Source organism: Megalobrama amblycephala, linkage group LG1, assembly GCF_018812025.1.
Source record: "Megalobrama amblycephala isolate DHTTF-2021 linkage group LG1, ASM1881202v1, whole genome shotgun sequence".
Lineage (NCBI taxonomy): Eukaryota > Metazoa > Chordata > Actinopteri > Cypriniformes > Xenocyprididae > Megalobrama > Megalobrama amblycephala.
In genome coordinates this window covers 27,277,272-27,349,360 of record NC_063044.1, presented here as the reverse complement: position 1 = coordinate 27,349,360, position 72,089 = coordinate 27,277,272, and the positions used below count along the sequence as shown (strand labels likewise).

At 37.4% G+C, this 72,089-nt stretch overlaps 1 protein-coding gene across 2 annotated transcripts; it reads left to right on the top strand.

Moving 5' to 3' along the window:
• The first annotated feature begins 31,110 nt into the window (after positions 1-31,110).
• Positions 31,111-56,014, top strand: nptx2a (neuronal pentraxin 2a). 2 transcript variants are annotated; one of them, XM_048187150.1, is made up of 5 exons: positions 31,111-31,992; positions 33,276-33,489; positions 41,254-41,498; positions 46,885-47,064; positions 51,274-56,014. In XM_048187150.1, exons 1-5 carry the CDS (start codon positions 31,558-31,560, stop codon positions 51,499-51,501), a joined length of 1,302 nt encoding a protein of 433 aa, XP_048043107.1. In that variant the 5' UTR covers positions 31,111-31,557; the 3' UTR covers positions 51,502-56,014. The 2 variants fall into 2 exon arrangements, with proteins under 2 accessions (XP_048043107.1, XP_048043097.1); XM_048187140.1 differs by having other exon boundaries at positions 31,113-31,992; positions 33,273-33,489.
• The last annotated feature ends 16,075 nt before the right edge of the window (positions 56,015-72,089 follow it).

The following is a 72,089-nucleotide window of genomic DNA, read 5'->3' as shown; positions in this document are numbered from 1 at the left end:
GTAACAGTCTCGATCATTAATATGTACGCCTCCAATATTTGCATATGCCAGCTAATGTTCAAGGCATTAGACAAGGGCAGGACATCTGGATGTGCACAGCAGAATCATCAGACTAGGTAAGCAAGCAAGGACAATAGCGAAAAATGGCAGATGGAGCAATAATAACTGACATGATCAATGATATCATGATATTTTTAGTGATATTTGTAAATTGTCTTTCTAAATGTTTCGTTAGCATGTTGCTAATGTACTGTTAAATGTGGTTAAAGTTACCATCGTTTCTTACTGTATTGACGGAGACAAGACTGTCGTTACTTTCATTTTTAAACACTTGCAGTCTGTATAATTCATAAACACAACTTCATTCTTTATAAATCTCTCCAACAGTGTAGAATTAGCCGTTAGCCACGGAGCACTATCAAACTCATTCAGAATCAAATGTAAACATCCAAATAAATACCATACTTACGCGATTAGACATGCTGCATGACGAACACTTTGTAAAGAACAATTTTGAGGGTTATATTAGCTGTGTGAACTTTGTTTATGCTGTTAAAGGCAAGCGCGAACTCCGTGGGCGTGGAGCGTGAGCATTTAAAGGGGTCGCAGCCTAAATCGGCTCATATTTAATGATGCCCCAAAATAGGCAGTTAAAAAAATTAATAAAAAAAAATCTATGGGGTATTTTGAGCTGAAACTTCACAGACACATTCAGGGGACACCTTAGACTTATATTACATCTTTTAAAAAGACGTTCTATGGTACCTTTAAAATAAGAGCGACCTGGTAGATTTCCACGGGAAATTCGAGCATGCAGCAGTTCGTCTTTGCATCATTATGTCACGTCCGTAAACAGAAAAAAGGAGTCCAGGCAAGTCGGTTTTATCATGTGAGGATGCTGCTTGTAGCGGATCATTTATAGTCTGTTCTCACAGCAGCTGAAATAATTAAATGTCAATCTGACACTGACAATCATCAGTGACAACTGGAGATTCACCTGTAGTCAAAAAGCAAAAGACTTTGGACTGTGGAGTGGCTACAGAAATGGAAATCTACAGATAATGCTAATACACACTAAATAAACATAGCGTGCATCTCAATCAGCTCCCTAGTTCAGTAGTCAGGGCACTGATCAGGGAATGGACCACATTCATTTACATGATATAACGATATACGAGCTAGGGAGCTGATTGAGAAGCAGGGATGCACGCAATGCTGATGTTGTTAACATTAACAATTTGAGAACAAAGTATAACAGTAATAATAATTTGTAGCGCAGTAATAATAATCCAGGCTAAGCGATTGTTAGATTTAATCATCACTGGCAGCACGATTTATTGTAGGCCAAATGCTTTTTTCCTCAGTTGGTCAGAACAAAAGTGGCAGACATGTTACTTACTTGTTCAGATGATATTTTCCAGTGAAAATCTTATATTGGTCATACTTTCAAGACATAGAATCTGTGATTCTGAAGTACAGTATCCACACCAGTGTAGTGACTGACAGCAAACATTAGATTCATCCGCCGAGGAGCCGTGCCGATGCACAACGCACGTAACGATAACAATTCCGCATATGACTGCGATCGCATGTTTCAGATGGTGACAAAGAGGAAAAATGTCGACTGCAGCTTTAAACATAAATGCAATATGGATAATTTAGTCAAAAGGTATTTACATATCCACAGCTTTAGAAATATAAAAAGTTTTAAAATGTGTGTCGTAACACTTGATGGATGGAGATGATTATCAGTGCTGTCACAGTCACCATTCGTCTCACCTTCCCCGGACTCCACTTCCCAGCATCCCTCCTGTTTCTCACCTGCACTCACTCATCAATCACCGGCACCTGCAAACCATCACCCTCGTTTACATTCGTCTGCACTCCCTATTTAAGCAGTCACCTTCTTCACCCCAGTTGTCTGGTCTCGTCCTTAGGTTGATGTGTATCTCTAAGTCCTGATGAACCACAAGGACTACCTTAATAATGTATTAAATAATGTATAAACAATGAACTAAAATTAATTGAAAATTGGATCATAGAAAATAAGTTAATTATTAATGTTGCAAAGAGTAAATGTATGATGTTGGGATCTAATCATCTTTTAAAAGATTCCCCTGCTCTGAACTCAGTTGGTGGTTTGATTATTGAACAAGTGGCTGAGGCCAAATTGCTCAGCGTGATTGTGAACAGCAGGTTGACCTGGAACGCTCAGATAAAACTAATATTAAATAAAATGGGCAGGAGTATGGCTGTAGTTCGCCATTGCAGGAAATGCATACGGAAAACTTTGGTGTAATCAGTAGTTTTGTGTCATCTGGACTATCGTTTGGGCTGCAACTATAGAGAATAATTTAAACAGATTACAGATTGCACAAAATGAAAGCTTCTCGGCTTGTCCTAAACTGTTCTTTTAGAACAAGAGTAAGGGACATGCACAATCAGTTAGCATGGCTTCATGTAAGAAGCAGAATTAATTATTCTCTTATTAAATTCTTAAAAAATATAATTATTACAAAAGCACCTGAAATTATTTATAATAGATTGACTTTCTTCAGTGACGTTCATACTCATTCCACTCGTCAATCAAGTGAAGGGCGTTTCTTGTTACCTGTCTGTCGAACAAATCAACTGCAAAGAACATTGTGTTTTAGAGCAATGGTGGCATGGAACTCGCTCCCGTTGTTTTTGGTTTCAGAGAGTCACAATGTTAGTTTTTCCAAAAGACTGAGACTGTATTTATTTACTTTGGAGTAATTGTAATTATGTAATTAATAATGACTGCATAATGAGCTATGGCAATTGAAATGTGATTTTTATACTATGAGAGTGGTAATATTTCGTATTTGGAAAAGCTTATGTTATTATGTTATGTTTAGTGTGTGTGTGTGTGTGTGTGTGTGTGTATGCTATACGATTGAAAATATGTTGTGTGCACTTCTGTATTTGTCCTCGTTGTACTGCTTTGATGTTAATATTTTGGTAAAAATTAAGACCCCAGGAAGAATAGCTACTGCTTAATGGAGTAGCTAATGGGGATCTAAATAATAAACAAACCTACCGGCTACTTACCTGTACCATCCATCTTCAGTCATCTGTCCTCCTTCGTCTGTCTGCCATCAGTCCATTCACCATTCCTGCAAAAGAGACATTGTATCAGTATTCAGCCAAGTCATACTGCAACGTGCTTACTGAGATTTACTTACCTGTTATCTCCCCGATCCAGAACCGTGCCTCTGTCTTAAAGGTGCCGTAGAACGTCTTTTTAAAAGATGTAATATAAGTCTAAGGTGTCCCCTGAATGTGTCTGTGAAGTTTCAGCTCAAAATACCCCATAGATTTTTTTTTTTAATTCATTTTTTAACTGCCTATTTTGGGGCATCATTAGAAATTAGCCGATTCAGAGTGTGTGGCCCTTTAATTCTCGTGCTCCACACCCCCGGAGCTCGCGCTTGCCTTAAACAACATAAGAAAAGTTCAAACAGCTAATATAACCCTCATAATGGATCTTTACAAAGTGTTCGTCATGCAGCATGTCTAATCGCGTGAGTAAAGTATTTATTTTGATGTTTACATTGATTCTGAATGAGTTTGAGGCTGTGCTCCGTGGCTAACGGCTAATGCTACACTGTTGGAGAGATTTATAAAGAATGAAGTTGTGTTTATGAATTATACAGACTGCAAGTGTTTAAAAATGAAAATAGCGAAGGCTTGTCTCCGTGAATACAGTAAGAAACGATGGTAACTTTAACCACATTTAACAGTACATTAGCAACATGCTAACGAAACATTTAGAAAGACAATTTACAAATATCACTAAAAATATCATGTAATCATGGATCATGTCAGTTATTATTGCTCCATCTGCCATTTTTCGCTATTGTTCTTGCTTGCTTACCTAGTCTGATGATTCAGCTGTGCACAGATCCAGACGTTAATACTGGCTGCCCTTGTCTAATGCCTTTCATAATGTTGGGAACATGAGCTGGCATATGCAAATATTGGGGGCGTACATATTAAATGATCCCGACTGTTACGTAACATTCGGTGTTATGTTGAGATTCGCCTGTACTTCGGAGGTCTTTTAAACAAATGAGATTTATATAAGAAGGAGGAAACAATGGAGTTTGAGACTCACTGTATGTCTTTTCCATGTACTGAACTCTTGTTATTCAACTATGCCGAGGTAAATTCAATTTTTGAATCTAGGGCACCTTTAAAGTCCTGTTTGCTATACTTACCTGTCTGCTTCCTTATGATGCCTGACATGTGCATAGTTAATTACAGTCTTTTACTGGCACAGACTGTGCAACGTCATGGCTTTTGAAGACTTGAATTATAATGCACAAATTACATTATTGTTTAAAGGTGTGGAATGATTAAGTTTTTTTTTTTTTTTGGTAAGTTTTTGAAAGAGATCACCAAGGCAATTATTTGACTTAAAGAAAAGTCACATTTTGAAATATTATTACAATTTAAAATCACTGTTTTCTATAAATATATTTTAAAATGTAATTTATTCCTGTGATCAAAGCTTAATTTTTAGCATCATTACTCCAGTCTTCCGTGTCAAATGATCCTTTAGAAATCATTATACTATGATGATTTTATGCTCAGTTATTAACAATTATTATTAATAATCTAAATTATTAATAATGTTTTTATCAGTTATTATTGTTACTCAATTATTTCAGTTATTATTGATGGTTTTTATTATCAAAAAGCCAGTTTTTGCTGTTTTTTCAGGATTCGTCGATGAATAGAAAGTTCAAAAGATCAGCATTTATTTGAAATAGAAACTTTTTGTAACATTATAAATGGCTTTACTGTCATTTATCAATTTAATGTGTTATTGCTGAATAAAATTGCTGAAAAAAATCATGGTTCCCATGTATCATGGTTTCCACAAAAATATTTAGCAGCAACAGTGGTAATAATAATAAATATTTCTTGAGCATCAAATCAGCATATTAGAATGATTCACTATTTTCATTACGTTAACATTAATATTTTAAAGTTTAATCTTCGGAAAAAGTTGTACAATACTTTAAAACAGGTTGAATGTGGCAACATAATTTTAGTTTTGTTTTCTTGTTCATTTACTTGTTCTTGTTTCTTGTTCTTGTTTAGTTTCTAGTCATGGTTTTCCTTGTTACTGTTTTGCCTGCAGTTCTAGTTCATCATTAGTTGCCATGGTTTCTGATTAGTCCTTCCCTATTCCATTGATGTTTCCTTAGCTGTGTTCGAAATCACCTATAATCACCCTATACCCTCATTCACTATTCCCTACATTAGTCCACTTATATAGTTCACTTGAGTTAAATTGATTATATCGTTCAGTCTGTCACGCATCTCTTCTGATGGATTTACTACAGCTACCCATCACATGTTAAAAAAATGTATGAAGAGGGAAATTGTGTTGAATAAAATTAATTGAACATATTTTAATCTCATTGATGAAATGCAATTCAAATCTACCTATTAATTCCATGAAGTCAGTATTCTATGTATTGTACCTGAAAGGATTCTTAAACATCTAAAAAGGTTCATGTGTAAAATGTTCAGGTTTTAGATGCTGTCATACTTTAAGAATGTGTGCTTCAGGGTCTATGTCTTAGAACAAAACTTGAAAATAGTATGAATGCCTACTAATGAGATCACACTGGCCAGGCAAGAGTTTCAGATAACATTCATGCACAAAAAATTGCTTAAAAAATGAATAAAATGTATTATTAGTTAGCATATCAATAGTATTGCTCATGTCCTAATTAACCAGCAATAGTAAGTCATGCTCAACTTAATGATTTAAAGAAAGACTACAGGGAGCTTATGCTGAGGAGAACTCATGCTATAGGTCATGACTTGTGGTGTGCAGACATCAATATTTGATGTAAACCACAGAGTCAGTGACATAAATGTCAGAATCCACATGCCCCTCTGAGGAAGATATTTCACATTTTCTGGGCCTCTGCAAGTATATGAAAGACTGTGGTTTTTTTGCCTTGTACTCAGAAAAATTGGTAATATTGAAGCTTCTTTATTGACGCCACACTTCACATCAAAGAGTACTGGATGCCTCATGCTTTTGAAATGTCATTTTGATTTCATCCAAGTACACTGCTACCTCTAATGTTATTTTATCTTAGGAATAGGAAACAAGATTCACAGGTGGACCACAATTATAAGTTCATGACAGAAACTGGATGTACGTTCAAAGCAAGAGCGCTTTTGTCACGTCCAAATCTGCTGTGTTCAACAGAAGAAATAGATATTTAAATAGTTTAAACAGTGTGTGTATTCTTGAGATGAAATACTGCTATGGAGAATGCAGGTAATCTCTTGAAGTCCTATATTTCTGCAATACATTTCATCTGCCTTCCCACTTATTTTCCTTCAGTGATTTACTGTGCACAATACTCTGATTTCACAGCAAAGAAATGTCTCAGCATGACTCCAGTGGCACCGGTGCCTTATAAAATATTTATATAAAATTTCTGGGTTGCTTTGTTGGCCAATATTCTGACAACATTAGGACACTGTGAAGGGTTAGTTCAACCAAAATGTCAGTGCTGTCATTATTTATCCACCATCCTGTCGTTCTGAACTGCATGACTTTCTTTCTTCCAAGGAATACACCTCATTAACAAAATCATATTATTCAAACTGCGGTTTGTCTGGTTATAAGACAAACGAAAACCAAACAGTAGGGTTCCAAAGATAAGATCCTATTCAATTTCTCCACAGGAAAGTATGATTTCAAATGGTAATGTATAAACCTTTCAGATTAGCAGGGATAGAAGAAATGGCAAAATACTGCATGGTATTTTATACTTAAAATCAATACATTTATTATAGTTTTATACTGTCTTTCTTTGCTTGATGGGATGAAATTCTGACTCAACTATCTTTTTCAAGTACTTTCAAGTACTTTCTTGGAGCTGGTTGGTGCAGTTCATGACTTAAAGGTGTCATGATATGGATTTTTTTCTTATTTTAATGTTACTTGAGTTTTTTATCATGTTAATAAAGTTTTTTGCACAAAAAAAAAGGTTATTTGTAACCCTTATTCTGACCTTCTGTCTGAAATGATCTGTTTTTAAGATGCGGCTCCTTTAAGGCTCCTAATATAAAGTGGGACCAGAGAGCGTTAAATAACTTGTTAATTCATTGTTCAATATTTGTCCTGGTTTCCACGTCAGCGCTGTTTGATCTGTAGTTTATAACAGAGAATACTTTGCCTAATTTAAATGTTTCTCATTTCTGCTGCGAATTCAAACACTTTCTCTCTGGATCTCACATGATCGAGACTGGCACTTGAGTAAACCTGTTCTGAGCTGCGCTGCGTTGCGCTGTTTGTTATTGTCCGAGCTGATAAACAGTCCAAGCTTCGTAGCTCAAACGAGTAACGCAGTTCGTTCCACATTTATTTAGTTAGCCGTTTGACGTTTCTGTAGTGGTTTTGGATTAGCCTCACACGGGGCACCACAAATGTAGTGATTTGTGGTCTTAAATATTAATATTAAAGGTCCCGTTTTTCGTGGTTTTTTGAAGCTTTAATTGTGTTTATAGTGTGCAATATAACATGTGTTCATGTTTCGCGTGTAAAAAAACACAGTATTTTTCACATAATTTACTTATCTGTATACCGCTGTTTCCACTGTCATAAAAACGGGCTGATGACTTCCTTGTTCTATGAAGTCCCTCCTTAAGAAATACGTAACGAGTTCTGGTTGTGATTCGACAGCAGCTCTTAGCGCAACTTGCCCGGAAAGGTCACGCCTCTTACCATAACGTGGAGATGCACGCGCTCAGTGTTATTGTAAACATGTCTTTAATTTTACCCTATCAATTTGAGCCGGAATCAGACCCGGTGATTGGACTGCGGGATGAAAATAACAGCGTTTCGACGACATGGCGACAAACACACTCTACAAACGCAACTCTTGTGTATTCCTGTGGGCGGAGGTTAGTCAAAAAACTGTTTTAATGACGTCATTAAAGAAGGAAGTAGAGGGATGTAGTCCAAACTGACCGTTCGATGTAGGCGACTTCTGTTAAATAAAATATCTCGCTTGGCATTGAACTTTGAGCTTTAAAATTTTACAGATTTTATTTATACTCTAACAACAACATTACACACTAACTAAAGTTTGAAACATGGGATCACGAAGAACGGGACCTTTAATATTGAGTCAGATGATTCCTTCCAATATTTCTGGGCACGAGCCAAAGTCTCACACCTTGACAATAAAGAACAAACGTGGAACATTGTTGACTGAATTACATTTAATTCTGACCAATCTGAAGCATTTGTGAGATATCGTTAACTTGTAGAGCCTCTTACTGTATTATCAACACAAGGAAGACACAAGTGTAATAAATGGATTTTATTAACAAAAGGATAGATGAGTAACTAACAACTACTGAATGGATAAAGTGCAAAAGGATTGATAAATGCTAGTGAATTTACTATGACAGTTACAAGTTAATCTTATGGAAAGATAAACTGTAGGTTCTCTAGAAGAAATAAGGTAAACTTTATTCTGAAATCAACAAATAAAGCAAGAGATTATTTGTTATTAACTGATATCAGCTATGCAAAATCTAATGCAAATTAGATAATCGTATACTGACAAGATACAATAATGCCAAGGTCTCTGGAAAGAGGTTTGGTAAGTGATATTTTCTTCTGCCTGGTCGTGCTGAATCCGAGGTTGACGTCTTCCACTTGTTGAGCTGGGCAGCGTTGCAGTGGGAAGAAAGGAGTTGGAATCCATTTCACAGCCTTGAACACAAAGTACTTGAGAACGTTGAAGTCCTGGAGCACAGAGAAGATCCTTTTCCTGGAAAATGCAGAAGAAGAAGCCTTAAAGTTTCTGATGTCTGTGCAGACGATCCTTATTCTCTGGAACACACAGACGGAAGGATCTATAGATTCTGAAGTCAGTGCAGATCTGGGCAGTCTGGAACATGCAGATCTGGAGCATCTCTGATGAGAGGAAGTTGGTGCAGAAGATATCTTGAAGATGGGGGCCTAAGCTTGTAGTTGTTGTCTCCGTTGCAGTTTTCAAACTCCCTAAATTCACTTCTTGCAGAACTTCCTTGTTTCTCTCTTTAGAGCTTCAGAGTCTTGAGAGAGGAACTTCAAAACTCTGTAGAGTTGGACTTAGCTTAGCATATCTTGGGACCGGAACCTTAAACCGGGACTGGAACAGGAACTGGAACCTAGAACCAGGACGGCAAACTGCAGCAACCCAACTGGAACAATTCTCTGTCTAAGAGACAAGCCTTTTAATCTGTCCTGAGAAGGAGGGAAATGCAAATTGGCACATTTCAGATCCAGTGTTTTGATTGGCTGATGCTGTCATAGGTGGCCACTGGATGGCCCCTCTCTTGCATGAGGTTCATTTGCATTGCTTAATGTTCATGTTTAGAACAATGTCTTTAAGGTTTTTCCTATGCATAATTCACTTACCAAACCAATTTCAGATTAACCTAGGCATCGTGCTGAAAACATAAAGTCCAAACATCATTGGGTTATTTTGAGCTACCTATGCATTCATGTATGCCTTAATAGGTATGTTTGTATGTTTTGGATGTACACAAACAACAGTCATTAATATATACAGTTGTGATAATAGAAATAGAGAAGATTTGCTCCATTTTGCCCATTGTGTGTCAATTTTTATATAGAAAATATGTCTTTTGTTTCTTCAAGCCAAATAACAAAACCTGTCTGGTGAGTCAGTTCACACCTCAGGTCCTAGGACTGAGGAACTGGAGTGAACAATGGGGTCACTGGTGATAGGATTAGTCTGCTCAATGACATGCTCATGTCATAATTCTTCCCTTGCACAAATGGTCAGGGTGATTGTCTTTGCAGGCTGATCTACTAGTCCATCCATTTCTTTGTTTGTGGAACTTCTCTTAGAGGTGTGAGTTTTGGGGTCCTGTGCTTTTCATTATGGCAGATGAAAGGGGACTATTGATGTAATGGGGGTGTCTGCCCTCATGTCTGCCTGCTGATCACTACATTTCTCGTATGCATTATGTGCAACAGAAATGGCAGCTCTTATCAGTTGTGAAATGTGGACCATCTGGTCGCATTCTGGCATTCTGTATTTTTTAGGGCCTTGAAAAAATATGGTCATGATCACTATAATATATGCTTTCACTGCATGGAAAAGAGATGCCTGAATATTTTTTTTTTGTGTTCCAGAGGGAAAAAAAAACCATGCGAATGCCTTCATGTACTAACCTCTCTTTGAGGAAAGATCCCAGACTTATACACAAATAAAACATTCAACAAACTGCATATTCGATAAACCTGTCCAAATGCTGAGCAAACTAACATGAGTGTGAGATCAATTGTGTGTCTTTAAATGCAGAGAGTGATTAGAGTCACAGAGACCATAATCCATTTCACAACCAAGGCCAAATATCACAGAGCTTGTAGAAAGAGCAAAGTCAGGACAGCATGAACCCATCATTACAACTGTAAAAGAAAATCAATTTACTCCATCTCTATAAATCTCTCTTTCTCTCTGTTTTCTACTGACAAAAACTCAATTGAAGCTATATATCTTTTCCACATGACTGTATATATATGTATATTGTCACGGAACGAAGGTAGACGAATGCAGATTTATAATTCAAAAAGCAGGCAGATACGTAACAGTGTGCTCACACACAAAAAATAACTGACCATGAACACAGAACAGGCAGGAACTTAAATACACAGATAATGACTACTAAACGGAAACAGCTGACAAGTCTTGACTTAGAAACCATTAGAAACCATAGTGACTAACGAGGACTAATGCAGAAAAGACAGGACTGAACTAAACTGAACATGTGACATATATATACAGTATCTCACAGAAGTGAGTACACCCCTCACATTTTTGTAAATATTTTATTATATATTTTCATGTGACAACACTGAAGAAATGACACTTTGCTGCAATGTAAAGTAGTGAGTGTACAGCTTGTGTAACAGTGTAAATTTGCTGTCCCCTCAAAATAACTCAACACAGGGCCATTAATGTCTAAACCACTGGCCACAAAAGTGAGTACACCCCAAAATGAAAATGGCCAAATTGGGCCCAAAGTGTCAATATTTTGTGTGGCCACCATTATTTTCCAGCACTGCCTTAACCCTCTTGGCATGGAGTTCACCAGAGCTTCACAGGTTGCCACTGGAGTCCTCTTCCACTCCTCCATGACGACATCACAGAGCTGGTGGATGTTAGAGACCTTGCGCTCCTCCACCTTCCGTTTGAGGATGCCCCACAGATACTCAATAGGGTTTAGGTACCCTCAGCTTCTTTAGCAAGGCAGTGGTCATCTTGGAGGTGTGTTTGGGGTCGTTATCATGTTGGAATACTGCCCTGCGGCCCAGTCTCCGAAGGGAGGGGATCATGCTCTGCTTATGTCACAGTACATGTTGGCATTCATGTTCCCTCAATGAACTGTTGCTCCTCAGTGCCGGCAGCACTCATGCAGCCCCAGACCATGAAGGCCCCTATATACTTCAGGCGAAATCGAAGAACGAACTGATGTGATGTCATTTCGAACAAAATCAGGACAAAATGAAGTTCGTTTTGTGTTCTTTTTGGAAGTTCGAAATGGCTTGCCATAGCAAACTTTCAGGAAATGTTTGCTCCAGCTGCAAAACACCTTCGTACTACCATTGGTCCCTGACGATAGCGTAATAGGAGGTGTGCGCCAAGGCTCTGCCTTCATTCACGTGGGACCCTTCTCTCTGACTCATTTCATTACTCGAGTTTGTTGAGGTAAGATCTCCACGGGTGAAAACATGAACACACTGGATAGCCGCTTTATAGTACAAAATGAAGTTGTGCTTCTGGTGAAATGAGTCACGGACACTGTTTTTCATGTTTGATACTGTAAAGCTGCTTGCTTTTTTTAAGCAATCTATTGAATAAAGTGCTCTATATATAAACATGACGTGACTGGAGTGCTAATTTGCAGAGCTCGTGCTAACATACCTATGTTGTTATGATCAGATGCTTTTATGCTTTCTTTAAAAAATGCTTGCTGTTTTCTCATTTTTGTTTATTTTATTACTGAGAAGAAAGTGTATAGCACGTATTGACATATTCATCTAACCGTCACTCTCAGCAGTGTGGGCGGCGTCAGATGTTTGATTACAGTATATTGCAGGTCACGCATTTTGAAGTTCATTTTACTCCTAAATGAAGAACGAAAAAGAACTTCGTTTGAAGTATATTGGGGTCTTGACACTCCCACCACCATGCTTGACTGTAGGCAAGACACACTTGTCTTTGTACTCCTCACCTGGTTGCCTCCACACACGCTTGACACCATCTGAACCAAATAAGGTTATCTTGGTCTCATCAGACCACAGGACATGGTTTCAGTAACCCATGTCCTTAGTCTGCTTGTCTTCAGCAAACTGTTTGTGGGCTTTTTTGTGCATCATCTTTAGAAGAGGCTTCCTTCTGGGACAACAGCCATGCAGACCAATTTGATGCAGTGTGCGGTGTATGGTCTGAGCACTGACAGGCTGACCGCCCACCCCTTCAACCTCACTCATATGTCTATTTCCCAAACACAACCTCTGGATATGACGCTGAGCATGTGCACTCAACTTCTTTGGTCAACCATGGTGAGGCCTGTTCTGAGTGGAACCTGTCCTGTTAAACTGCTGTATGTTCTTGGCCACCGTGCTGCAGCTCAGTTTCAGGGTCTTGGCAATCTTCTTATAGTCTACGTCATCTTTATGTAGAGCAACAATTCTTTTTTTTCAGATCCTCAGAGAGTTCTTTGCCATGAGGTGCCATGTTGAACTTCCAGTGACCAGTATGAGAGAGTGAGAGCGATAACACCAAATTTAACACACCTGCTCCCCATTCACACCTGAGACCTAGTAACACTAACAAGTCACATGACACCGGCGAGAGAAAATGGCTAATTGGGCCCAATTTGGACATTTTTACTTAGGAGCGTATTCACTTTTGTGGCCAGCGGTTTAGACATTAATGGCTGTGTGTTGAGTTATTTTGAGGGGACAGCAAATTTACACTGTTATACAAGCTGTACACTGACTACTTTACATTATAGCAAAGTGTAATTTCTTCAATGTTGTCACATGAAATGATATAATAAAATATTTACAAAAATGTGAGGGGTGTGAGATACTGTATATAGTCACGTGAAAAAGATAGGACACCCTATTGAATTTCATGGTTTTCCATATCAGGACATAATAAAAAAAAACATCTGGTCCTTGGCAGTTCTTAAAATTTGGAAAATAAAACCTCAGACGAACAACAACACATGACATATCATACCGTGTCATTATTTATTTAAAAAAAAAATAAAGCCAAGATGGAAAAGCCATGGGTGACAAACTAAGGACACCCTATGATTCAGTTGGTTGTAGATCCACTTTTAGCATCAATAACTTGTAGTAATTATTTTCAGTCTCTCACATCATTCTGGAGGAATTTTGGCATATTCTTCTTTACAATGTTGCTCCAGTTTATTGAGGTTTGTGGGCATTTGTCTATGCACAGCTCTCGCCACAGCTTTTCAGTCAGGGTGAGGTTTGGACTTGACTGGGCCATTGCAGCACCTTTATTCTTTACTTTTTCAGCCATTCTGTTGTCGACTTGCTGGTGATTGCTGGTGTGTGTGTGTGTGTGTGTGTGTGTGTGTGTGTGTGTGTGTGTGTGTGTGTGTGTGTGTGTGTGTGTGTGTTTTCTGACATATCAGGACACAAATTTATATTATGACATGGGTATGACGTATTACAAGGAGAGGGTGACTTATGAGGACATTACCCCATGTCCCTATTTTTCAAAAGGCTTGTAAATCACACAGAATTTTTGAGAAAGTAAAAATATGCATAATTTCCTGTGATGGATAGGTTTAGGGGTAGGGTTGGTGTAGAGCGATAGAAAATATGGTTTGTACAGTATAAAAACCATTACGCGGAATGTGTCCACAATTCACAAAAACAAACCTGTGTGTGTGTGTGTGTGTGTGTGTGTGTGAGAGAGAGAGAGAGAAAGAGAGAGATCCCCAGTGGTGAGTATTCAGGTAAGTAGAAAATTCAAACAGAGATAGTTTCTCTTTTCACTTCTAATAGAGCCATACAGGATTAATAGAAGACAATCTTCATGACAACATGATTCCAAAACATCATGGGATGCAGTGAGTATAAACAATTAAATAGTACTTTCCCTGTAATTGGACAGTTAGAAACATCAGACTTTAACAGTTCATCAATAGGAAATAAATAGAACTTAACTGCACAGATTCCTCCAGCAGATTAGCTTCACAGGTAAACTCAGAATTCAGATCAAGAGTCCATTAAATCAGGCATAAACTCAGGGTATGTTTACATGACAAAGATGTACTAAAAACGGAAACGTTTTTTTCTTTGTATAGATGACAATGTTATCAAAACTATCCCTGTTCACATGCATTCCAGACAAGTAGTTTGCAATGTCACTTTGTAAAGAAAGAGTACGCGCCTGTGCACATATGCATTCTTATACAGAGCACTCGTCTTGCTTCCACTTTTTTTTATTACTCTTTACTGCATTTTGATATTATTCTCGTTATTTGATATTACATTATTATGGTGGATAGACTAAACACATAAAAGGCCTACACATGCGCATACACTCACTGTCACAGATTTGCGTTTTTGCAGTTTACGGACACGGAGATGATAACAGTATCGTTTTTGGTACATTTACATGACAACGATATGATTAAAATGGATTCTGCTGACAGGCCATTAGAGGGCGATGAAACAATATAGACTGAACATGTAATGTGCATGTGCATGGTGTCATCGTTTCCACAGATACGCTTTTTTGTTGTTTACACGGAGACCGTTTTTAAAACCTTGCACTTTGAAACCCGTTTTCAAAAGTTTACATGAATGGCAAAAATGCAAAAAAGTTTTCTGTTTTTAGTTGAAAACGGTGTTGTGTTAACAGCCCATAAAACCTGTTTTCAAAAGTTTGCGTTTTCATGCCACCAAAACGCCATTGTCGTGTAACTGAACAGTCAAAATGCATTAAAATTTGTCATTTTTAGTTGAAAATGTTATTGTGTAAACGGCCCCTTAGACAACTAAACATTGTAGAAGAGAGGTTTCTATGCTCAAGAGCAAATGCTCAGGTAACGAGCAACGGGTTTGTCCATTTAGTGCTCCAGTGATTGCGATCGCATTCGCATTCAAAAGTTTTGGGTCGGGAATCAAAGCAGCCTCCGCGTCTGTTTTCAGGCCTTCCAGCTTAGCTCTCTCCAGCGCTGGAAAGCTTTTCTAATATAAACGCGGGTCCTAAAGCACTTGCCCAGTCATAAACCTTCATTCCAGTGATATTCTTTTGAGCTCTTTTGTATTGTGTCTCATCTCTCTTTCTGCAGTTTTTATTTTATTTTCAAATCTCCCTCTTGCTCGTTTTTCTGTCCTCAACCGTCATACGCCCCCTAATGCTGATTGGTTAGACATTTGTTGTTGGTGTCAGCTCGACTAACTTCCAAACAGTGTTTTTGAAATTCTACTGTGTCCATCTTTAAAGGGCACCTATTATGCCCCTTTTTACAAGATGTAATATTGGTCTTGGGTGTCCCCAGAATGTATTTGTGAAGTTTCAGCACAAAATACCCCACAGTTAAGGCCTGTTTTAAAAAGAGCTGTTTTGGTGTGTACCACCTTAAATATAAATGAGCTGCATATCCCCGCCCTGCCTTTGGATGAGGGCGTAACTTGCATACCTATGGCAATAAACAGTAACTTGCATACCTATGGCAATAAGCAGAATGGCTGAGAGTGAGAGACCCGCTGTTTTGTATGGCATTCAGCCGTACATGTTTGAACTGGAATCAGACCCAGATGATGAAGAGACTCCGGCAGAAGAAACACAATTGAGAATGGAGCAGGACGTCTCTGAATGGTTATTTGATACATTTATGTACTTATAGAGTTTTAATCGCGTCCCCTTTGCAATTATGGATGTGCAACACACACACACACACTCACACACACACACACACACACACACACACACACACTGTGATAACGTTCACGCAATTTTTTGAAACTACAAACACAAATACTGTGATAACGTTTGCTAAGTAAACATACACAGTTTTTAATACAATATCTTTAAAAAATATATATATACGTGTGGATACACACTATATAAACAAGGTTAAATTATATACAACAGACATTCTACGACGACGACAACAACTTTAGACGCATTTGTTATTGAATTGGCTGACATCGACTGAAATGACTATTTGCTCAAAAAACATTAAATACACTTACTTCTTCTGGAGGTGACGTTGGATCGCGAACAGTAGGCAACGATCCACACTTGAGGATTAACTTTGAAGCAAGACCTGCTTTGAATTGACCCTCGTTCTCAAAACAGTCAGTCAAAAAATGATTCGCGCAAACATAAACGTATTTTGGAATTTTGAGTGGCGCCTTTCCTTCGTAAATAAAATCCATCCACTGCGTTTTCAGTGGCTCTGATGTCGGAAGTAAGTGAAAACTACTATGTTCATTATTACATCCCACAACAGAACACTTATGTTTCTTAGGAGACATTACCGGCTGTCGTTGAAACAATGGAGGATGGTTGACAGATCACCGAGGTCGGGGTCTATGCCAAAACCAGATTGTCAATCAAACCACGTGGGTGGGGCTTAGCGCAATTCTACGTCACAGTGAGAGCAATCTTAGAACAGGGCGTTCTGAGACAGTGCTTATGAATTATTGAGATTGTAAAAAAAACACTGGGTGGATTTTTCTCATTCTAGGGTGGTTTTGCTCACACACTGCCAACACACATTTATGATCAAACACCATGTAAAAGTGAATTTTGCATAATAGGTGCCCTTTAATATATGTCACGGAACAGAAGAATGCAAACACAGGTAATATCCAAACAGAGTTTATTGAAGTCAAGGTGAATAACTGAATAGCAGGACAATACGGTCATACTGGCAGTGTGGTTATAGAGCTCATCTGTTGCAGGCAGAGTGAACTAGTGATGTTCGATTCTTGAACGAATCGTTCTTTTGAGATGGTTCTCAGGAAGTAACCGGTCGAGCCAGTTCACTAATCAAACTTTACTTCTGGGTTGATGACGCAAGACGCACAAACGAAGTAGCAATTCCGACTCAAAAATAACCGAATGAGCCGGTCCAACTGACTGTTGAAGTTTGCAGAGGTTTACCGAGGAGTCTGATGAGTGAGTTGACGATACAATGCTGAGGCACGTACTGGAAATATGCTTTTTATGACTAGCTGCAAACACCTTTCTGTCGAGAAATGTAAATAAATTTTACAATGGTTTAGTTTACAATTAGTTTATAAAATTGGTTTATTTCCGCGTTTGTGTATCAAAAGTGTGCTGTAGTTGCTAATCTTATCCAAGATGTAGGCTACTCAATATTGGTCACTTGTATCCAACAAAATAGATCAGCGAATGAAACTGTGACCACAAACTCCATTAACTTAAGTGAACATGACACTGAGTTGTTGGAAAAGAAATGCAAAGAGTGAAGTAAAGACTGGTGAACAGAATGGCTTGAACACGCTCTGAGGCTACCGGCTGAAGTTTGAACAGTTTGAGACAAATAAGTATCCACAGGTAGGTAGTCGGATCAGTTTTCAGCATAGAACGACGAGACCAGACGCTGTTGACTGTTGTGAGTGGGTTGATATAGTGGCTGTGATGATGATGATTGAGTCCAGGAGGTGCTGATCAGTAGTCAGGTGATTGGGAGCTTCTGTAGGAATCTGGTGCTGAGGGTGTGGCTGACTCTGTGACAATAAATTTTAAAATGTAATTTGTTCCTGTGATCAAAGCTGAATTTTCATCATCATTACTCCAGTCACATGATCCTTCAGAAATCATTTGATATGATTTACTGATTTAGAACCTTTCCGGTTACACTTTACAACAAGATTTTGTAAACATTAGTCCAACTATATTAGTTAATATGAACTAACAATGAACAATACTTTATACAGCATTTATTAATCTCAGTCAATGTTAATTCCAATTTTTAAAATTGTTGTTTTTGTCTTAAATTGTTTAAACAACAACATTGTAAAACTTTATTGAAGTTAACATTTGTTAATTCACTGTGAACTAACATGAACAATCAATGACCAATTCAATTTTTACAAACCAATGTTAACAAAGATTAATGCTTTTTAAAAAGGCATTGCTCATTGTTAGTTCATATTAGCTAGTGCATTAACTAATGTTAACAAATGAGACCTTATTGTAAAATGTTACCAACTTTTCTTATTATTATCAATGTTAAAAACAAAAACAAAAAAACTGTTGCTTAATATTTTCGTGATAACTGTCACAGAGTCACAACCAGCACCAACCAACAACAGCCCATCATCACCAGATCAGCACACTCCACCCACTCGTTCACAATAATCACCCGCACCTGATCATCAGCACTCCCTATAAAGACTCACTTCTCCTGCACTCCCTTGTCTGGTCTCATCCATGCGAACATCAAGACTACTTATCTGCTACTTACCTGATTCATCTGCCTTCTGCCATCTGTCATCCGTCTGTCTTAGTCCTCCTGCAGATTCTGCAAAAATACGTTATATTACTTTCAGCTAAGTCATACTTCAATGTGAACTCTACTATATACTTACCATTCATCTCCTCTGTCCAGATCTGTGCCTCTCATTTATATAAAGACTGTGTTTGTGTTATTCACCAGTCTGTTTCCTTCTGTGACATAACAATAACTGGACAATTTTTTCAGGATTCTTTGAATAAAAAAAAACAGCATTTATTTGAAACTTTTCAATCAATTTTGTTCAATTTAATGCATCCTCGCTGAATAAAAGTATTAATTACTTTTTTTAAATCTTTTATTTTTTAGCAATCAGAATTTCTCAATTATAGTGTTTACGAGCATGGCGTTAACAACACCAGGTCATGGGTTTGAATGCCAGGGGATGCATGAACTGATAAAATGTATACATTGAATGCAATGTAAGTCATCCTGGATCACCATCTTTGTTGATCCTGAAACAAGATTCCAATCATCCAATCAGATTTGAGGGACAAGTTTACAGTTTATGTCAAGTTTATCATTTCCCTCTGATTTTAGGGCTAAGTTATGGGTAGGGTTAGGTTTAGAGGTAGGGATATGGTTAGGGGTCCGTGTACTTTTGCATCCATTCGTTTGTCCTTTTTTAAACCAGAAATGAAATATGGAAAATGCGGTTTCTTTATTTTTTTATTTTAACACTAATGAATAGAATTAGCAGATACAAGCTAATTTTCCTTATGCAAGATTATTATTTTGTTAAAAATAATATAAATGATATACAGCTTGTTTTTTAATATGTAAAAATGCTAAATTTAATTTACAGTGTTTTGCGTCATACACACAGACACTAAAGCGCTCTCTAATGCCTTTTCCTCTGGCGTCAATAGCCTTCAAGAGCCTGCCTAAATGACATTAATTTTAATTCGTTAAATTACTATTATTATTATTTTTACATTTATATTTTAATCTAAACATTACATTTCTAAACCTTAGTCCTATAGCCTCTTGTTTAGTGCTCTAACATGATCGAGTTCCCACAATCCCGTCATTTTGCTTTATATGAATAAAGGACAAAACGACATCTAAATTAGTGAGACTTTTTCGCCTGGCTCTGTTAGGTGTTTATATTGAGAAATTGTTTGGGATTAGGAGTCACTTTATACAGTAGCTATGCTATGCTGTTCAAATTGAAAATATACCAACATATATCATGTTATGATGACAAAATTATTTTGTGAAGACAAAATTCCCATGCCCTTTGCCTCAGTGGAGGTTTGACATAAATATTTCTCAATTCTCATTGAAAGCAATGCGTTACGGCCGCGCCACTGGACATTAACGCTTTATGTGGCTTAATAATATTAAAATAGCCTAACAACCAGGGAGAAACTATTTTCTCGCACACTTTCTTGTCATCAACAGCATCTAAGGCTAAGACAATGGCAACATAAACAAAATGTAAGGACAATATTTTTATGTTAAGCGTTTATTACGGTTTTCTATAACGCTAAAAGTTGAAAGCGCGTTATCTTCATATTCGGCCTGACCTGCTTTCTGCATATCTGTATTGGTCATTTAATATCAGTATCTTAATGCATTAGCGCTTTCTTCATAACTGTGTTTTATTTTCAAGGAAAAAGCTTAACCCTTAAATGCATGACTGTTTTGCCAATCATTCTTACATATTTGGGTCTTTATCGACCCGGATCTATATCTAACAAGGATCTCTACCTGTCGCAATAATATAAAACTCCTCTGATATTAGAGTAGCAATTACAGAAGAATAAAATAAATCATATTTTGTTACCTTTTGGAGCTTGAAATGGCTCAGTTTGAGCAGATGATTCATCACTGTCCTCGTCAGAGCTCATTTCCCAGTAAATATATATACTTTTTTTTTTTTTTTTAAATGTTTGTTTCATGATCAATTAAATATGTAGCGTCTGGACCAATCAGGCACACAGTTATTCATTATATTTAATGAATTACCCATAACTCACTCTATCAAAGTTCTGTGAACCCATCCCCCTAAAACTGCAACCAACCTCCCAAATGTATCTAAAACACACAGGCAGAACTAGGTGTCCTGTTACAGATATATGGTACTTTTACGATCAGAAAGAATGTTGTAGTGACTCATTCTTTCTGAGAAGGACAAATAAACTCTCTTAATCCTACGTATTCTCTGTATAACCACTTGGGAAATGTATAAACATGTATCCAAGTTTCCCATCTCATGACTTTATTTTATAGGCTTTATTCTACAGTATGTATTCATTTTCTCTTTTGAACTATTTTGGTATTAATATTCCAGAGCTGCAATGTATAGTTATCTGAAATCACATGGGTAGCATGTTTGGTATCTACGGACTCCAACTTTCGATTCCTATTTGGTCATTTATGTTATATATCCATACCTGTGCAACACATCAGTATTACAAGGATCTTTAATAGTTCTTGTTCAAAAACTCAGCTTGTTAATCTTTCTTGGTCATAAAAGCCCTGACAGGAGGTGTGTTGTCGCACGGAAATACAACACCTTCATTGGCTACATCAACTTTAAGAGGGTGGACTTTGACCAGAGGTTAAAAGCTAGAGAACAGTGCCACTCCCTCTCTTTCCTTGCTTCTGGACGACCGAACGGACCTCCTTGCTGCAGGCCTCTCCAGGCCAAGGCCTGTAAAACCTACCTTTGTCAGTAAAGGTGTTTTATTACTGAGGAAACTGATGATTCTTTTCCAGATATAGCTCCATTAACAGTTCCCCTTCCAGTTCAACTCAATCATTACTCATTCTTACCTATGTATGTGTGTGACCTTTGTGTATGTTATGTGTTTGTTAGTTTAGTTATGTGTTTGTGAGTTAGTTAATAAAGAATTGTGCACAATACATATTTGGTTCTGACTCCGTCTGCTAATAAATTGCCTCTTAAGTGATTTAGATACTGACTACATGCTCTGAGTAGTACTGTACAGTAAGAACGTTGCATTTCCATAACCTGGAAATGAACATTTCTTAGAACTAATAAACAGTCGACACTGAGTGTCCACTGGACGAACAGGACGAACAATTTCTCTGAGTAAATATAAATCATTTGAATTTGTCAGTGTTACATGATATTTATATGTGCAGTTTACTTTATAATGTTGTGTTAAATTTAGAATTTTATCAAGTCAAGTCAAATTAAGTCACATTTATTCACTTAATTTAACTGGTTAAAGTAACAATTTGCTCTACAAAGAAACAACCCAGTTAAATTAAGATCATGTAGTTACATGAGTTTTTAAGTAATGTGAACAAGGATGGTTTGAGTGAAACTAATAACAGTGAAGTTTTTTTTTTTTTTTTTTAGCTAGTGTTGCTAGCATAGCCTTTTTCTCTCTCTCACACACACAAGCTCTTACACACACACTTTCTTCAACCAAGCTTGACACACTGTGCTCAAAAGCATTGCATCATATCGTTGAGATCTCTGGGTCTCCAATCCAAATCTCACTTGAAACATACAGCCGTTTGCAGAACAGCAGCACCCTCAGGAACTAAAAGGTTATTTGATCTTGTTCTTTCTCAAATAACCTCGAGCAAATTCATATGTATATTGTAGAAGTTCATCTTAACAGCCTCTCTCAAAAGCCAAGATGAATGTTTGAATACAATTCAGCATCTTTTAAAAGACGAGACTGTCACTTGAGTATTTACCTAATAAAATTGCCAGTACAGCTGCTAGGGGGAAGATGATTGGCAAAACGATCGCAACCGACAGGAGCTCGTCCCTATCTACCTGTCAGGGTTAGGATGATTTTTGCTCAAGGGGACATATAATTCTGCTGTAAATGAGAAAGCATGTTGTGTGCAGAGTGGTGCATCTGCGTTCACTGTGAGGTCTTAGTCACACACTTGTGACGCAGAGCGCAGATGATCATAGGTCGTGACAGTACGCACGCGACACCACAGGGCTGTTATATGACACAGCTGAATGACACAGCTGAATGCCAACAGATTAATGCCTCAGCTGTGATGTCAGATGGAAGTCCTTGGGGCCCCTTTTCCAGAGCTGCATCATTAACTTTAGATGTTATGTAATTAAAATGTATTTAAATGTATGCAGGCTAATCTCAACATTAGATTCATTCAAGTAATAGTGACAAAATATATCACTAGACTTGATGAAGCACCATGTACCTGAATATGAATGAAATGTAATAGCTGTGGTGGAGGAGAATATTTTCAGCGAATAATGACTTAAATTTCTGTCTTTTCCACACACAAATCTACTGTGTGTCTTCAGAAGATTTGGAATATCACACATAAAGCGTGTTTTGCCATTTTTGGGCTAAATATATTGGTTTGTGCATAGAAGAAAGAAAACCATACAGGTTTTGACAGCATGAAAAACAACTGGTTTAGAATAACATGAGGGTGAATACACTCTTATTTTGATAAACATGACACAATCGCAACTACATGAAAAGAGCTTTAACTGTTCTAAAAATACAGATTTTTGAGCATTAGTGGAACTGAAGGTGTGAGAATAAACACGAAACACACATGATCATTGTCATGCAGTGAATCCGGCCAATCGTGGAACAGCTGTGTTGTCATCATCGTCATTGAGAAACAGTGCTGGCTGACTCAGCCGGCTGCTCTCGAATCGCTCTCATGGTAATTTGAAGCCATACGTCACAGTCACATGGCGTCGGCGCTGTCTCAAGTCGGACAAAATTTCTTACCGGCATGCACTGCTTCAAGTGAGCTGCCGATCGGTCTGTGCAGCGCTTCATGAAGTCGACCAAGCCTAATGAGACATGAAACAAAGATTTTTTATATAAAGATATTTAATTTTAAATATGTTAAACAGTGTATTTAACTTACCAAATGGTGGCACTGTGTCCCATGTAGCTTTGCTTCCTAAAATGACTGCTCCATCCCCAAACCAAAGGTTACACCCACTTCAGTTCATCATTTCATCAACAGATATGAGCCATTTTTGGTTCCCCAAAGAACCTTTCAGTGAACAGTTCTTAAAAGAACCATTTTTAGTATAAAGAACATTTTAATAATTTAAAGACTTTTTTCCACCATCAAGAACCTTTTGTGGAATGGAGAATTTCCATGGGAGTTAAAGGTTCTTCATGGAACTATCAATGCCAATATAGAACATTCATTTTTTTATTATAAAGGTAATTTTAAAAATATTTTATAGAGTTTAAATGATCGATAATTTCATCATAAATAAATAAGCAAATGATCCCTTTAAAAAATAATACCGAAATGATTCACAATGCTGAACAGAAATGGAAACAAAGTAAATAATGCAGTTTTGGCATAAGCTAAAAGACTTTGTGTCTTTTTTTTTTTTTTTCGGCTTTGGAGAATAAGCTGTGTTGAATACAAAGCTAAATGTAGCCACCTGGATCAAAAAGGAAACACGAGAGTGAGAGAGAAACTCGAATGTGTTTTCCAATTTGGGTGGAGTCACAGGAGAGGTGGCAGCCTCCCGCTGTGTGTGTCTAAACGAACATAGAAACTGTCACCAAACCTGTGACCCAAGCCGCCCCTCACAGTATTACTGCCAGCAACAGACCATTAACTCTCTGCCACCGATGCCGCAGGAGGAAGACAGTGGCCACATATAAACTAGGTGTGAAGAAAACAAGCCGTACATAACTAATGTCAAGTTTCCAAAGAATCTATACAGTGCTAATTATATATTTTCTATGGGGAGTGTCATTTGCTTTTAGACAAAATGAACAAAAACGGTTTAATCCAAAAACCATGATTTTTGATTAGACCAATATAAAAACTCAAAAATACTGTCCTAGCGGAGCTCTGGCGAGCAGAGCCCTCAATGGAGAAAACTCTCTGTAGCAAGAGGAGGCTGGATGACGCTCGCAGTATATGGCCTGAGCTCTAGGAGCGGAGGCCTCAGTATGACGATACTAAACTAAAATGAGAGGAGGCCTAACTACACTCCGTGCATAGGAAAGCATGCACAGCTCATCACCGCAGCTCTACTAAAGAGACTCTCACTCCTCATTCTAGGTTTGGTCCCCAGCTTGGATACTCTTTGTCAGGAAGAATAGACTTCGTTGAACTGTGGGTTACTTTTTTTCCCGCAACACCTTCATTCTGGTATCTCCAGCAGCGTCCTCAATTCTCTGGTTTGTTTTCTGTTCCCCATTCAGACTGTCCTCCAAACAAAAAAAATGACCCTTTAGGTCGTTTTTCAGCACCTTATCACAACCTATATTTACGTTTTAAAGTCATGCACCCTCTAGCTGGTGTAAAAATAATGACATGGCGTGTTACGTCTGTCGTCATGAAATGACGTATGACCGTCGTTACCAATCAAAATGTGTGTTCATTTAAATGTGTTTTTGTTGGCAAAACCCGGAAGCAAGTTAGCATTTTAGGACTTCCGGTTCCATTGCCCGAAAGTCTATGGGTTTTTTGAATGGGTTTTTGCTAAATCACCTGAAATAAGGTATGTGGTTAATTAAGCCTCTAAATATTTTCACGTTTTGATCTATGACATAAAACACACCAGTTATAACCCGCTTGTGATTTTTTAAACCTTTATTGTGTCTTAAAAACGGTGGTTGCTAACAAGTTGTTAAAAGGGACTACTTCCTTTGGCGGGGACTTTAGATGTTATTGTGACAAACAGGACATTTGAACAGCATTTCTCATGAAAAAGTGGATAAGTATTTATTCATACACAGCGCAGCTCATAATCAGCGAGCATGTTTTTAAATAAAGTTGTTTTCTAAATAAAGTTTGAGGAAGCTTGGTGGTGGTGAAGTTGATCCGCAACCATGGTCTGCTGTAGTCCGTTTATAGCCTACTGTTAGCCTTTTATATCTGACGACTTTATTTAGGCTTCAAAATGTATAAATATTGTGTTAACTTGTAAATATTATCTTGATAGACAAAACGTGTAAGTGTCATAACCCTTTGTTAAACACAGAGCTTATTTTCTGCGATTTTCCAAAAGTCTATGGGAAAAATGCATAGGCTTTCGATCGAGGGAACCCGTGCGCCGCTAACTTCCGGGTTGGCCTACAAAAACATGGCATCTTTGAGGTAGTCTATTGAGCTACGCGAAACCCGTAATATAATGCAGATAAAATTTTAACAATGCATTAAAATGACAGTGTTCTGTTGTCAATAGGGGCACAACTTTATTAAACGCTCATTGGTCATATTTCAGGGAAGTGACAAACGACCTATATAGGCGTGTTGGTTGGAGAACATGTTGCCCCCATTATACTTACCTGGACTCTCTCACTCACCTTCCTGGCTAACCTCTTTTCAAATGGACTCTATATCTCTCATTTGTCCTCCTGAGTGTTGTTACCTGCCATGCTCACCTTATTCCTTATTTCCCAACTCTGCCATTTTTTATTATCATCCATTGACCTGCATACATAATCATTGCCTGTCCTCTATAGTGCTGTGCTGTTCATTCCATTTCTGCATTGTTTAATAAAGTGTTTTGGGTTCAAACTAATCCATCTGTTTGAGTCTCTGTAACAAGTATTAGTAGACTGTTAGGGTTCGGGTTAGTAGAATTTAGATGTTGTTGCAAAGTTACTTATAGTTAGTAGAGTGTCTAAAGTAAACTAAAGTATTACCTAACAATTAAAATGACCATTTTTGAATTTGCCCCCTTAGCAACTGGCATTTCTCTATCTATCTATTGTAGAGTGACTAGCAAGTTTAAGTTATGAACAGTGCCCACTGTACCAACTTCTTCAGCTTCAGTAAAATAGTGTTGTTACATATTTATTTTGTTATCTTTCCTTTTAAAAGGAACAGTGATGAAATCTTTAATTAATTAATAAATGATTAATTATTTCAAAATATATTCCCAGACATATTACAAATTGCAAAATCATAAATCATTAAATCAACTCTGAGTTGATTTCTGAGTTGTACTCGGAGTACATATGGCCCCTCTCTAAATAGTGTTAAAGTAACACTGAAGCAGAGTTAAAGTTAATGATATAATTAAGCGGTTAATTAAGTGGTGAGTGAGCATTAGTGATGAACACCTGCTGTTAACAAGCAGAATCAATGAAGAAAAGAGAGACTAATCAAGAGAAACTTCATCACTAATGTTCATTCATCACTTAATTAATCGCTTAACTATCTCATTAACTTTAACTCTGCTTCATTGTTACTTTAACACTATTTAGAGTGGGACCATATGTACTCCAAGCAGAAAAGAGTTGATTTAACTCTGGCGATTTTGCTGTGAGTACTGTGTTCAGTCTGAAAAATCCAACAAGAAGAAATGCACTTCAAATACCCAGATGATACACTTCATGCATTCAGCAGTCACATTTTTTTTTTTTTTATGTAGCAGAATGGGAGGGGCTATCAGGCTTCAATGCTGGATGACACTGCATCCGACCACTTACAGAGGTTGCGATAGTCTTTTCTTCCATATTGTGATGTGTATCTGTGTGAAAGGGCTTCTCGAATAAGAGACTTCATTACAAGAGGGAGGGAAAGTTATTTTGATTAAAGATTATGAGGCACATGATTTTTTTTTAAAAAGGTGCACAGATAGATCATTTATAATAAACACAGCAATATTCTGTAAAATATATATATATATATATATATATATATATATATATATATATATATATATATATATATAGTATGAATATGTGCAGTATGAATGAAATTTGTACATACTGCATCTGCCATGTTGTTAGTCATGTGACCTAGCAGCATCAGTGGCTGCACCCGAAAACCTAGGCAGCTGACTTGTTGCCTTGCTGCCTTATCAGGCAATGACTTGTAAGGCAGCTTTTCTGCATGAAAGCACCTCATGAAACGGATTTCGGACAGACTTCTGAGGCAGAGTAACATGTTAATGATCTACAGCAAAATAGAGCAAGCTTTGGTGAGAACTAAACAAATATTTAATTACTACAGTAGTAATTTCTTGCTAGAAATCACATCAAATGTGGAAAATGTTGGTCAAAAAAACGTACATTTACACACAAACTGACCAGCAAACGCAACTTTCGGACACTTTTTTTTCTTTTCTAGCTCAACTTTCACAGAATGGAAAGCACAGGATTGTGGGATATCAAAGGCAGCGAGCACTGTAAGAAGAACACTGTAACATGTATGGTAACTTGCTGGCAGCAATTAGCAAGTAAGTTGCTGTGTTCTATTCCACAGTATGCTTACTGTAAATGTAATCAAAGTAACTGTAATTTTACTGTAATAATAAACACAGTAACAAAATAATAACTGTAAATCAAATCACAGTAACTATTTTTACTGTGTTTCTTATTACAGTCAAATTACTGTATAATAATAAAAACAGTAACAAAATAGTTACTGTGATTCACAGTAAGCATACTGTGGAATAGAACACAGCAACTTACTTGCTAATTGCTGCCAGCAAGTTACCGTACATTTCACAGTATTTTATTATTACTGCTGTATTTTTTTATCACAGCAAATATAAGATTACTGTAAACTGTTTTTATTGTGTACTATAAAATGAAGACATGATTTTTGTCACAAAATGACATTCATTTTAAACATTTTAAATGTGAAAATACATAGGCATAAAATATTTTACATTATATACTCATTTATAGGCTATACATTTTTATTATTTGGTATACAACACTCCTAAACATACAAATCCATCATCTTTGTTGAAGTTGAATTAAAATTGGAATTTGAAATATATATGAAATGAAATATAACAGAAAGTATATATAATATAAAAACTCGAATTTTAAGCATCAAAATCCTTAATACCAACTTAATATTCCTGAATGGGAAAGTTTCTTCTGGGCTGGAGTCATTTCCTGCAGTGGAAGAAATTAGTCATTAATGTAGATGACTAAAGGCAAGACTGGTGGCTTGATGACAATGTATACAAGTTGGTCTGGCTAAATTAAATAATCCAGTCAACATTAATATTACTATGTTGACCATATTAACTAGTGTGGACATGATAATGAGTGGAACTCAATCAGCTCCCTAGTTCAGTAGTCAGCACTGATCAGGGAGTCAGCCATTTTAAGGCCTGTCTCAGTCACAGAATCCTTCCAGTGCACTGAAATATTCACTTCCTAAAAAGTCCCACAATGCACCATGAAAATCAGGGAGCAACAATGCTCACTATGCTCCCTTAACGGAAGTTCTGAAAAGTGAAACTTTGATCACATGAGCCAACTCAATACACATAACGACACGAGATAGATGTTTGTTTGTTCAATACAAACCATTATGTTATTATATTTCTGCATAAACATAAATCACTAGACAGGTAATTAACATAATCTAACTAACATTTTTATCACTGAATTGTTGCACGTTTATGTAACAAGAAAATGCTGCTGTTCATGAATACCAGTGGGATAGTCATACCATAGTCATACCAAAATGGGATAGTCATAAAAGGAGATTATTAAATATCACCATTTCACCCTGTTTGGATTCCTGTTTTGCACCATTTCCCGACACTAGTTTGTCACCATAGTTACTGATCACGTTCATCATCACTATCAGTTGTGTTCCATTACCCACCTCATTTGTCAGTGTTTAAAGTCTTGTGTTTTCAGTTCATCTTTGTCCGGTATGGTTCTATGTGTCTTGTGTCTGCCAGTTTGTGGATCTACTTGCCTGTGGATTTATTAAAGACTGTTCTACCCTTTATCTTCCTCTCTTTGTGCATATACATTCAACCAAGCTGTAACATTAATAAATTTACTATAAATTTAAACACTTTTATTTTCAATTATGGAATAATGGCTACATTATATTACATTATGTTGTATTATATTAACATGTATGCTATCTTCATTGTTTTTTGTGACATAAGCATGTTGCTATATGTCATGTACATTATTTTACACTAAACTTGTGGCCTTGAGAACATATGAATTTGAGATCATGACAACACATCGATTGGCCACAACACAATGATGTACATAGTTTGTCATATCCATTGTGTATCAATGAAGTTCCATATCGATCAACTTCCCGAACAAAACTCGTTGAACCAGTCACCATTATATTATAATGCTCACAATGCTTCCACAAGGCAGGAATTCACTTAAAAAGGCTAGCATCTATTCTATGTAGCTGCTGTATTTTTCCTGGCAGAGAAGCTCAGAAAAACATGATCCTTTGAAAAATGTTGAGCTGTTTAAAATCCTTACCTGCTGCTGCATTTTACTTCAGCCTGCTTCGTTATTGATTCATCATGCCATAGCTAGAAAAACAAGAATAAACGGCTAGCGCACTTTGCTAACACACATGCATGTGCATGTGCATGTGCAAAAAGTTCCAGTTTACTTTTATCCAGCAATGTTACTCCACCAAACTAATGACGTTATCAAATATTGACAGATAAAAAAAAAAATCTATCAAATTTACATGAGCAAACAGTTATGTTTGTAATGATATGACTTACTAGTGCCGCTCTCTGCATCTCTCTCCTGGCGCACTCCTAAACACAAGTTAATTTACATGAGGACGCCTTGGTAAATTAACCTAACATTGCAAAATATGAAAAAAGTTACCTTGTTGAAGACAAATCCTAAATAAATTGTGGAATCTCCTCAGTTTCTGCTGCTGAAAAAAGTCCTGCTCAAAATTTCTTTATTGTGATTCACAGCAAAAAAATAAATTTACTGTAGAATTTACCCACCATTAAAATTTAACCATGATGCTTTGCAGATTTACAGCAACATGCTGTGTACAGGTTCTACAGTAAGGATTTGTTCATTTTACAGTAATAATGCTGTGAAATCTACAGAAATTTGTTACAGTGAAGGATACATCTGTGCTGCCTTCAAAAATTGATCAGGAAACAGGAAGTGAAGCTAACATTGGATTCGTACTTGCCTTCCTACCTTGAAATGTGTCCTCCGAAGGCAGCATTTTCCAGTTTTCGGACAGTGTCACCAGTGACCTACAATACCTCTCCCATAGCAAAGCTCAACTAAGTAAAACTTCTTTCTTCTTCTTCTTCTTAATACAAGATGAACATGGAGGGCATATATCCAATATATTGACTTTAACAAAGGAGTAACAAAGGTTGAGAAGTGAGACCTTCTAGAATTAACTTATTTTTTCATATCTAAGTGTATTTAACTGTTGTCAAGGTGGTTTTAGTGGATGTATGAAGCACCTCTGGGCCCCAAATATGAGCTGAAGAACATTATCTCAATATAACATGAGGGTTAAATTGGCTGAGAAGCAGTTATTAGCTGGATTTGCGGTTTATTAAAGAGCTGCATCTAGTCAGCGCACTGTTTATCCAACGCGACATTCACGGAAGACCAGAATGGAGCCACGACAATATAATTTACAAGCGTGACGCGCATCTAGCGCGAGTAAGTGACGTAGATGAGGCTCAGTCAATGCGCGCGCTCCTCCAGCGGAGCCAAACTGCGCGCGCCTGAGTCTCTATATTAATCCGTTAAAGCACCGCTGTCCGTTCAGCACCACTGAGTGTGTGAAGAGAGTTAAAGCTCTGACAGTCGGAATTTAACGGCAGAAAGCTCTGGAAATCGCTCTCCATTTGGACAGCTACTTGTTTTTGAGTGATATTTAGTCAAAGTGACAGTTTTACGCGTCTGTAAGAAGGACTCCAACAGTTTGTTTTACATATTTACTGACTGTGTGAAGACAGCAGAAGTGCGCGTTTTACTGGGAAAAGCTTTGGGTTTCAATGCTAGTTACAGCAAATATCTGTTGTTTCGGTCTTACACTTGTTTTTGAGTGATTTCTGTCGTGGAGCTCTAACGGTTTTCATTATTATTTAAATAACACACATTTTCAAAGATCTGTTTCTATTGTGGAATTTCGTTCTTTCGACACTAAGCGTCATTTTTTGTCCAACTAACTGAACTGACACACGTTATATGCGTTTTGAAGAGAGAAACGGTCGTAATGAGAGTTCTCTTCGTGGCATTGCTGTTTGTATACGCGTCAGGGAGCGGGAAAGTGGCTGGCGCGAGTGGCGCGAAAGGAAACCGCTTCGTGTGCACGGCTGTGCCCGCGGGCACCGACCTCAGTTGCCCGGTGGAAGCGACCAACCGGGTCCAAAGCACTAGTCCGCAGGAGGAAGAGTTACGGAATACTATCATCCAGCTTCGAGAGACCATCCTGCAGCAGAAGGAAACTATCGTCAGTCAGCAGGGCACCATCAAAGAGCTCAACTCCAAACTCGCGCGCTGCGAGGCTGAAGCCAAGACGCGAGGCAGCGCGCGCAGGAAGGATTATAGTAAAAACACGATGGGCGATCTGCCGCGTGACCCCACCGAAACTGTGGAGCAGCTGGGAAAGACCATGCAGAGCCTGAAAGACCGACTGGAGAACCTGGAGGTAAGAGTTTACGCTTATGAGTAATAATGGACACTTAAGAGCTATTTGTGATAATTGTAAGGAAAATAAAGCTCTAATGATCTGTGAAATTTGGTCTTGCTCATTAGTAATGCTTGATTTACGCCTGCCAAAACAAGGTCAAATGAGCCATGTTATGTGGAGGGAGGGACTTTTCCTATTTGAATTCATGTTTCTTACTTGCTTTCTTTCTTTCTTTCTTTTTTTTTTTTTTTTTTTTTTTTTTTTGTTTAATTAAAAATGAATATTGAGCTAGATGTGACCAGATACACGTTCTGCAATTATTTTCAGAATACCGACATTGCAAAGAACTTTGCTCTTGTAATTGAACTTAAAATCAGTGTGTTTTATGCGGTATAATGCGGATAGTTGCAAAATACAATAATAGCAAATGATACACAGAAGTGCTTAAATTAAATGCACCAATTGACAAAGCTATTGGAAGATTTTGGTGTATTACTCCAATGACACACCACTTATGTAAACTGCCAAGTTGATATGAATTATTTATTAGCCTGACCAATATATTGATGGCTATTCACAATCAATAAGAAAAACTACGATTCAGGGTTATTGGCTCATAAAGAATACTATTTTCCAACCCGGCAACTCTACATGAAACACAATAATTTTACATGAATCACTTAACTCCTATTGGTTAAATAAAATGGACCCATTTTATATTTAATTGCTTTAATCTTTAACTACTTTAATTAATCATTTCATACAATGCACTTATTGTACTTTTATTAAAAAAAAATACCTGCATGTAATTACAGCTGTAATTAATTGTTGTAATAACATCTATATTTACACTGTTGACCCATAGCTCACCCTTAAATCTACCCACAAACCTGTCCCTAATCTTACCCGTACCCCAACACAATAGCAGCAAAAGGTTTATAATACAACATGAACACAATAAGCACATTGTATCAAACAATTATTTTTTATTTATTTATTTTCTTTGACTTGAGGACATAGTAAAGACACCTAATGAAGTTATGACCATTTATTTATATATTTATCATGTGAATAGACAGTAGTTAAAGACATCTATTATTAAATTGGACCAATAAAACAATCAATAATCTACCTATTTAAGCTGAATGAGCCAATGTATACTCCTTTAAAGCATTCACCATTAATTCAGCATCTCACAAATCCCCAGCAATTTTATTTTTGAATGATATTTGGCAACAACAGAATGAGTCACTGGCAAGTTTAAGCAGATGAATATTTTGGTTTCCTTTGTCGTGCAGCAGCAGCTGCGTACCAACACATCAGGTGGAGCATTTCCCAGCGAGCTGAGAGACCTGCTGAAGCGGCGTCTGAGTGACCTGGAGAGCCAGCTGCTGACCAGAGTGGCCGAACTTGAGGAGGAAAAGAGCCAGCTGTACAACGAGACAACCGCTCACCGTCAGCGCACAGAGAACACCCTCAACTCACTGCTGGAGAGGATCACCGAGCTGGAGAAAAGTACGCCATTCTCACTGATGAATTATTCAGTCAGTCATGTCAAATGAGACAGAATTCATCTTTTTTTTCTTACTGATGTAGTGCCATACCAGTTCAAACATTTTTTTTTAACCTGCTGGTCCTCAGTATGGGATAGGAAGACTAGTCGAAAACCTTTCACGCTCAATGCAAGTTCCATGCACCGCTTTGAACTCCACATGAAAAAACATGCAGAAAGCACCACCGAAGGGCAACAAGCTTATAAAAAAAAAAGCATGAAGTATACACTGATTCACAGTGAAAATATGCGTTTGAGCTTAGAAGAGAAAAAAAGTCCTGACAATTGTTTTGATATATTACAGAACAAAAGCTGTCCTTGATCATTGCATGACAGCAAAGAAAAAGTACTGAAAATAAAAAAGCAAACAATAAATGAGTTAAAAAAAAAAATACTGTTTAAAAAAACATAATACTGGTCAGCAAGATTTTGTTGTTTTTGAAAGACATCTCTTATGTATGGAAGCTTGTTTCTGCTATGAAATACAAAATTTAAAAAAAGCTAATTGTTACTTTTTATCTCACAATTCTGACTTTACAACTCGCAATTCTGACTTTACAACTTGCAATTCTGACTTTACAACTCGCAATTCTGACTTTATAATTCGCAATTCTGACTTTATATCACACAATTCTGACTTTATATCACACAATTCTGACTTTATAACACAATTCTGACTTTATAACTCGCAATTCTGACTTTACAACTCGCAATTCTGACTTTATAACTCGCAATTCTGACTTTATATCACACAATTCTGACTTTATAACTCGCAATTCTGACTTTATATCACACAATTCTGACTTTATATCACACAATTCTGACTTTATAACTCGCAATTCTGACTTTACAACTCGCAATTCTGACTTTATAACTCGCAATTCTGACTTTATAACTCGCAATTCTGACTTTATATCACACAATTCTGACTTTATAACACAATTCTGACTTTATATCACGTAATTCTGACTTTATATCACACAATTCTGACTTTATAACTCGCAATTCTGACTTTATATCACACAATTCTGACTTATAACTCGCAATTCTGACTTTATATCACACAATTCTGACTTTATAACTCGCAATTCTGACTTTATATCACACAATTCTGACTTTATAACTCGCAATTCTGACTTTACAACTCGCAATTCTGACTTTATAACTTGCAATTCTGACTTTATAACTCGCAATTCTGACTTTATATCACACAATTCTGACTTTATAACACAATTCTGACTTTATATCACGCAATTCTGACTTTATATCACACAATTCTGACTTTATAACACGCAATACTGACTTTATAACTCCCAATTCTGACTTTATAACTCGCAATTCTGACTTTATAACACGCAATTCTGACTTTATATCACACAATTCTGACTTTATATCTCGCAATTCTGACTTTATATCACACAATTCTGACTTTATATCACACAATTCTGACTTTATAACTCGCAATTCTGACTTTACAACTCGCAATTCTGACTTTATAACTCGCAATTCTGACTTTATAACTCGCAATTCTGACTTTATATCACACAATTCTGACTTTATAACACAATTCTGACTTTATATCACGTAATTCTGACTTTATATCACACAATTCTGACTTTATAACTCGCAATTCTGACTTTATATCACACAATTCTGACTTTATAACTCGCAATTCTGACTTTATATCACACAATTCTGACTTTATAACTCGCAATTCTGACTTTACAACTCGCAATTCTGACTTTATAACTTGCAATTCTGACTTTATAACTCGCAATTCTGACTTTATATCACACAATTCTGACTTTATAACACAATTCTGACTTTATATCACGCAATTCTGACTTTATATCACACAATTCTGACTTTATAACACGCAATACTGACTTTATAACTCCCAATTCTGACTTTATAACTCGCAATTCTGACTTTATAACACGCAATTCTGACTTTATATCACACAATTCTGACTTTATAACTCGCAATTCTGACTTTATATCACACAATTCTGACTTTATATCACACAATTCTGACTTTATACCTCGCAATTCTGACTTTATATCACACAATTCTGACTTTATAACACGCAATACTGACTTTATAACTCCCAATTCTGACTTTATAACTCGCAATTCTGACTTTATAACACGCAATTCTGACTTTATATCACACAATTCTGACTTTATACCTCGCAATTCTGACTTTATATCACACAATTCTGACTTTATAACTCGCAATTCTGACTTTATATCACACAATTCTGACTTTATATCACACAATTCTGACTTTATATCACACAATTCTGACTTTATACCTCGCAATTCTGACTTTATATCACACAATTCTGACTTTATAACTCGCAATACTGACTTTATAACTCCCAATTCTGACTTTATAACTCCCAATTCTGACTTTATAACACGCAATTCTGACTTTATATGACGCAATTCTGACTTTATAACACGCAATTCTGACTTTATATCACGCAATTCTGACTTTATAACACGCAATTTTGGCTTTATATCACGCAATTCTGACTTTATAACTCGCAATTCTGACTTTATAACTCACAATTCTGACTTTATAACTCGCAATTCTGACTTTATATCACACAATTCTGACTTTATAACTCGCAATTCTGACTTTATATCATGCAATTCTGACTTTATATCATGCAATTCTGACTTTATAATTTGCAACTCTGGCTTTATAACCCGCAACTCTGACTTTATAACTCGCAACTCGCAATTCTGACTTCGTAATTCGCAATTCTGACTTTATATCACACAATTCTGACTTTATAACTCGCAATTCTGACTTTATATCACACAATTCTGACTTTATAACTCGCAATTCTGACATTATATCACACAATTCTGACTTTATAACTCGCAATTCTGACTTTACAACTCGCAATTCTGACTTTATAACTCGCAATTCTGACTTTATATCACACAATTCTGACTTTATAACTCGCAATTCTGACTATATATCACGCAATTCTGACTTTATAACTCGCAATTCTGACTTTATATCACGCAATTCTGACTTTATATCACACAATTCTGACTTTATAACTCCCAATTCTGACTTTATAACACGCAATTCTGACTTTATATGACGCAATTCTGACTTTATAACACGCAATTCTGACTTTATATCACGCAATTCTGACTTTATAACACGCAATTTTGGCTTTATATCACGCAATTCTGACTTTATAACTCGCAATTCTGACTTTATAACTCGCAATTCTGACTTTATAATTTGCAATTCTGACTTTATAACTCCCATTTCTGACTTTATAACTCCCAATTCTGACTTTATAACTCACAATTCTGACTTTATAACACGCAATTCTGACTTTATATGACGCAATTCTGACTTTATAACTCACAATTCTGACTTTATAACTCGCAATTCTGACTTTATATCACACAATTCTGACTTTATAACTCGCAATTCTGACATTATATCACACAATTCTGACTTTATAACTCGCAATTCTGACTTTATAATTTGCAACTCTGGCTTTATAACCCACAACTCTGACTTTATATCACACAATTCTGACTTTATAACTTGCAATTCTGACTTTATAACTCGCAATTCTGACTTTATATCACACAATTCTGACTTTATAACTTGCAATTCTGACTTTATAACTCGCAATTCTGACTTTATATCACACAATTCTGACTTTATAACTCGCAATTCTGACATTATATCACACAATTCTGACTTTATAACTCGCAATTCTGACTTTATAATTTGCAACTCTGGCTTTATAACCCGCAACTCTGACTTTATAACTCGCAACTCGCAATTCTGACTTCGTAATTCGCAATTCTGACTTTATATCACACAATTCTGACTTTATAACTCGCAATTCTGACTTTATATCACACAATTCTGACTTTATAACTCGCAATTCTGACATTATATCACACAATTCTGACTTTATAACTCGCAATTCTGACTTTACAACTCGCAATTCTGACTTTATATCACACAATTCTGACTTTATAACTCGCAATTCTGACTATATATCACGCAATTCTGACTTTATAACTCGCAATTCTGACTTTATATCACGCAATTCTGACTTTATATCATGCAATTCTGACTTTATATCATGCAATTCTGACTTTATAACTCGCAATTCTGACTTTATAATTTGCAACTCTGGCTTTATAACCCACAACTCTGACTTTATAACTCGCAATTCTGACTTTATAATTCGCAATTCTGACTTTATAACTTGCAATTCTGACTTTATATCACACAATTCTGACTTTATAACTCGCAACTCTGACTTTATAACTCGCAATTCTGACTTTATAATTCGCAATTCTGACTTTATATCACACAATTCTGACTTTTTAACTCGCAATTCTGACTTTATATCATGTAATTCTGACTTTATAACTTGCAACTCGCAATTTTGACTTCATAAATCGCAGCTCGCAATTCTGACTATATCACACAATTCTGACTTTATAACTCGCAATTCTGACTTTATATCATGCAATTCTGACTTTATATCATGCAATTCTGACTTTATAATTTGCAACTCTGGCTTTATAACCCGCAACTCTGACTTTATAACTCGCAACTCGCAATTCTGACTTCGTAATTCGCAATTCTGACTTTATATCACACAATTCTGACTTTATAACTTGCAATTCTGACTTTATAACTCGCAATTCTGACTTTATATCACACAATTCTGACTTTATAACTCGCAATTCTGACTTTATATCATGCAACTCTGGCTTTATAACCCACAACTCTGACTTTATATCACACAATTCTGACTTTATAACTTGCAATTCTGACTTTATATCACACAATTCTGACTTTATAACTTGCAATTCTGACTTTATAACTCGCAATTCTGACTTTATATCATGCAACTCTGGCTTTATAACCCACAACTCTGACTTTATATCTGACTTTATAACTTGCAATTCTGACTTTATAACTCGCAATTCTGACTTTATATCACACAATTCTGACTTTATAACTTGCAATTCTGACTTTATAACTCGCAATTCTGACTTTATATCACACAATTCTGACTTTATAACTCGCAATTCTGACATTATATCACACAATTCTGACTTTATAACTCGCAATTCTGACTTTATAATTTGCAACTCTGGCTTTATAACCCTCAACTCTGACTTTATAACTCGCAACTCGCAATTCTGACTTCGTAATTCGCAATTCTGACTTTATATCACACAATTCTGACTTTATAACTCGCAATTCTGACTTTATATCACACAATTCTGACTTTATAACTCGCAATTCTGACATTATATCACACAATTCTGACTTTATAACTCGTAATTCTGACTTTACAACTCGCAATTCTGACTTTATATCACACAATTCTGACTTTATAACTCGCAATTCTGACTATATATCACGCAATTCTGACTTTATAACTCGCAATTCTGACTTTATATCACGCAATTCTGACTTTATATCATGCAATTCTGACTTTATATCATGCAATTCTGACTTTATAACTCGCAATTCTGACTTTATAATTTGCAACTCTGGCTTTATAACCCACAACTCTGACTTTATAACTCGCAATTCTGACTTTATAATTCGCAATTCTGACTTTATAACTTGCAATTCTGACTTTATATCACACAATTCTGACTTTATAACTCGCAACTCTGACTTTATAACTCGCAATTCTGACTTTATAATTCGCAATTCTGACTTTATATCACACAATTCTGACTTTTTAACTCGCAATTCTGACTTTATATCATGTAATTCTGACTTTATAACTTGCAACTCGCAATTTTGACTTCATAAATCGCAGCTCGCAATTCTGACTATATCACACAATTCTGACTTTATAACTCGCAATTCTGACTTTATATCATGCAATTCTGACTTTATATCATGCAATTCTGACTTTATAATTTGCAACTCTGGCTTTATAACCCGCAACTCTGACTTTATAACTCGCAACTCGCAATTCTGACTTCGTAATTCGCAATTCTGACTTTATATCACACAATTCTGACTTTATAACTTGCAATTCTGACTTTATAACTCGCAATTCTGACTTTATATCACACAATTCTGACTTTATAACTCGCAATTCTGACATTATATCACACAATTCTGACTTTATAACTCGCAATTCTGACTTTATAATTTGCAACTCTGGCTTTATAACCCACAACTCTGACTTTATAACTCGCAATTCTGACTTTATAATTCGCAATTCTGACTTTATAACTCGCAATTCTGACTTTATATCACACAATTCTGACTTTATAACTCGCAACTCTGACTTTATAACTCGCAACTCGCAATTCTGACTTTATAATTCGCAATTCTGACTTTATATCACACAATTCGGACTTTTTAACTCGCAATTCTGACTTTATATCATGTAATTCTGACTTTATAACTCGCAACTCGCAATTTTGACTTCATAAATCGCAACTCACAACTTCATAACTCACAGCTCGCAATTCTGACTATATCACACAATTCTGACTTTATAACTCGCAATTCTGACTTTATAACTTGCAATTGCACAAATCTTTATAATGTCAGTAATGTATTGTAAAATAAGTCGCAATTACCTTTTTTATTTTGTATTTAGTGGCAGAAACAAGCTTCCATACTTATGCTTACCAAAGCAGCAATTATTTGATCATAATGCAGTAAAACAGTAATATTATTACAATTTAAAATAACTATTTTCTATTGTAATATATATTAAAATGTAATTTATTCCTCAGATCAAAGCTGAATTTTTTTTTTAATCAATCTAATATGATGATTTGATGTTCAAGAAACATTTCTGATTATTATCAATGTTTAAAGCACTTGTGCTGCTTAATATTTTTGTAGAAATCATGATAAATTTTTTCATGATTATTTAATGAATAGAAAGTTCAAAAGAACAGCATTTATTTGATATAGAAATCTTTTGTAACATTATAAACACCTTTTAAAAATATAAAAATCTTACTGAACCCAAACTTTTTAACTGTATCGTAAATAAATGTGTAAAATTCAACTCAGGTGCAGTCATTGCAAAGACAGAAATAGCATACATCATGCAGAGTGCTTGGAAATCATTGGCTGCACTTCGAAAGGTCAGCGTTGAAACTTTGAACACTTGACCAGCGCTTAACACGGCGCTAGGGGAAACCTTTAACTAATGCTTCACTGCATTTGGGCTGTTTTTATGTTGAAAATGTTGTAGGATGAAACAAAGGAAACACTGTGGCAGATTTTGTAGGCAGTTTTAGTTGGTGGGAGAATGTCTGCATGTAAATGAACTTGCTATTTACAATCATTTGTTTGCCTTTGTCACTCCTTTTGGCCTTTTTGGATGTGGGATTTATGCAGGCCCCATCTGTTAGCATTGGATGGACAATTTGTCCTGCTGCATTCAGAATTCAGAGCAGCGCTAGCACATTTGCAAAGTGAACGATTAACGAACGATTAACACCAATGCATCATCAGCAACTACATCATTATTTGACCTTACACAGCCCCAGCCTGTCATTCCATATTAGGACAATTACATGAGCCTATGTGGATCGCTCATTTCATTAATTGAACCTGAAAGCATTACCCAAATTCAATTTGCTGAAATCAAATTAACACCATTTCTGGTCAGCACTTTGCATCTTCCTTTCTTTCAATGCAAACCTCTCCCTCAATTCTCTTCAAAGGTAACAATGCATTCAAATCTCCAGAGGACTTTAAGGTGTCTCTGCCGCTGCGCACCAACTATCTGTACGGCCGCATAAAGAAGAGTCTGCCAGAGATGTACGCCTTCACTGTGTGCATGTGGCTCAAGTCCAGTGCCAGTCCTGGAATCGGAACCCCCTTCTCTTACGGTGTCCCGGGACAAGCCAATGAGATTGTGCTGATAGAGTGGGGAAACAGCCCCATGGAGCTTCTCGTCAATGATAAGGTGAGCCTTTATGAGCTACAGATGAAAAGCTATCCGTGGTTTTTATTGAACATCAGCTTTCCCTGGTATTCCCCAACACTCTCAGAAAAACAAAATGTGTAAAACTTGTACCTTTAGGGCAGGGCTCCAGACTAACGTTTTTTTTTACTAGAAGCACTGTAACCCCTTACTGAAAGTTTTAGGAGCACAAGCAGAAAATTTAAATTGACCTGCAGCACAGTTATTCGCATTTCCCCCCTTTTTGACTGTATTACTGACAAATGCCTCAGTAATAAATAGACTTAACTTACAGAAATTACAATGAGCAGTTTTATTTTAAGTTTGCAAGGCTCCAGATTAACATTTGAGGGCAGCATTTTCATTCATAATGTCTAATAATAATTAAAAAGCAAATAATTGAAAATGTATATTAGGGAGTGGACATGGCATGCAGCCACCTACTGGTTGCAATGGTAATTTAATGTCTTTTTTAATTTTTAAGTGTGAGTTTTCCTACATGTTGAAACTTTTAGTTTTATAAATAGGGGTTATGAAGGATGAACAAATAATGTTTTGGTCATCACATTAAAAATAACATTTAAATATGATAATATTAGAGTTTTGAAGTGCTGGAAAACAATGTGTAAAGTACATGAAAGCATTTTACTATTCCTTCCAAAATTCTATGGTTACAGTTAGTGTTACTACATTAAATCCATGGTGAATGTTGCTAATTTGTGGACTTAAAGCCCCTATAACTTGTTCATTCATGGCACAATGTTTCTCCTGGTTTCCACGTCAGCGCTGTTTGATCTGATATCTATGGTTAATAACAGAGAACTCTGCACCGAGTTTGAATGCTTCTTTCAATGCTTCTGAATGCTTCTTAGATCTTGCAGCAATGTTATTAATTCTGTGGCAAATTCAAATGTTTTTTTTACTTCTTTTTTTTTTATCTTTTTTTTTTTTTTTTTATCTCCCAGCACTGTGTAGTAACAGTGTCGCGTGATCAAGATCGGCTCGTGAATCATGAATAGTGCACGCCTCGCGGCTCGCACTGCACTGACATTGGTCCAAACTGGTAAATGGTCTGTAAAGCACAAATGTTAGTAGTTGTTCCGCTTTCATTACGTTTGCCATTTGATGTTGGGCAGCGTTATGGTGGTCACGCCAGCGCAAGTGCTAATAAATTTTGATCGCACTGGCAGGAAAAATGGTCACAAAATGCGAGCATTTAGTCGCAGTCTGGAGCTCTGCTTTAGGGGTATAACAGCTTGTCACTGGGGCAGTTTACTCTTAAAGGGACATATTTGTACCTTATTTACCCATAAAATTTAATAGTAGTATCTTAAGGGTACACATCAAATTCACCTTTTAGAGACTGATAAGGTGTGAAGTTATCATTTTAAGGTTACTGCCCCAGTGACAAGCTGTTGTACCACTATTTGTTTTTTCTGACAGTGGAGTCAATATATACCAAGGTAATATACAAATCTCATTACATAAATTATTATTTTGGTGACATCACATTAAAATCTGGAATTATATTGTGTTTTTTGTCATGGTAATAACACTTGTCTAAATATGATTAATGGTAGTTAATTCAAAATGGTCTTTAAAGGTTCTTCAAATAAAATGTTTTCACAGCCTGATTTCTGTTTTAATGCATTTACATGAAGGGGCTTGAAGATCAAATACTAATTAAACAGTTCTGAGCAGTAAGATATTAAATTCCATCTAAAACTATTTTAAACAAATTTTTTTTTAATGTATTATATTTATTGTGTAGTTTTCATGCCCTCATGTTAATAGAGATAGACTATATGGAATATTTGTACTTTTAAAAATTAATTTGGCTCTGCACAGGGTCATTTAAAAACAACTAATGTGCCCACACAGTACAGTATAAGTACAGTAAAGTTTTTAACCTGTATGTAGTTAGAGACCACATATTTTGATCATTTGATCAATTGTAAATTGCGCACTGCAAGGATTAATTTTATCTACAGTAGGTGAGAAGAGACTCGTCACATGAGCTCCACTGTCTTCACTCCCGCTGGTAGTTGCTGCACAGAATCGCCCAGCATTTGATTAAAGTTAAAATGCTCTCAACTTTGTTGAGTTTCTGGACATGTGAACAGGGCTTAAGATGTGAAAAATATAGGATCAAATTTGGAGAATTATAACAAAGCTCTGCTTGTCTTCATAAATCCAAAGGGGGTAAATGGATGAGTCATGGCTGCTACAGTTAGATGTAGTGGTCAACTGATATAGGCTATTTAAGTCCACTTTTTTTATGCCCTTCCCTCACTAACGTCCCTCCATCTGCATGAGTTGCATGAGTGTCCACTACTGGCAGAACCATTGCAATGGGTTTAAATGGAACTGCCTAAACCCTTGATTACTTGTGGATAAATTAAGTGCAAGCACTGCAAGTTGCTGCTGTGACATCACAATCATGTTGCATTGTGGTCTATAGATCTGCCTGAAGTGTACATATTTAGTAGACAAGCTCCCTCTTTCAAAATTGAGGGGTCGAGGGTCTGTCCAAATAAACTTCCCTCATCCACTTGACGAAGTTGAACACATTTCAAGACGCCAGTGGTGATTCACCTGAGGGGAAGTGCTTAGGGAAGTTTGCGAGTGTATGTCTAAAAGTGGAGTTAAACGCAGCAATAAATATATTTATTTACTGGCAGATGCCAGTATCTTTGAGAGAAGGGTAGCCACATGCCAATATAAAAAACAATATACAGTATATGATATCACACTTTAAAATGTTTAAGACACTTAACAGCCAAACAGACGTATTTGCCAATGGGCCTTGGCAATATATTTGTCGACCACTAGCTAGATGGACTAAAAGGTTTTTTAAAAACTCTAAATGGTAAACGTCAGCACACAAGTCATCCCACAAGTCATCCCACACCTCAAATTATAAGTAATGCACTTTTTTAAGTGATCAGACTTTTCGTCTGGTGAACTGAAGAAAATAATTTTACAGACATGTATCTAGTGACCAGAATGTAACAAATACGGCTTAAAGCTAATTAGATTACCTAAAAAGTTCGTCATGTTGTCATGGTAGGTATTTTTAAAATGCATGAGGACTTTGAAATGAGATTTTTGCAATTAGATTGTTTTGTAGAAATTGCAACAAACTCATTTCATAGAGAGACACACAAAATTATTTCATCACAAAATGTTTCCCAATGCACTTTTAATAAAATTCAGTGTTAGAAGCTTAGTTTTCAGAGGCTGTTGTTGCACAAGACCCCTGATGATTTCAAAGTTTAGCATTAAAGCACACATAAATGAATTAAATATGTCCTTCGTGGTTCTAAATCAAGAATATGAAACTGAGCTTCTTTTCTTTGGGGAAAATTAGCTTCCAGTATCTCATCCGTAAATGAGGTTAGCATGTCTCAGTAACCATGGATGCGGTATCTCTGGATCCTTGTGGAGGAGATCGTGAGGTATTGCTGTTGCTGGTTTTTGTTGAGTGTAACCTGAGGGTCTTGAGAGAGCGAGAGAACGAATGAGCTCTGCTGCCCTGCTAATTCCCCCGATACCTCACTCAGGAAGTGTCAGTTTGGCATCTCGCTTATTGAGAGAGGCATCTTGCCCCACAGCCCTGCACAACATGCATTATACATGTACAGTGTGTGCGTGTACGCATGTGTGTGTGTGTGTGTGTACGTCAAGCAGGAAAGAACAAGAAAGTGACGAGGATCGAGAGAGATGCTGCCATGCCGAATCTGATTACCTGTCGAGTGTGTCTTCAGTGCTTTTTCTCACTCCAGTGAATACATCACACCTCAGTGCTTCGTTACTTCTGTCTGAATGTTATGTTTATACTTCTCCACTTAAGTGCATTAAAGCCTTGGTCTCAAGGAGCAGTAGATGTCAAACTCAATGTGTGTCTAGCTTGCAGTTTAAATATATAAATTATTTTAAAGTTTGTAAAGTGTCAGATACAACTTTATAGCAGGGAGTTTATGTTATGATGATTCATCGAGACACTCTATTTCCTTCCTTAGGTCATGTGTCCACCAAAGTGTTTTTAGCCAGTTGAAAACGGTAGGCGCTCTGTTGAAAACACCTAGCTGGGGGCGCTTGGGAGTGTTTTTATCATTTGAGACACTTTGCTTGTTATTATACAGAATATCCGCGGAAGTGTTACTGGTATCTCATTTCACAGATAGTTTGTTTCTGTACTTTTTCTATATAAAAATGTCAATACAATGTAAAGTATTTGCTCTAGCTCTTGTTTTAAATTATTTTGTTCCATTATTATGCTTCTTCTTGTCATCTGTTGATGTTGTACAGCAGAATGTGGAGATTGGTTGGTGTTATATTTGTCCCACCCCTCCTGCACTCTGATTGGTCGGCTGGATACAAAGTGACAGTGATGAGCACTGCGTTTTACACAAAGTTGAACATTCTTTAACTCTCAGCAACCGGAAAAAATGCAGAGCACTCATTCCTCGTTACACTCCTGGAATTTTAAAAACGCAGCTCTCCCAATGAAAACAACTGGAAAAACATGCTAGCCTTGGAAAAAATGCTTTGGTGGACATATAGCTTGGTCCTCCCTCTCGCCCCCCTAAATTTTGAATTGAAACACACCAAACAATTTTTTGAAACTGGGTACAATGTGCGTTTTGTTCTTGTCCTAATGAAAAGTGTAATTTATTGTACCCCAATATTTTAAACCCTGTGTACGTAGAAGAAATTATTCAAAGACCAATGCAGAGAATGAAACCGCTAGAAGAGATTGTGGTGCGCGAGTAATAGTGATGGCCGTTCATGAATGATTTGATGCTCTGTCTGTGTTATAAACATGCACTATAGTGGTTGCTATATGCACCTCATTATAAGCTTTCTTTACACAAGTTGTGTTGTGTGTAACTTAACCTGTATGCAGCAGTGAAAGATTCATTTTACTGACTTGATCTTTGAATTTCATTGTGGAAAAATGAAATACTATTCAATTTGAGCACACTTAAGGTGCATTCATATCAAATTGTCTATTGTCAAGTCAAGTTAAGTAACATTTATTTATTTACCACTCTATACAATACAGAATGTTTCAAGGCAACTTTATTAAACAAGAAAGTAACGGGTTGCGAAATCTATGTAGGGAACTGTTTTGCCCTACAATTACAGTTCTAAGCAATCAGACTCATAGACTTGCATTTAAGGAAGGACTGAAGCCATGTCTAAGGACCGGTATATTGTAGAGGCTTGAGTTATGGACTCTTTTGACATTGGACAACCATCCAGAACAACCTTAGCAGCCACAAATGACACCCTACTGCATAAGAACGTTGGAAACCATCGTTTATCTATAGTGAATAATTACTGTGTTTGCATAGTAATAACCCCCAATGGCTTTCTGTCACAGGTCGCTCAGCTTCCCCTCTCCGTGAGTGACGGGCGCTGGCATCACATCTGCATCACCTGGACAACCAGAGATGGCTTCTGGGAGGCTTATCAGGATGGAGAGAGACTAGGGACCGGAGAGAACTTGGCCCCCTGGCACCCAATTAAACCTGGAGGAGTCATTATCCTCGGCCAAGAACAGGTGAGAGAGAGGACATAAAAGAGCTGATCCCTCACGAGGAACACACGCAATGATAATAATAAGTCTTCACACGCGATGACGAGAAGACGTCACCTCTCAGCAGCACTGAGAGCTCAGGGACTTCTTGAGAGAAGTATTACATGTGACACAGTTAGCAGGCACACGAAATCTACATGTGATGCATAATCTGCTGGTCACCTACACTGAGCTGCTCTGATAATTGAGAGTATTCGCAGTGCTTAACTGAGCTTGGAAAGGCACAATCTGTGACCTAAATAGCTAAAAGTGATAGAATAATAGAGCTCTTAGCTGGGTCAAGTCACATTTATTTATATAGTGCTTTATACAATGCAGATTGTTTCAAAGCAACTTCACAGGAATAAACAGGAAAATAACAGTGTTAAAGGGTTAGTTCACCCAAAAATGAAAATTATGTCATTAATTACTCACCCTCATGTCATTCCAAACCTGTAAGACTTTCGATCATCTTCAGAACACAAATGAAGACATCTGCTCTTGCGTCAACACAACATGTGCATGTTTTTTTGTTTTTTTTTGCGCAAACAAAGCACTCACATTTCTTCATAAAAGTGAAGTTAGACCACTGGAGTCACATGGGTGACTTTAATGATGTCTTTACTACCTTTCTGGAGTTTGGAAGTGGTAGTTGCATAGCTGTCAATAGAGGGACAGAAATCTCTTAAATTTAATTTCACGAGTTTGTGTGCTCATAAAATCTTAGCGTAAGTGGTAAACAGATTTGGCTTCCTGTCTGCTATAGAGGGGCTCGGAAAGAATATCCTACTCGAGCTCCGATTGCCCCCCTATAACAGGCAAAATTAGTACAAAAGGAGGAGAAGGGGAGGAGGAGGGATGCCAAAAGAACTAACAACAGGAAGAGGTAAGATGCTGGTTTTAAACCTTGGTATTAATTGGAAGATTAGATGGGCGTACTCCTCCCGAAATTACATTTATTAAAATATCTGTAATTTGTGTTCCGGAAATGAACGAAAGTCTTACGGGTGTAGAACAACATGAGTGTGAGTAATTAATGACAGTATTTTAATTTTGGGGTGATCTAACCCTTAAATGTTATAAAATTAATTAATAATGAAACAAATTCAATTCAGAGAATATCAATTGTTTAGCTCAACTTGTTCAATGTTGTTTCAGTTCAGTTGTCAGTGTTGCAAAGTTCATCAATTATGAAACAAGTTCAAGTTCAGCTATAAGTAGCTCTACAGAAGAGAAAAGTGTAATTATTCTACTCAAGTCAGTTCAATTTTCATTCAGTTCAGTTCAATAACAATGACCTTGTTGCAAAGTTAGTAGCTTAATTCAGCTCAAGTTTTGTTCTCATTTAATAGTGTCAGTGCAGTCTTGCTGAATATTAATTGTGTTTTAAACCTTGCTTGAGTACATATTCCTAATAAAAAAATAAAAATAAAAATAAAAAATCTTAAAAAAAAAAAAGGTTCCAAATGGGGGTGCCCAAATTTCCATAGAAGAACCAAAAAAAAAAAGCTTTCAGTGAACAGTTATTAAAACAACCATTAATTTCTTAGTTTGAAGAACATTTTAAAATCTAAAGAACCATTTACAATCCATTTTATTCAGTCCCCTGATGATTGTCCTTGGCATTACTTGGCATACTTTACTAGTTAAGCTACACATTCTTAAAAAAAAAGCAGTTAGTTTGTGTATTTTTTTTTTTCTCCACCATTGAAAATAGTACCACTGCAGCCAAAGCATCAAAAATCTGGAATAAACTATGTATTTTAGCAAATATACAGGATTTTACACTCTGAATTTGATGTGTTTTTAATCACTTATCTCAAGCACCATTCCAGCTTTTTCAGTTCCTGCTCACCGCTTGAGTGATTTTGGAGTTTTATTTAAATAAACCAAATGTGTTTTTATTCAGACAGCTAGCTACAAAGTATGTTGACATTTTAACTAACTTCAAGTCTCAGCAAAATGTCCCATGAAGAGGATTTCAGTGTAGTCACCGATAAGGTCCCATCAGTTAGCATTAGATGGTTAGCTGCTAATCCTAAGTAGACAGTAGATAGCGAGGCAGCTCACTAGGGTTTGGATCAGATCTTCTGGGTCCCAGTTGCTGATAACTTTTCAAAACACTGAATTTTGCAACGCTAAATGTTTTCAAAATTAACCAATTTTCAGGTTGCCTGAACAATTATATGAAATTGCAGGATTCCTGTTGAAATGACTGAATTCCGCATGTGCAAATTGGCCAAACAACTCTAAAGTGTAAATTACACTTTACTCAAATGCTTATGGTTAGGGTTTTGAGCAAAAACCCTCTCCTGAGTATTACATTTGGTGTGTAACGCCCTATTGAGGAAAGATGTGATATTATATAGTTCTAAGCAATCAAACTCAGACTTGCATTTAGCAAGGCATTTTATGATCATGTCTGTTGGGACACAATGGAGGAAACCGCCGTTGATCTGTAGTGAATAATTACTGTAAAATAATACTCCAGAATATGCACTTTTTAGGATCAGTTTCCACAGTAATAACCCAGTGATTAGTTGATTAACCCTTAAATGCATGACTGTTTCGCCAATCATTCTTACATATTCGGGTCTTTATCGACCCGGATCTATATCTAACACGGAAGGATCTCTACCTGTCGTGATAATATAAAACTCCTCTGATATTAGAGTAACAGTTACAGAAGAATAAAATAAATTATATTTTGTTACCTTTTGGAGCTTGAAAGGGCTCAGTTTGAGCAGATGTTTTATGCCATCATCACTGTCCTCATCAGAGCTCATTTCCCAGTAAATTTCAGCAAATAATAGGCTATTTTTATGTTTGAGGTCGCGACAAATAGAAGCCCATTCGCAATCTCAAACGTATTCTCAAAACTATACAATTTTCAACATCTTCAAAATCAATATTTTGATTGCTAACAGCTTCATCAGATCCATCCAGTAACAGTTACAGTCATATTTGATTGCGTTCAGTACTCGCTCTGCAGTAAATTTCATTTTCTGTCTGAAAGAGTCGTCACTTCAGCATTGTGTATCAGACATTGTCACCTTGTGGAATAAAAGTGAATTACACTTATTCAGTCATCTAAGATTCAATTATTGTTGTGCAGAAAAATTATACGTACACTCATACACACCTCGGGTCGTTAGCGACCCTATACAATTTCTACAAAAAATGAATACAAAAATAGGCATTCTTTTATAGTTTTATGATTTTTTTTTTTTTTTTGTTATATTCTTTATAATGAATTGATTGAGGAATACCAAGAAGGTTGATGTCTAACTTTAAAAAATGAATGAGGAGGAGGGTAGTAAATGACGTCCCGGGTCACTAAATACCTGAGGTATGCATTTAAGGGTTAATTGATCTTAACAGGAAGTGTATTCAGAATAATTTTGGTCGATCTGATCACAAGTAGACGAGGCAGGCACATTCCTGTTACACCTTGTATTTTAATCTGTCTCTTTTGTCCACTTTCAACCACTCCTGTCCTGATTTCTTTGAGGGAAGGGTCTATGGGCGGGAAAACAAAAAACAAACTTGCGTCTTTAGCTGACAAAGTTTAAATCCCGTCTGGCTAGCGCTCTTCCCATAAAGTTTACGCATTCGGTCAGTAGATGAAGAGTAGGGTGTCTTTTGTGGCTGTTCAAATGTATTCAACCACATCCATTCCAGCAATCCATTCGAATGCATTTTCAACTACCTCTGGAAGTGGTTGAAAGTGGACAAGCTCAATACATTTTAGACCCTGTTTACGCCTGCATTTAGCATCGTCCACATCTTAATACCAGGTGGAAACTGCCTATGATTAACTTAAAAGCACGACCCACATGGCAGGACACTCAGAAACACAACGGTTTCTCAGGCATTGTGTAAGACTTTAGCTGTAGTGCTGTAAAGGAGATGTGAAAGAATTTAAGGAACAAATGAAAGACACAATTTTCTGAGAGGGTTTTACTGATTCTACAAGTTGTCTTACACATAAAGGACTACCAATCAAAAGTTGTGGGGTCTTAAGGGTTTTTTGAAAAAAAAAAAAAAAAATTGAAATTTTTATTCAGCAAGGCTGAATTCATAGTATGTGTATATAAAAATAATCTAGGTAAAAATATATTTTAAAAAATTCTGGGTAAACAATTTGACCACTAATCACAACTTGTGTTTGACTAGTGTGCTGTTATTCCGCAGGACATCGTAGGTGGGAGATTTGACGCCACTCAAGCTTTCGTAGGAGAGTTAAGCCACTTCAACATGTGGGACAGAGTCCTGCGTCCTATAGACATCTCTGCTATGGCCAACTGCTCCGCCTACATGCCTGGCAACGTGGTGCCATGGGTCGATGGCAACGTGGAGGTATTTGGCGGTGCCACAAAAGCAGCATTGGAGATTTGTGAAGACCGACTCTTTGATTCCTAAGGACACGTCAGTGAGTTTGGAAGCGTACTCGTTATAGAGGTAACACGTGTCTCAATATTGCTCTGGCAACTTACAGAGAGACAAAGACAGAAACACATGTTTACATATTTTCACATAATGGATTATTTCATCCTTTATTCTGCTTTATGTTTGTTGAGACTTTGCTATCTGACTGACCAATAACTAAAATGACTGTGATTAATAAGAAAAATAAAATAAATAAATAAAAATCAGTCTGCACATTCAAGGTCAGAATAGAGTATTTGTGACTCTAGCTGAAGCAAAACTTTCTTGTTGATATTATATATATATATATATGCTTTTCTCTGTGTTGCGTCCTTCAAAACATTTTCTCTCCACAAAGTCATGGGTATTTTAAGATCTACAGTAAAAGATGGATTTTTGCTTTGAGCTTTTATGTTGTGTATATGTTGGTGCCCTTCAAATACTGAGGGAAAAAAAATAAACTGCATAGTTTCATCATGAGCTTTATGAAACATGAATGAAGGAGCTAGTCTGTGACTTTGTCCATACGGGGAGGTATTCAGACGGAAGTGTCTTTATGTCTGTGATCCAGAGATTAGTTGAGGGAACATTCACATTTTTTTAAATCTTCTGCCATCTTGAGCAGATCTGCCATCCAGAAACCTTAAAGTAGCAAAGCTGCCGAGGTCTGACCCGCAGCTCTCAGAAGCCCCCAGGGGAATGGTCTGGCTGCAGGACAGGACGGTCTGGCTGAAGGGCTTCTCCTTATGAAGCTTGTTTGATTTCATTCAGTTTATGAATTCCAAATGTAAAAATGTGGTGTCTATGAAATGTTTATGAAGGATTTTGACATGTGCAGAACATGGCGTTATGAGATTAACTATGAGCACTATACGGGGAATGTGTGTTATATTTTTTTTAAATAATGTTTTATTGTGTCAGGGTTTTTTTTAACTACCTGTTTAGACCCTCGCACAAAGCACTGGGGGAAAAATGAGACTATTTTCTGTGGAGATTAAACGAAGCAACAAAGAAATACTGACTAATGAGGTCGAAAGCGCTTGCACTTGTTTAAAGCGCATGAATGTCGAGAAGTATGATTTATCTGACAGTCTGATGCTACAAATGGGTGTATCTCACGAAACCTGTCGAAAACATGCCCAGGCCATCTTTCCTTCTGAAATCAAAAGGACAAAAAATTTGAAATGATATTTTGCATATGAAAGTTAAGCCTGTTACTTTAAATTTTATTAAGCACATTTTTTTCATTGTAAAATTATTTTCATGACAATTAAGCATTTCCGTATATATATATATATATATATATATATATATATATATATATATATATATATATATATACAAGGCATTGTTAGCGCACACAGTATGAAGACGAAGAAGTTTGCTCTTCATTTTGAAGTTTGTTTGCTTTTGTCGCATCGCACCGCACCGCACCGTTCACGTCCGGTGTAGAGTAGACATGGTGTTTTGGTGTTTAAAACTTTATTTATTAAACAAAACACCTTGGAATAAATGGGGTAAAGACAAGAAACAAAGGACCACACTGCATGTAAATGATAACTGACAAGGGACTGAAGTAAACTGTGGGTATGATGCTGCCTTCACATGCTCTCGGAATTATCGTAAATACGAGTTTCCTAGGTAAAAATTACACATGAAAGCCCTCCCATTTCGACTTCATACGTGGGAATTATCAAATTTCCGATAGCACTGAAGGTAGCATAAATACACAGGGCAAACAAAGGAACTAAACTAGACACAGGTGACAGCAATATAGAAACAAACAAGGACATATTCTGCATTTACACCATGTCATAATTACGAGATGACAACACGTGATGTTCTTACTCAAAGCTGTTCATGTCCTCAGACTGGGGAGTCTGAAATTGCATACTCTCAAGTAGGTACTTATTTTGAATAACAGGGTTTTTTCCTGGATCAAAACAAGGCAGAGGTGGTAAAATCCTTAATCCCTCTAGGGGGTTCCGGGGCATTCCATTTGTACATTTTAAAGATAAATTCATTAATCTGGTGCACTTTGTTCAAAATAAAGAGCTCCAAGCCATGTTCAGTGTCCAAACTGAACAAAGAAAAAGTCTGTGGCCAACTGCCCGATGATATTCTCTGATTTAGAGATCTAGAATTACATTTCTTTACTCCCTTCAAACTTAAATTGTCACAGTTTCATTACATCATTGTTGAAAAAACACACTTATCAGAATAATTTCTGTTAGTTAAACTTGTGTAAAGTTTTAGTTAAAGCTGTTAAGTTATAAAGCAATATCCCATGTAGGGTTTTTCCTTTGCGTTTTATATAATGACCATTAGGGGGTGCTGTAGGCACATGTTTTCCTTGATTGGTTTTCCCTGAAGAGAAATACGTTCAGTTGAAAACGAAAGTAAAAGAGTGAAGCACGTTCGTTGTCTTTATTAAAATCAACACATAAATGATTTATCTCTCATCAACCCGCAATTAATTGGAATGTTATTTTTTTATTACTTGGCCTGCCTGACACGTGGATTATCCACAGTATCCACGGATATAACCGCGATCTGCGCATCACGAAAACACAGTTCCTCGCAACAGAACCATGTAGGTGGAAAAGGGGTATCTGGCCTGAGTTTTGTCAACAGCTAGTGGCGGCACAAAATTTGACGGAGGCGGCCGCCTCGTAATTCTCTATGCAGGGAAACACTGAATAAGTATTTACTTTGTTCTATAAAGTATGAATGAGTGTAGTATGAATGTAAACCGAACATACTACATCTGCCATGCTGTCATTATCATGTGACCTATCAGTGTCAGTTGCGTCGCTTTACTGCCCTTCCTAAATCCTCTCCCGTTGGCCTCACAGGATAGTAAAGTATGCACACTTCAGAATCTCGCCGGAAATAGTAGGTCATCCGGGTACTTTTTGCCTACTCGTTTATGAGTACTGTGAATTCAGACACTACTTTTTTGCCTAGTATATAGTACGGAAGTTTGCGATTTTGGATGCAGCCTATGAATTATAGGCATGTTCGGTTTAATGCTGCACTGCACAGACCAATCAGTGTCTGATAAAAACAGTATTAAAATAATTCCAATAAAGTGAGTCACCCTTGATAATGAGAATTACAAACAAAAAAAAATCAAAAGTAAAGTAAAATGTCTGAAAATGGGAAATGTGCTTAATATAAAAATAATGACACCCAAAAAAAGAAGGAGAAGAAAAAAATAGTAAAGGTCCTGAAAACAGGCTGTTATGACCTGGATATGTTTTCGTGAGATTCTTTACTGATTTTATTTGTGCTTGATCTATTAATGACGACTTCTTCAAATTGTACATTTGTGTTGAAGTAGAGCAGTGCAATAGATATGGGACACTTTATGTAAATGTGGTCCTCTGCATCTTTTCTGTGTTCTCACATTCAAATGCACCGCTGGGCCTGTCGGTCTCACTCCGTCTCGCTGTGTTACGTGGATGTTTTCATTTCATCTTTCAACTTGTTGTGCACAAAGGCCAGATCAAAGTCTGTGAAATTCACCGTGGTGCAGCGTTCTTACACAATAGACACTAATAATGCATTAGTGTGTTTCCCTTGTTGACACGTGTTTGTATTTGGGCTACTAGAGCTCTACTGCTCTACTGAAATGCACTGGAATGATATAAAACACGTTTGAATACTCAGTTTCTTTCATTTGAATGTAATCTACTGCTATTTTGTGTCATAAATGTACTTAGAGAAACAAAACCTCTTATGTAAATGAATTTTGAGCTGTTATGCTGCCTTCAGGTCCTGATGAATCATCATATGCTGAGTGATGTACAATGATGTCGCAATGGGAACCTCCTAATTTGCAGTGAGTGTAAATTTAAGAATCATGGCGGAAGCTAATTTATGTTGGCCATGATAAGTAATTGTAAATGTTGTCTGCACTGCATGTGCATAATTTTGTTGATGAAGAATAGCAATAAAGTTTGGCCGATGTATTCCCATCTGATGCTAAATTCCCATCATTCTCTGTGGCAGCACAGGAGTGAACAGATGAAGCATCAATTAGACACCTAATGTGCATCATTTGCTCTTCATTAGTTTCCTGTCTTTATCGGGAATTGAAAGAGAGAAAGAAACTTCAAATTGTCTAATGAGAACATGTTATTCTGACCAATTACCAAACACACAATGAAACGTCCCAGGAGGACTTGAAGGCAGCATTAGGGCAAAATGATTGTTTATAACCTGATCTGATTTTGTTTCAGAATGTAACATGATATTTTTGTCCAAAAATGAATGGCCTTTTCTGAGCACCAACTGTGCTTTCTGGGTTTTTCAAGGATTCAACACCTAATGTAAGACCATGGTGTGAAATGTTAAACCGAGGAAAATAACTGCTGAAAAAAATGGGTTTAATGTGAAATCTCTCTTTCCTCGCATACAGAGCAACCTTGTTTTGTTGTTCAGCATGGAGGAACAGTTGAATGTCCTTCTTCAACCAATAAATGATTCTGAAAACCACACATCAGATTTCTGCCTCGGGGAATATTTGAATCTTTGACAGTTTGAACATACTTGCAGTCAATGAATCTCTCGTGATTCGTTAGGATTTGTTTAAAGGTGCCCTCGAATGAAAAATTGAATTTATCTTGCCATAGTTGAATAACAAGAGTTCAGTACATAGAAATGACATACAGTGAGTCTCAAACTCCATTGTTTCCTCCTTCTTATATAAATCTCATTTGTTTAAAAGACCTCTGAAGAACAGGCGAATCTCAACATAACACCGACTGTTACGTAACAGTCGGGGTGTACGCCCCAATATTTGCATATGCCAGCCCACGGTCCCAACATTATCATTATGAAAGGCATTAGACAAGGGCAAAACGTCTGGATCAACGTCTGAATCATCAGACTAGGTAAGCAAGCAAGAACAACAACGAAAAATGGCAGATGGAGCAATAATAACTGACATGATCCATGATATCATGATATTTTTAGTGATATTTGTAAATTGTCTTTCTAAATGTTTCGTTAGCATGTTGCTAATGTACTGTTAAATGTGGTTAAAGTTACCATCGTTTATTACTGTATTCACGGAGACAAGAGAGCCGTCGCTATTTTCATTTTTAAACACTTGCAGTCTGTATAATGCATAAACACAACTTCATTCTTTATAAATCTCTCCAACAGTGTGTAATGTTAGCTTTACCCAAGCAGCATAGCCTCAAACTCATTCATAATCAATGTAAACAATATAACAGTATACACTACTCACATAATCCGACGCATGCATGACGAACACTTTGTAAAGATCCATTTTGAGGGTTATAGTAGCTGTGTAAACTTTGTTACGGCACTGTTTAAGGCAAGCGCGAGCTCTGTGGGCGGAGCGCACGGGATTTAAAGGGGCCACAGCATAAATCGACGCGTTTATAATGATGCCCCAAAATAGGCAGTTAAAAAAAAAAAATCTATGGGGTATTTTGAGCTGAAACTTCACAGACACATTCAGGGGACACCTTAGACTTATATTACATCTTTTAAAAACATAATCTAGGGCACCTTAAATGCACCCTTGCTGAATAAAAGTACCAATTTATTTTTAAATAAATAAATAAAAATCTCTGAAACAAAGACCACAAAATTATTGACAAAAATAATTATGATTTTTACAAGTAAAATTTTGTTGAAAATTTGATTGCACCTAATCTCAGTCTGAGCTCAGCAAGCATTAAGTTCATAATTAATTGTTTCTCCATTTTATTTGTCCAAATCTGTCATGTGTTGGGGTTGAAACTAGGGGGTGAACACTATAACAAGTTTAAATAGACACATTAATGCAATATTCTGTTCAGTTCATCATAATATAGCAAAACCAATTTCCATTAATGGCTTTTCAAAGATGCGTAGCCCCTGCTGTATCCATTATTTTTCTTATTGTCCTCTGTAGAGGGAGTTTATGATGATTTTAAGGAGAGTTGTGAAATATGGCACACTAATTAGTGGTCTTGAATAGTCCTCTGACACATTTGGGGGTCTCAGTTAAGCCCTCTGGTCTAAATTTCTTGATCGCCTTGTATCATAAAATATATCATTAACTACCTGGTCTCAAACTGGTATATCTCTTTGACAGCTGGCATAGCTGTAGGTGTTGTAGGGTAAAACCTCATGGGTTTTGGATTAAACCCTTTGTTTGCACCTCTTTCCTTTTGAACTCGTAGTGAATGACTGTGCTTTGGTGAAGCACCTCAGAAAGTCTGAAGGAGTGAATCATTACCAGAGCTCAGGAACGACCTGCAATGAAATTGTTTCGTGCACCATGTAGGTGTCTCTATTCTGGCATGTCTAGACAATACGTGTTTTCTGATGCATCACTTCTCAGATCAGACGATGGGTTTTCTGGGAAGGCATTGTGTTGATTTTCTTCTCATAATGGAAGTGAGATGCTATGCTGTTTTGTTTGCATCCACACAAGCCTTGAATAGACATAAATGGCTTTTTTTTTTTCCCCTGGTCCTCTGTTTTGGATCAAATTGCTTCCAACAGCTGCAAAATCCTCGCCTTGGCAATTCGCCAGGTGGAAATGAAAAAATCTGCGGATTATGAGCGGAGCAATGTAGGTCGTGCTTTTCCGAGGCTTTCTGTTTTAATTTGCACTCTCTGGGTTGTTATTGGCATTAATTCATGGGTTTCCTTTTCCCAAGGCATCACTGTGTAATTGTTTTAGTGCTTTAAACATGGCAGAATTACATATACAATAACAAAACAACTGAGAGGAAGAAGATACGGAGTATCTGACAGCACTATTGTTAGGTTCAGCTGCAACCGCCTCATAGGACAGAACGGTCACAAAAGAAATACAGTTTTTCTCCTAAATGAGGTTAAATGGAGAGTCTTAATGCTTGAGTCTCATTAATATCAGATATTTCTCCTGATTAAACAACCTCAGCAATCGCATATTACGGAATGTCTCCTCTAGTGCTTCAGAAGAGATCTCTACAATGTCTCAAACTGTGCTCATATTGGCCAGTGAATTTGAGACATTCAGTTCGCACCTAAGTATATTCATTTAAAGTATATTATGACCATAAAAATATCCACTCTACACTGGGCACATATGATGAGAATAAAAATAAAACTACAGTCTGTAAAAATTGTGGCTACTGTTTTAATTATAATTCCCCTTCATTATCCATTCCCCAAGCGGGACTTTACAGCATGAAGAAGAAGCACAAGTTCTTGCTGTTGCCTTGAGGTTGTGTTCAAGCTGGAGAAGCTGAGTTTGAACTAGTAATTAGCACACAGAGTTTCTGTATCCATTAGGAAAAGGGCAAGTTTCACAGTTGTGAGGGCAAATTAAAATGCCACAGTTTCAGTTCTGCCCTCAGACAAAGATCTGTGAGTGAAAACCTGGCCAGCTAACATGTGTTTCTCTGTAATTACAGTCAGAGAGAATGTGGAACCAGGAAGATGACCTCTTCCAGGCACACTGAGTCTCCACTATCCTGTTCCATGAAAAACTACTCACAAAAGCCCTTTCAGCTGAACATTTCTCATTAAATTATGAAACCTGAATGTCATATCCTCTCTTTCCCCACAACCCCTTCTTCACAGCTCACGAAACGCTCTTACTCATCCCTTCTTTGCTAACTAGCATCTCCAAAAACGTCATCTTTGCTGTTTATTTTCTTTCGTTACATAATTTATGTTTTTGAAGTTTGTTGCTTACCCTAGGTGTTCTGTTTAAAACAGCTTGTGTAGTTACTAGTCTGTTTCATGTTCAATTCACCCTCAGAACATCAAGTCAACCCAATTTAGATTTAGATCATATATATAACCATTTAGGTTGGATCTCACAAACACATGACCACATCAGCTTTAACCCCAGAAAATGAAACTGAAACATTTAATAAAATTGGCAACAAAAGCATTTGGTTTTGATTCTGGGGTTAAAGCTGAAGCAGGAGGCCTGGAAGGAGGTCACAGTGAAAACAGGATGATGAAAGACCAAGGTGGAGCCAGATGGACGAGGGAGCCTGTTGGAACCTGAGTGATGGCGCACCACGACGGAGCTGAGGGAGTGCAGAGCAGACAGGCAGAGGTGGAGACCAGGGGATCCGCTTCACAGAGCATTGCTGGTGGTGAAAGTGCCCAAGGCAGAGCTGGAGAGCTGTACGAAAACAGCGGTGATGGTGGAGTCAAGGAGCTGTGAGGCACCAGCAGAGCAGGCCAACACAGGAATGTGGACAGAGCCAGTGAAGTGGACGGGAACAACCAGGTGGGAAGAATAACAGGTAGGACCGAGTCATCAAGGACATTAACTGAAGCAGGCTGAGGAGAAGAGAGTTCGGGTGGGTACATGGGTGGGAGCTGGCTCTGCAGTAAAATCCTTGAGCCAGTGCTCCTCGTCTGGCTCTGGTGTAACAGCCCAACTAGTAAGAGCTGTGTGAGTAAACCTCACTCCCCTGGCCTCAAGAGGTGAGCTAGCAACTGATGCTAGAGGCTGAAATCTTTAGCATTCTTGTTAGTGTGCCCGCATCCCATGCTGGAAACAGCAGATTGATTCCCACGTGGAGTGGTGCGAGTAGAACTGGAGGGGTTACATTGGTGTCATGACCCAGATGGGAGTGAGGTTTAGGGGGTTAGTGTAATGGAAGCAAAATAGTAAGAGCTGTGCGAGTAAACCTCACTCCCCTGGCCTCAAGAAGTGCACTAGTACCTGATGTTAGAGGCTGCGGCCTTTAGTATCCTTGTTAGCATGCCCGCCTCCCATGCTGGAAACCCCGGTTTGAGTGGTGCGAGTAGAACCGGAGGGGTTACACAGGGTGGGGTGGACTGTCTTGATGGCGCTGACTCTGAGATAGGACTGGCGATCAGCTCTGGCCTCGGGATTTCCTGGCTGCAGGATGAACTCTGTGGCTGTCACTTGGCTTGGGCTCTTGTTCTGTAGCAGACATGGGCATCATCATCAGGTCAATGGCAGAGGATCTCTCTTGCCGTCCAGGACATTCCCGGCTCTGACAATGAGTCCCGTCTCCAGAGATGGCTGCTGGAGGTGGTAAATGTCCTGGGGAGTCTGAGCTGATGGTATCATCCTTGATCATCCTTGATAATCTCAGCAAAAGGACATCAGCAGCATCTGTCCAAGGATATCATCCTGCTCCAGAAGAGCTGTTTAAGATTCTCATCATCCCAGCGTGCCTTTTGGTACAGGTCCGTCATCGATCCATCAGGCCATCTGATCATTCTGATTGACTGTTCAACTACTGCCACCTGCTGGTTTGGAAAGGCATTTCATCTCACGCAGGCGCAGAACGGACGTGCTACTTGGCCGTCGGCTGTCTAGCGTTGGTTTGGTGTGTCAGGGCAACTTTGGACACAGATGCTGCCGACGTGAGCCAACCCCACAATCTGCTTTTGTCGCCACTAGTTCATCGGCGTCGGCTTGGTGTGTTCCGGCCTTTACGTGACACCATTTTCAACTAAAAACTGAGAACTTTTTATGCGTTTTAGCCATTCATTTACATGACAAATGCAAACTTTTGAAAATGGGTTTCAAAGTGCAAGTTTTTGAAAATGATCCCGGTATCTTCTCTGTGTAAACTACAAAAGCAACATCGCCAACTACTGGCCAGGCATAAATAATACAGTGTTTTTAATAATTTTCATGGTTCCGTGTGAATGCGAAAAAAATCATCTGTGTGCAAAACCTTTCAAAAATGCAAAGGAAAAACTTTTCCATTTTAGTACATCTTTGTCATGTAAACGTACACTAAACTGAAAGGCACATGAACGAAAACACAATAAAACCTGATATAACCCTGACATATAAAGTATGAACAGGATTAAAATATGGCTAGCTGTGGAACAAGTGATATTCAGTTTGTTAAAATGTATGAGATTGAAGAAAATCGGATTGATTGATGATAAATATAGAAAACTGGTTATTGTGTAAACACATTCAGTTTATTAGTACTATAGTTAGTATAGTTTTATTTATGTATGACTGACTAATATTTGTTTACGTTAAAACTGTGCAATCCAAATGGATGGAAATTTTATATGCACTTCAAAAACATAATTCATACATAAATCTAAAGTGTTTTTAAATAGTATTTTTCACATTACAGTAATGAGATTTTCTGTGAGAAAAGATTACTGTGCAGGGGAAATGTTTAATTGCAATGAAAATGTAAAACATTGCAATACACTTATCATTATACAAATTATCTGATTATAATAACAGAATGATATAATTTATTTTATAAAATATATTTACTCTAATAGAGTCTTCATGAGGGCATGCTTTCGTCAGCTGTTGCGTGTAATGCTTCAGTCATAGCTGTCACAAGACCACTTTTCCACAAATAGCACACAGCTAAAAGTATCATAGTTCATTCTATTCTGAAATTCTGACTGGCATTAATCCTGATTACCGGATGTGGAATCCGGCCGCTGTGTGATTTCCCAGATGAGAACTAATCAGAAATGGCTGGGGACAGATAAGGACATTACCTGGATTATGGATCCCCATGAGGATTCAGGCGCTCATGCTCAGATAAAGCGCTTCTGAGTTTGACCTGCGCCCACTGCGTGTTTAAACCCTCTCCGCCCTAACACCAGACATCAAAGATGCAAAGCCTTCCACTGCAAAAGCCATTTTAAAGTGTTTGTTGTTAATGTCAACAGTCAAAACTTGTCAAATGAGAGTCTTAAAATAAGCTTGTCAATGTCACTGCCACAGGTTACAGATGGTAAAATAGACACCACTATGTTTTCAGAATTGTATTGTGCATTTCTAGAAAATGCTATTCTATAATGCTCCTGTCAAGTCATGTCACAGCATTACAGTATCAAGACTTTCAGAGTTGGGGGTCTGTAAAATAAATCAAACTTGATGGAGGCAAATTACTGTTGATCATAGCAAGTTCTTATCTTGAACGCTGACTATTTTGTTTATATCAAATCTTAAAAATATACTTTTAAAAATAAACAGCGGGCCATTTACAACTAAATTTTCAACTCCATTTTCAACTAAAAATGCATTTTGGACATTCATTTACATGAAAATGGCATTTTGGGGGACTGAAAATGCAAACTTTTGAAAATGGGTTTCAAAGTGGAAGTTTTTGAAAATGATACCATTATTGTCTCTGTGTAAACTACACCAATGGCGATGTCATGTATTATGTGTTCATGTATTATGTGACACAATATTCCACATAGAGTACACAGTTGTAAACTGCACGTTTTGTCCTTCCTTTGTATTAATTTACACCATTCAACATACTTGTCAGAGCTCTTAGCAGTAAAGGTCAAATGAACGCAAACACATGCTGGGGGCTGCACGATGTGGCCTTGGTGACTGAAAGACATTTATCTTGTCACTTCATTGAAAAAACAGCTGTATAAAGCAACTCTGTTCTTGTTTGAGAGCAATGAAAATTATACTTTTATGTTTCTATTGATGAGAAAAACGAGGATTCATGTAATTTAAAGTACTCTATTAATTCTCATTAAACCAAACAAATGCAAAATAAAAAATAACTCCTCATTATTTGTGAGTTCTGGCCTCAGGCACAACCAAAAACAAAGCTTCAGCTATGTGTCGTGGGTAATGGGAGTTAAAATGAATTTAAATTGAGCTACTAAAGCTCACACATAGTAAATATTTAACACACTACACTGTTGTTACTACAGTAACAAAGAAAAGCCTGCTGAAGGTGACTGCGTTTATGCAGAGATGAATTTCAGTGCTTACAGATCCACATATCTGCCAAGTACTTTTGAAATGGACAATCAGGTTTATGTCAATACCTTCTTGGTACAGTTGAGATGGAAAGCTTTTCAACCATTTTGCAGTGTTCATAATGAAGTGGCTCTTTCAGAACATCAGATTGTATTGTATACTGTACCTGCCGCCACTCAATGGATCTGTTCCATCAGCTGCAAGTCACCATTTCTTATATTGTTCATGATCAAAAGTCAAGCCTCTCAAGCTAAGTCACATCCAATCCAGCAACCTTCAACAAATCTATTTATGTTTTTTTTTTAATAAATTTTTATAACTACTGTACCCCCAAAAGTCAGTCATTAGATTGCAAACTTTTAATTCTGCACCTAATGCAACGTCATTATAACTAATACGCCAACGTGTTTGATCAGGGTTACAGTGAAACTCTGCAGGACTGTGGACCTCGAGTAGCAGAACTGAAGAACACTAAAATATACAGTATGTTACTTCATATATCATATAAGTGTGTTTGTCAGGGATCTGTGAGGGAGGACTCAAACGCAGGATGAGTTTTACAGGTTTATTGACAGACTTGGAATATAGAGGGTGAGGAGGTGAACACAGTCCTAACGGTAGGAAGGGGGTGAGACACAAAGACGAGCACGCTGAGGGAACAGCCACTGAGAACAGCCCAGGTAGTAAGCAGGCCGGTGAACATTGGCAGGTGCGCAGTATGAGGCCCAAAGCAGTAGCGGGAGCCGGACAGGATCAACCAGCATAAGTAGTTTGAACCATCAGATACGATCAGGCACTGAACCAGTCTGGCTGCTTGGCGGAGAGATATAGCAGCCACAGGGATCCTCAGTGTGTGTAGGACAGGACAGGGGGAGACCAGAGACACTACCAGGGCTAGACAAGACAGGTGGTTAGATGGTCTGAAACAAGAAAGACAACGATGACTAAATGGACACGAGAATCTTCTACACAAAACGCTAAGAGCTTAGGTGAACAAAAGACTAGAATACAGGCACGAAGTTTAACGAACTGGCAAAGACATGAGGGAAAGAGTGCACAATATAAAGGAGGCAAAGAACACGAGGAACAGGTGACAACACTTAGACTAACGAGGACTCAACAAGAAAGGGAGCAGGGAACAGGTGAGAACACTAATAAACAAACAAGGACTAAACAAGGACTAGACCAAAGGGCGTGGTAACAAACAAGGAGGAGGGAACAGAGGAGCACATGGCAGACACAAACACAGACAAAGCCATGTGCTCAGACACAACATAAACATGGACACATTAAACAAAGACAAAACAGACAGGGCTGTCAGGGCAGAACCCTGACAGTGTTAAGAAACATGAAAGTGTACTCTTTTTAAGTGCACTTAAGTGGCCTTTTATTTAATTAATATTATAATAACTGCAAATACAGTTTTTAAAATATACTTTTAAGATTTGCAAGTGCACATTCAATACAATTGTGCACTTGTTTATTGCAGGGTTCCTATAAACAGTGGTGTGTATACATACTCAAAATCCTAAAATATTGTTTATTTCTAGACTTCTGTTTTGAATCTCAGATTTGTCAGTGTGGACTTTCAGAGTTCACTATAAATATAAATGTATTGCAGCTCTTTGCATCAGATGCGGTTTGCATGAGGCTCTCTTGGCTTCTGAAGCTGAGCCTCTGATCAAAAGGAAAGCCATTTCAGTAGCTAAACGAGTGCATTTGTCCATATACAATACTCTACAGAAGCATCAGCCAGCCTGGATGTTCCAGTAAGACGGCTCCTGGTCAGCAGGATTGATGGTGCCATGTGTTCTTCATGCGAGGGCTCAGGGGGGAGGTCAGTGACTGCTGCTGCTTTCTTCTGACACTCATTGATCTGTCCCTATTGGTGTCTGATGACTGATCAGTGTGTTAGAAACCTGAGACAACAGTAAGTTTCAAGGTCACCTTGGGAAACATTTCTCACTTCAATGGTTTCTCAACTTTGCTTGTTGGGAATCCGATGAGACACGAAATGAAGCTTTTGTTAAGAACATGAACTATGTTAACAAACCAAAATAAACCTTGACAAAAATTCCCTTGTCAATAATACTAAGGAATTGCTTATCAGATTTTCTGGAAGAAATCCTAAAAGGCTCAAATGAGAAAAAAAACATATAGGCTACAACTAGTCGGAAAATAAGGCAAATTTGAATATATTTCCAACTGTACAAATTGTGAATAAAAACAATGCAATGATGTGGAAGTTTCAAATTTCAATATTTTATTCAGAATGCAACATAGATGACATATCAAATGTTTAAACTGAGAAAATGTATCATTTTAAGGGAAAAATAAGTTGATTTTAAATTTCATGGCATCAACAAATCTCAAAAAAGTTGGGACAAGGCCATGTTTACCACTGTGTGGCATCCCCTCTTCTTATTATAACAGTCTGCAAACGTCTGGGGACTGAGGAGACAAGTTGCTCAACCCATTCTTGTCTAATACAGGCTTCTAGTTGCTCAACTGTCTTAGGTCTTCTTTGTCGCATCTTCCTCTTTATGATGCGCCAAATGTTTTTTATGGGTGAAAGATCTGGACTGCAAGCTGGCCATTTCAGTACCCGGATCCTTCTTCTACGCAGCCATGATGTTGTAATTGATGCAGTATGTGGTCTGGCATTGTCATGTTGGAAAATGCAAGGTCTTCCCTGAAAGAGACGACGTCTGGTTGGGAGCATATGTTGTTCTAGAACTTGGAAATACCTTTCAGCATTGATGGTGCCTTTCCAGATGTGTAAGCTGCCCATGCCACACACACTCACGCAATCCCATACCATCAGAGATGCAGGCTTCTGAACTGAGCGCTGATAACAACTTGGGTTGTCCTTTTCCTCTTTAGTCTGATTGACATGGCGTCCCAGTTTTCCAAAAAGAACTTCAAATTTTGATTCGTCTGACCACAGAACAGTTTTCCACTTTGCCACAGTCCATTTTAAATGAGCCTTGGCCCAGAGAAAACGCCTGTGCTTCTGGATCATGTTTAGATATGGCTTCTTTTTTGACCTATAGAGTTTTAGCCGGCAACGGCGAATGGCACGGTGGATTGTGTTCACCGACAATGTTTTCTGGAAGTATTCCTGAGCCCATGTTGTGATTTCCATTACAGTAGCATTCCTGTATGTGATGCAGTGCCGTCTAAGGGCCCGAAGATCACGGGCATCTAGTATGGTTTTCCAGTCTTGACCCTTACGCACAGAAATTGTTCCAGATTCTCTGAATCTTTGGATGATATTATGCACTGTAGATGATGATAAATTCAAACTCTTTGCAATTTTTCTCTGAGAAACTCCTTTCTGATATTGCTCCACTATTTTTCGCCGCAGTATTGGGGGAATTGGTGATCCTCTGCCCATCTTGACTTCTGAGAGACACTGCCACTCTGAGAGGCTCTTTTTATACCCAATCATGTTGCCAATTGACCTAATAAGTTGCAAATTGGTACTCCAGCTGTTCCTTATATGTACATTTAACTTTTCCGGCCTCTTATTGCTACCTGTCCCAACTTTTTTGGAATGTGTAGTCAGAATTGCAAGATGTAAACTCAGAATTCCAAAAAAAAAAAAAAAATGTCAGAATTTTGGGAATTTAATTCAGAATTCTGAGGAAAAAAGTCAGAATTGCGAGATATAAACAGAATTCTTAGGAAAATAGTCAGAAATGTGAGATGTAAACTTAGAATTCCAAAAAAAAAGTCAGAATTTAGGGAATTTAATTCAGAATTCTGAGGAAAAAGTCAGAATTGCGAGATGTAAAGTCAGATTTCCAATGAAAAGTCAGAATTGCGAGATGTAAACTCAGAATTCTGAGGAAAATGTCAGAATTGCGAGATGTAAAGTCAGATTTCCAATGAAAAGTCAGAATTGCGAGATGTAAACTCAGAATTCTGAGGAAAATGTCAGAATTGCAAGATGGAAACTCAGACTTCCCAAAAAAAAAAAAAAAAAAGTCAGAATTGTGGGAATTTGATTCAGAATTCTGAGGAAAAAAGTCACAATTGCGAGATGTAAACTCAGAATTCTGAGGAAAATGTCAGAATTGCAAGATGTAAACTCAGACTTCCCAAAAAAAAAAAAAAAAAAAAGTCAGAATTGTGGGAATTTGATTCAGAATTCAGAGGAAAAAAGTCAGAATTGCAAGATGTAAACTCAGAATTCCAAATAAATAATAAAAAAGTGTCAGAATTGTGGGAATTTAATTCAGAATTCTGAGCAAAAATTTCAGAATTGCGAGATGTAAACACAGAATTCTTAGGAAAATAGTCAGAAATGTGAGATGTAAACTTAGAATTCTGAGGGAAAAAATCAGAATTGCAAGATGTAAACTCTGAATTCCAAAAAAAAAAAAAGAGAGAGTCAGAATTGAGGAATGTAAACACAGAATTAAGAGATAAAAAAAAGTCTTAATTGTGAGATGTAATCTCAGAATTCGGAGGAAAAAATTCAGAATTGCAAGATGTAAACAGAATTCTTAGAAAAATAGTCAAAATTGTGAGATGTAAACTCAGAATTCTAAGGGACAAAATCAGATCATTTGCGATCAATGCCTGTGAAGAGCAGACCTCAGAAGCCCACGTTGTGTCCTGAGAGCCTGGCTCATGGATCAATCGACTGGCACCAGGAGAAGAGATCAGTTAGTTTGAGATGCGATCTGGGCCCTTCTACTCAGGAAAATATATTTTTAAACAACTTTTCAGCACAGGTGAAGTTATTCCTCCAGCTTCATGCTTCTATAGCCCTGTGACTATATCCAGACATAAAACATCAATCCAAATCCTTTGCCTTTCTCGCTTTGGCATTCTGTTGTACCCCTCTGCACTCCCTTGTGGCGGAGTGTTTGTAGATTGAGAATCAGGCAAGAACTGGCTTTGGAACCGGCCGTCGTCTCGGCAGCCAATCAGCACACAGTCCAATGATCTCATTTCGTCTTGTATTTCTGCTCTAGTTGCAGCATTCCCTCCAGAGACTTTGAGTCCCAGGAAACACGCTCAAATACAATTCACATACACACGCACAGGAGGCGGACAGAGAGATCAAAAGCAAAAACACAAGCGCGTATGGAGCGAGGCTGCGCATGCAAAAGCAGTCTATTGGTTAATTTAGTCAAACTGTGGTTTGTGTTTATGGATGGGGTTTGCAAGCAGAAACACCTGCAGTGCCGTCCGCTCCCTTCTGCTCAGCACACCTGCACTTCAGTCATTTCACCGCAGACTGAATGACACATTCTCTGCTACAAGGAGAATATTTCATAACACATCAAAATGAAACATTAAAGGAAAGAATCCTTTTAAAATTCTGACATCCTCACATCACTTCTATGACAAAAGCCATGTGTATTTCATCTCTTGCTGTCTTTTAAGCCTCAAAGAATGATTTTGGATTAATAAATATGGATTTCCATCGCTATATTAAAGGGTTATTTCCAGTGTTAAGTATTATTTAAACTATAGTTTTGATTAATATTTTGAATTATTTTTTATTAAGTTTTACAAGATATTTTAATGAAACAAAACCGTTTTAGACCCCACTGACTTCTAAAAAAAGTCATTTCTTTGACATTTCTCAAAATAATGAAAACATTTTTTATTAAAAAACAAAACAAAAAAAACAAAAAATAAGGCACTCAAGGTATTGCAAATATTGTGTCTATTAAATATAACTATATTAACACTACAGTATGCATTGTGTCACGCCTATAACTTATTGGTATAAATACTGTCCTAACCTCTGATGTAACATAAAAAGTTATTTTAAATAGTTTGTGAACATATCCTAAAGACTAAATGAGGGGACTCATCTGCTCAAGTGGGTATGGAATTTAGGCTGCATCTAAAAATTGCATCCTCTCTGAGTAGGTACTTGTTTTGAACGAATACTTAATTCCCGACTATTAAAAACGTACTTCAGTAGTAGGTCATTTTTCACCTGCTGTTTTATGAATACTGTGAATTCAGACATTCTACTTCCGTATAGTCCACTTCCCTACTATGTAATGTACAGTGCATCCGGAAAGTATTCACAGTGCTTCACTTTTTCCACATTTTGTTATGTTTCAGCCTTATTCCAAAATGGATTAAATTCATTATTTTCCTCAAAATTCTACAAACAATACCCTATAATGACAACGTGAAAGAAGTTTGTTTGAAATCGTTGCAAATTTATTAAAAATAAAAAATGAAAAAATCACATAAGTATTCACAGCCTTTGCCATGACACTCAAAATTGAGCTCAGGTGCATCTTGTTTTCATTGATCATGAAATTGAGATGTTTCTACAACCTGATTGGAGTCCACCTGTGGTAAATTCAGTTGACTGGACATGTTTTGGAAAAGCACACACCTGTCTATATAAGGTCCCACAGTTAACAGTTCATGTCAGAGCACAACCCAAGCCATGAAGTCCAAGGAATTGTCTGTAGACCTTCAAGACAGGATTGTATCGAGGCACAGATCTGGTGAAGGGTACAGAATAATTTCTGCAGCATTGAAGGTCCCAATGAGCACAGTGGCCTCCATCATCCGTAAATGGAAGAAGTTTGGAACCACCACGACTCTTCCTAAAGCGGGCCGCCCAGCCAAACTGAGTGATCGGGGGAGAAGGGCCTTAGGTGGTCACTCTGACAGAGCTCCAGCATTTCTCTGTGGAGAGAGGAGAACCTTCCAGAAGAACAACCATCTCTGCAGCACTCCACCAATCAGGCCTGTATGGTAGAGTGGCCAGACGGAAGCCACTCCTCAGTAAGAGGCACATGACTGAAGGACTCTCAGACCATGATAAACAAAATTCGCTGGTCTGATGAAACATAGATTGAATTCTTTGGCCTGAATAGCAAGCATCATGTCTGGAGGAAACCAGGCACCGCTCATCACCTGGCCAATACCATCCCTACAGTGAAACATGGTGGTGGCAGCATCATGCTGTGGTGATGTTTTTCAGTGGCAGGAACTGGGAGACTAGTCAGGATCGAGGGAAAGATGAATGCAGCAATGTACAGAGACATCCTTGATGAAAACCTGCTCCAGAGCACTCTGGACCTCAGAATGGGGTGATTGAGGTTCATTGACCAACAGAACAACGACCCTAAGCACACAGCCAAGATAACAAGGGAGTGGCTATGGGACAACTCTGAATGTCCTTGAGTGTTCCAGCCAGAGCCCAGACTTGAACCCGATTGAACATCACTGGAGAGATCTGAATATGGTTGTGCACCGACGCTCCCCATTCAGCCTGATGGTCCTGCAAAGAAGAATGGGAGAAACTGACCAAAAATAGGTGTGCCAAGCTTGTAGCATCATACTCAAAAAGACTTGAGACTGTAATTGGCGCCCAAAGGTGCTTCAACAAAATATTGAGCAAAGGCTGTGAATACTTATGCACATTTGTTTTTTTTGTTTTTTTTTATTAATTTACAAAGATTTCAAACAAACTTCTTTCACGTTGTCATTATGGGGTATTGTTTGTAGAATTTTGAGGAAAATAATGAATTTAATCCCTTTTGGAATAAGGCTGTAATAACAACATGTGGAAAAAGTGAAGCACTGTATATGTATCCACTATGGGGAACGTGATTTCACCAAGTACAACATGTTCCTGGATCAACATCTTTGTTGATCCTGGAACAACATTCCAATCAACCAATCAAACTTGAGGGACAAGTTTACCATTTATGTCAAGTTTAGGCTTACAACCTGAGTTAAGTGCTTCCACAACCGTGTTATTCAACTATCATTTCTCCCTGATTTTAGGGATAAGTTATGGGTAGGGTTAGGTTTAGGGGTTGGGAAAAGGTTAGGACTAAATTTTCAGATAGGAATGTTGTTCCAGGATCAACAAAATATGTTGATCCAGGAACATGTCTTACTTTGCAAAATCTCGGTGACCCCACTATGGTGAACTATATACTATATACTGTACATTACTATTGTATATAGCAGGGAAGTATGTGATTTTGGATGCAGCCTTAAAGGGATAGTTCACTCTAAAATGAAAATTAAGCCATAATTTGCTCACTCTGCTGTTGCACGTATCATTTAATCCAAGTGTTCTGGGGCTTTACGATAGGGTTTGGTGAAAACAAGTTGAAATTTAATGTATTATTTAATGAAATTCTTGACCATGGCTGTCTGTACATGGCTGCATGATGAGTAAATGCTGACTTAATTTTCATTTTAGGGTGAACTATCCCTTTAAAGAGGACATATTCTGCTTTTTTACATGTTCAACTGTTGTTGTTTAAACATAAAAAGGTCAAAGTCAAAGGGAGTTATTCTCTATATCAGTGCACATTGTTTCTGAACTCCCTAAATGCCTCAGTTGTTGTTTAGAGCAGTGGTTCCCAACCATGTTCCTGGAGGCCCTCCAACACTGCGCATTTTCCATGTCTCCTCTGTCTGACACACCCATTTCTGGTCTTGGAGTCTATGCTAATGAGCTGATGACCTGATTCAGGTGTGCTTGATCAAGGAGACATTCAAAATGTGCAGTGTTGGGTGGCCTGGTTGGGAACCCCTGGTCTAGAGTTTTCTTTCAGGAACGAACACGCCACAATATTCCTCATTTAAATAATTCCTGCCCAAAGCATATGCAAAATAATGGGTTGAGTTGCATTAGTAGTGTGTTGAAACTCATGGTTGTACAATATTTTCCCAAACACGCTTGACGCTCGAAGCGGTTGAACAATGACAACACAATGATCGAGCTGACCAATCAGAGCTCATTGTTCTTTTTGGAAGAAGGGCCTTCATAGAGACAGGAACTAAACAGAGGAGAATTTCCTAAAGCCAATTATAGTCGCAAGTTCTGTTGTACTAG

Excerpts from the sequence above, each read along its gene's own strand:
- nptx2a (XM_048187140.1), top strand. The coding sequence starts at position 31,558 with ATGAGAGTTCTCTTCGTGGCATTGCTGTTTGTATACGCGTCAGGGAGC. Across the intron at positions 41,499-46,884 it reads AGCTTCTCGTCAATGATAAG|GTCGCTCAGCTTCCCCTCTC; the intron begins GTGAGCCTTTAT and ends TTTCTGTCACAG. Across the intron at positions 47,065-51,273 it reads TTATCCTCGGCCAAGAACAG|GACATCGTAGGTGGGAGATT; the intron begins GTGAGAGAGAGG and ends GTTATTCCGCAG.